Source organism: Pinus tabuliformis, chromosome J (genome assembly GCF_031772625.1).
Source record: "Pinus tabuliformis cultivar Carrire ecotype Pingquan chromosome J, CPIR1, whole genome shotgun sequence".
Classification (NCBI taxonomy): Eukaryota; Viridiplantae; Streptophyta; class Pinopsida; order Pinales; family Pinaceae; genus Pinus; species Pinus tabuliformis.
The window spans coordinates 515,943,203-516,015,291 of NC_142295.1; the positions used below are offsets into that span (position 1 = coordinate 515,943,203).

The following is a 72,089-nucleotide window of genomic DNA, read 5'->3' on the forward strand; positions in this document are numbered from 1 at the left end:
AAACCTGGTGTGCAAGCTGAACTGATTGCCTTGCAATCCCAAATACCCATCCATACGCTTATGCCATGCGCCAGATGCTGTATCCTCTTTACATTCCTTGTACTGGTCAGGCAAGTGATGTTCTGCCTTGCCCAGCCCCTCTCCCGTCAGTTTAATTCTCACCACAGGCACCCACATCCGGGGTTTCTCTAAATACATTTAACTTTTAATATTTTAATAATTAAAATTTATAATTGCAATTTTTTAATTAAATTAAATTTTATTTTTTTATTAAAAGTAACCCCTAAGTGCTTACTTATCCCTAAGGTTAGAGATTTAAACCTAAAATCTTTTAATCATAACATTTCATTTTCATAAAAGTTATTCTTAAAAATTTGTTTTAAAATATTATAAAAAACTATTTATATTTTATATAATATTACTAAAAATAACTTCACATATAATTCAAGATCTGTATTTTTAAAAAATAATAATATTAAAATAATCTGTCTTAAAAATAATATTATTATTAAAATGTTGTTGGTTAATATATCATTGCTTCCCTTTTAATAGGTTGTGAAAAATGTTTTAAAAATTGCAGCATTTGAAAAAGTTCAACTTTGAAAACAAGTGGAGTTTAAAGGGATTTGAATTTCTTTATATTAATTATTATTTTTTCCCGGTTTATATTAATTATTATTTTTATATCAATAGACTTATTATTACTTCAGCTTTTTAGCTTGAAATGATAATACATATTGATAATTTATTATATATATATATATATTGGAAAGGATGATATATATTTATATTTTTAATATATTATTTATCTATTATTAGTATAACAATGAATTATTACTTTAAAAACCTTTAGTTTTTTAATGGTGTGAAATGTATATTCCAGGTTTATCGTTGCTTAAAATTTTAAAGATTTGTTTTATATATAAATATAATATCATTTGCACATATCATGCATTTGGTAAAGCAATTAATAATATAATCGGTTTATTATATAAAATTAATTATTCTAAGTTTATGTAAGGTTTAAGATGAAAAGATGTTTAAAATGCCGAGAATAAGTTTAACAATTATTATTTTATAATTATGTTTCTTATGATGTCAGTGGTTACGTGTGTATATATAAAATAAAGATTTAACTATTTTGAAAAGGTTAAGATGATAATAATAAACACTTTCCTTTAATACTTTTGATTAAAAAAGTGTCTGAAGTGGGTGAAAGTATAATACTTTAAAAATTATATAAAAAATACTTTCTATTAAACTATGAAATGATTGTTATGTTTAAATATTTTTTAATCGGATTTTTAATGAAATTATAATATTTAATAATATCGGTATTATTATGTTTATATATTTTTTAATTATATATATATATATATAATAATATTAGTATTATTATATAATTTATAGATATAGTTTGTTAAAAAAAAATTGGTATTTTTTTGTTTTGCATTTAAAGTTAGTTGTTATAGCCTAGTCCAGTATGATAATTGAATTGAAATTTTTCTAATGTTCACGAAAATAAAAATTATGAAAAATCTAAAAACAAAAAAATTAAATAACTATGCAAAACATTTAAATAATATTAACTCATAAAAAAAATTACGTGTGAAGAAATTCGATCCCTCTCACCGCTCATAAAAAAATTTACATGTAGAAATTGGATCCCTCTCACCACTCATTAAAAAATTTACCCCTGAAGAAATTGGATCCCTCTCACAGTTCATAATAAAATATTTACACGTGAAGAAATTGAATCCCTTTCACTTATCATAATAAAATATTTACATGTGAAGAAATTGGATCCCTCTCAGTTCATGTTAGATCAGTATTTAAGATGATAACTATGATAAAATTTTATGGAATGCAATAATATCTGAATACAGATATTTAAAATAAATAAATTTTCCATTTAAATTTATAAATATATCAAATTATATATACATATATTTTACATATTTTAAATTTTATTTCAAATAAATTATAAGTTATTTCAATGCAAATTATACTAGAATTGCTATATAACATGTATATTATAATATATTCAATACAAAGTATACTAGAATTGCTATATAACATATATATTATAATATATTAGATTTACTATATTAATATGTTAAGTTTGATCTTTATTATTATTAATTGTATTAAAATTTCGAATATTAAAAAATTATATTTTTTCAAATAACTATAATATTAAATTTATTAATTTAATTCATTTTAATAATTATATTTGGTCTTAGTGGACGTTAACCACCACCATCATCATCATCATATATATGATGATGATTAACATATATTTAGTTTTTATTTCTCCATTTCCATATATAAACTTCAAATAGTTTTATAAATTTAAATTATTATTTTCGTTTTAATTGGAAAAATGTAAAAAATACTATTTTTTAATATTTATTAATACTGGAAATACAATTTTAATTTAAAATTGTCAAATCAGAGAGATAACATTGAATCACATGTTTTGCATAGCACAACCATTGAATTGAGCTTCCCTTGGAACCATTAACTATTAATATTTATTAATACCAGAAATAAATTTTTAATTTAAAATTGTCAAATCAGAGAGATAACATTGGATCACATACTTTGCATAACATGACCATGGCTCACAAGTCAAATTAGAGAGATTTGAACATTGGATCACATACTTTGCATAACACAACCATTGAATTGAGCTTCCCTTGGAACCATTAACTATTAATATTTATTAATACCAAAAATAAATTTAAAATTTAAAATTTTCTATATCGTAACCCTCTCTATATTGAAAACTCAATGGCAAGATCCCAAAGAGTTTTGAGGATGTGGGGAGCCGTTCCATGGACTTATGGTTCCTCATATTGTTTTTTCAACAACCAATTTTGTCTTAACTTTCACTCAAGTTTTTTTTGGAAATATTGCTTCTCAAAGAAGGAATGGGTGTGAAATGTTGGAGTTCGAGTAGAAGCTCCACTCATCATCAAGGACAAATAAAGCTTTTAATGACGATCCACTTGAAATATGGAATGTTTTACATTCATTTCATAGTTCTTCCATAAGCAACAACATTCATATGAATTCAAAGTGTGAAAGCCTACACTCACAATATTCATTAGGATCTTTGATATATATATTTAACTTCTCGTTGATTTCCAAATATATTAAGTGTGAAAGCCTACAATCACAATACCAATCTTTGATATGTAAATTTGACCTCTCCTTTATTTCCAATATGTAATAGTATAAGGAAATGGAAGGCTTAGTTTTTACTTCTCCATTTCCATCTACTCTGCATAGTCTTTCCTCTAATAATATGTGTTATCCCCCTTTTCATGTTTTATATCTTAACTTGTGTGAATTGGTTCTAAGTTGTGATATTAAGATGTTAATTTTTAAATAGTTTTGCACCTTAATTTCTTTATATTTGTTGAATTTGTATATATAATGTTGTTTTTTAAAGTATATTTTTGTTTTTTTTTAAACATTATTCGTATCAAATTTTTCATGTTTTTATTTTCCTTTTTAACTTGTTTATGTTATTAAATATAATTCATGTCAATTTAAAATATTTATAAAAATAGTTATTAATTTTTATACTTCAAGAATTTGTTTTCAAATATTTTTGTACTCATTAAATTCATTTTTTTTGAGTATATTTATCTTACATTGACTTAGATAAAAAACATTCATAGTAGGTTTTCTATTTGGTAAAACTCACTCATAAATATGATAGGAACTATATTGAAAGTTAAAATTCCACTTTCACAATAAAAACAAATTGTTCATAAAACTTTGTTTTTAAGAATTTTGACCAATTGTAAAATACCTAAATCCTTAAATTTTAATTAAAAAAAACAAAATTTTACCTATAAAAAATACCTTTTATTAAATAATTTTCAATAAACAAATAAAAAACTAAAACTTTATTATTGCGTTTTATATTTGGTAAAAATTACTCATAAATCTAATAAGAACAATAATAAAAGTTAATTTTTTTTTTTTCTAAGTAAATGCTACTTCTATATTAAAAGAGAAAAATATGTACAGAGCTATAGATTTTACAAGGAGGCCGAGGCCAGTCCTCGAACTGAGAAGGCTTGACTATTCTGTCTATCCGCTTTTGCTGGGTACCAAAACTCCATTCTTCCACATGATTTCTTGATATCATAGAACCTAGACTCCTACTGACATAGATACCGTGGCGACTAACAGGATAGTGCCATGTTACATTATGAAGAGTAGCGCAAAAAAAGCTGGCTGTTGTGGCTTGAAGCCAGCAGCAGTAACTGTAGAGAGCCTGAAAATTGAGAATACCAGAGAGAGACACTAGATACGAAAACATTAAGACAAAAAGACAGAAGATCTCACACCGAAGTGAACTAAGTATGCTGGCTAGTCGATTCCGTCTGAACGCTGTCACCTTGGCCGGGAGAATCTATCCAGATGACCATCCCGTCTTCAGGATCCGGGGGAGCTTGGGTTCCTGAGACTTCTGCAACAGCATTCAGATTAGGTAATTGCATGATTTCCTGGATGGAAAGATCGTTGCCCGAATCCTCCCGAGGTTCTGCCGGCTGGGCTAGTACGCTCGGAGCAAGCATCTCAGAATCGCGGCGCGTTCTGTAGACCATACCCTCCATATCCCCAACGAAAACATCACTGTCATGAGCTCTGGAAGGGGAGCCCGAATTGATGCAGCTAGGGTCCTCCTCCGTTATGAAAACAGAGAAATTCACCACTACCTCTGGACGAACCAGGCGACTTGGGAATCGAAAACGGAAGGACTGATAAGTTCCCTGAGGGAGCAGACATTCCTGCTCAGAATTGTCTGAATCTGAAGAAGGGGGCGCTTCATTTATAGGTGAAATGGGCTGCACACTGCCCCTTTCCGAGCTGACTCTTACGCCGGATCTTCCCCCTCTTCTGGGGATGCCTCTATCCCGCGGCATTTTGCCAAAAACTCGAGAGCCGACTCCACTGTAATACCCACGGTGAGTATGTACAAGGAAGCCAGTTTCGCTAATACCCTGGTCATGAATTTGCCATCGATGAGCCAGAGAGTGGTTACTGGTCTCAATAAATAGGAGAATTATCATAATTGCTGCGTGTGAGAGGCTTTTGGCGCCTCCCCTGCTTTCCTTAGAACTCTGCGCCAACATACCAGGCATAAATGCCTCACCACGCCGCTTCTGCATCCGTCTGAAGGCAGCGTCCCGTCGGCTCTGCTTCATACTTAATGCTGCCGTCCTGCGCCTTAAAACCTTAATGTTACCACCGCCTTCCACGCGCGGGGGCTGGCATCCCGTTCTGCCTCCATGTGGCTGTACCATCGAGCACTTAATTACAGGTGTGGACACCCGCATCCGGGTATAATAAAAGTTAAAATTACTCATAAATCTAATAAAATTAAAATTCCACTTTTACGATAAACATCTTTATTCATAAAACTCTGTTTTTAAAATTTTTGACTAATTATAAAATACTTAAATAATTAAATTTTTAAATAATAAATATAAAAGATAAAATTAAATGATTTGAAAAAATAATAATTAAAAAACCCTTACCTTCATTAAATGATTTAAAAAAATAAAAAACTAAAACTTTGACTCATTAAAAAAAAACTTACCTTCATTAAATGATTTTCAGAAAGCAAATAAAAGGATAAAACTTTGACTATATTTAAAAAAACCTACCTTCAATATAATGATTCAAATACTCCAAATACAACGCCTTCTTCACTTATTTTACAACAAAGGAAAAATACTTTATACTTTGTCTTATTTTTATCCCTTTTTCAGTACCATGTTAACATCTCATTGAAATCAAGTCATAATGTTAGTGGTTAAGTAAGTTGGATGGATATTTATTTATTAGTTATTTATTATTTATTAGATAGTTCGGAAATGTCTACACAATAATAATGAACATCCCGTGACAATTGTTTTAATTAAGAAAGTGCTCGAAGTTGGTGAAAGTATAATACCCTTAGCACTCTTAAATTATTTCTTAAGAGTCTCAATATTTTTGTTATTTTATATTTTTAAATAATATTAGTATTTTTTTGCCATGTCTCCATGTATTATTTATTAGTATTATTATTTTATATTCTTCAAAGAATAAGTGTAAGAGGGAGATTTGAAATTTATTTAAATAATAAGCATGGAATAAAAAATGAGAGTTTGTTTCTCTTTAGACTTTAGCAGATAGGAAAATGACTTTTGTAAGGATAAGGGAGGTTATATATAAATTATAGAATTATAACTATCTACATTATCTATAGTTGCATCCCATTGAATAAATTGAAGTGAGGAGACATAAAATATTCTAGTGAATGAGAAAGGGCTAGGGTCCTGTTTTGGGCTTTGACTTGTACCCTTTTGCATGCTTTATGTGAGACACACTACTACTGCAACCACCATTCTTTGCTTTTGCAAATGTGGGTCCCATCACACTTCAACAAAATGTGGGTCCCATCACACTTAAACTTAGGGTTTGGTGGTGTTTATTATCAATCAAGTCAAAAGAACACTTTACTTTACCTAGATTTATCTATCTAGCTTTACAAAGAATAATGTAATGTTGTGATATATTAAAAAAAAGGACACTAAATTATTTAAATAATGGAATATAATAATAAAAGATGATAAATTATTTGAATAATGTAATATTATATAATCAAAGGTGATAAAATATTTAAATAAAACCAAGGCTGGTCCATCGAGAGATATGTACGGCCGAGATGCCATACATCAGGATTGATGTGGCCCACGACAGCCGTTCGATGGCCACGTTGGTCTACCGAAAAGCCACCTGCTTTAATTAAAATATCCACCCGCGCGCTGGACACTGTTTCATCCATCCACAGTGGACGCGGTGAAAAACATTAACTTTACTTTTACCTGCGGCCGATTTACTGGTTTTTCGTACCTTACGCAGCTAACGACCAAATCTAGAAGGCCATCTCCACCCCTGGCCGGAAAATGGACGGCGCGGGGCCCACTAAAACCTCCAGCTGGACTCAAAGATAAGCCAACCAACGCGGAGATAAATAAATAAATAAACAAAAATATATGGAGTTTTACTTTGACGCGTGTGGCCATGTTGCCGTATGAATAGCGCATAATTGGCCTGATCGGGCGGCCTACAACGAAGGGCGGATCTTCGGCGACATACTGGCCGTGGGATTTAAATCGGGATGACGTGGGCAGGTAGAGGCTTAGTTTATTTGTTGGTCAATATTAATTAATTAGCAGGAATTTTCGCGGAGCAATATTTTATTTATTATTTATTATTTTTTGTTCGACAGTGGAGTGGCGAGTTTTCTTTGTGTTGAGGGGATTGAAGAATGAAAAGGAAAGGAAGAATGGTGAATGCAGAACGATTTGCAGAAGCTTAGCCGGCGGTCATACGGTCTGAAACCCGGATAAGGTGTCTGTGTGAAGAAGAAATTCATGGAGAGAAATCGTGAAGGAAGGCGAGGAGGAGGAGGAGGAGGGTCTATGAATGGACATAACCATAAGCGGAGGAGGCTAGAGCCACAGCATAATCATCACTATTCATATGAGCAGGAAGGAACCAGCAATGAAGAAGAGGAGGAAGAAGAAGAAGTAGACACAGCGATGGCAGCCATTAAAGGTGCAGAGGCTGGTGGTTCTTCTTCTGAAGAAGACGATGACGATGATCTACCACCGCCGGTGGTAGTTCATCATCATCGGCACAGCTCCGGGAAATTGAAGAAACACCCAAATCATGTAAAGGTGATGAATTGATAAACACCCACATCCAAATGAATCTTCATTTAAATACCCAATATGGATAAATCTCAATGAAAGCCTTTAGCCTTATGCTTTTTTATTCTTTGGTTCAGGGATAAGTTCAATCCTTTTTGTCTAAAATGGGGAGGGGTAGAAATTACTGTGTTATGGTGGTGACGTACAGATATGGTGATATTTATGTGGTTACAGGAAGAAGAGGAGGAGGAGGAAGCAGCGGCAATAGCAGCAGCAGTAGCTCCCGTGGACCTTGCAGTCTCTGTCCCTCGCAAGCTTCGCACAGGTCTGCGCCTAATGTTCACATGATGTTTAGAGATGTAAGCATATTTAATGCGTAAATAAACAAGTTTTTGCCATTTTTTACGAATTTGGTTTGAGCCTGGGGAACCTGCTGTTACTTTGGTTTGGTATTTGGATTGGAATAGCGATGAAGAAGCGGTACCAGGAGAGTCCTCCTCGGCATCACGCGAATGAGAGTGATGGCGGTTCCAACTCCAAGAAGAGGCAGAAGCAGCAGCAGCAGCCCTCCAATGGAAGAATTAGGCTCCCACCAACCAATTCAAAGCAGGCATCTTTTGAAGATTCATCTCTCAAATCAGCAACCCCAAGGGCGGTTAGTAGATTCAACTGCTCTCGTATTGTGTTTTTTTGGTCTCTCAGCTTTGTTATTCATTGAATACAGCATTAAACCGTTTTCTTGTATTTTGCAGAAGTCCAGCAATCACAGTAAGCACAGGGCTGCCAAAATAGCCAAGGTGTGCTTTGCCTTACTTTAACTACATTTGATTTTTGATTGTTCTTATCAAACATTTGCTTACTGTATTGGGGCATTCGTGGATGATAGGGGAAAGGATTGAAATTTTAACTTTCATCCATTTACACAATAAAAATCATGTATTTGCATTGAAAGTGACTGCTAATGAACTTGATTGGAAAGGACTAAAACTGGATGTCGGGGTGTAGACAACCAATCTACATTTTGTGCACAAAGATAATTTAATTTTTCTTCCTTCTTGACAAAGAAACCCAGCAAATAGGCTTGTGCAGTGAACTGTTATAATCCCACCCAACGGTTCATACTGGTCAAGGGAATCAAGTCTAGCAAATGATAAGTCCTAATGAGGTAATCAATGTTTTGGATTAATACTCCTTTAGCAACATAAAAAATTCCAGATTTTGAAGACTGATCAGTTACCAAAATTAGAGGAGATGCCCAAAATATTTCCTTATTTAATTATGAGCTGTTAAACTCATAGAAGCATAACAGTTGAGACAAAAGCAACACAGGATTAAGTTGAATATTGGTGGGACTGGAGGTTACACACGTGATACTCTGCGTAACACATAGAACTTGCTTTTGTTTGTACAAATGTTGACAATTTTATGGATCCTCCAGTAGAGAGGCATGAGTGATGTCGATATTCCTTTGCATCATAGGTGGACACTGGATACTCAACAACTGGGAACCTGCCTTTTTACCTGCTTGGGGGATCTCAAGCTTACCATGATTTCTTCTACTACTAAAAGATGGTATGCCTGTCGCTCATGATCATGCTTGTATGCTAAGGTTTGATTAATGCATGCAGATATCCCCATCAAAGCAGGAAGTGGAAGTTGCAGAAACTTTATATGATCTTGCAAGGATGTTTGTAAATCAAGCAAGACCTAATGAGCCAATTCGTGAAGTTAAGGTGGATCCAAAGCTAGAGTGGAAGCCTGAGGTGAAACCTGAACCAGCAAGTGCTACTTCATTATTTCCTGCATCTGATGCAACATCAGCTCAATCTATACAGCACGCTCCATCATCTGGTCTTGGACCATCTGTTGCTGCTGCCAGCTCCCCATCATCAACTCAGACTCCTGTTCACTCAGGAGGTATGATTTTGATGCTTATTCCTGTAGATACTGAATCCACATTGTGAAGACAATTCTTTCTTAATCTACAATTAATTGAATTAGGTTATAATGCCAGCTTAATTCCCATGCTCTGTGGTCCCAACACTGCAAGTGCGGACTTGATACATTCAAAGCTATGTTTTAGCTGTGTTATTTTACTTCCAAAATCTTCTTTCATTTCACTTAACTACTTTCATTTCACTTAACTATATTGGCAGCACCCAAAAAGAAACGGCCACATGGCTCAAAGGTGAAGGTTGGGGGAAAACCAGTGGCATCAACTGCTACTAGCCCATGCATATCGGCCACTTCATTGGGAGTTGCTACAGAGTTTGTTGATGCCAAACAAGTTCAGCAACAGACACAGTCTACCAGAATACCTTCGGCAGGATCAATAGTAGTCCCAGAGGTATCATTGGCAACTGGCTCCTCTAGCTCAACTGCTGTGCCAGTATCATCTTTGCCAACTAAACAATTGCAAACGGTGGACAATAACTCTGCAACGAGTGATAAAAAATCATATAGAATTGAAGTCAGTGGCCATGCACTGGTGGACAACACAAGTACCAAAGAATCTGTAGCTGTTGCTGACAAGAGCGAGGATGTTGTTGGGAGCTCTGTTGCCAGAGAAGACATGACTAAAGTTGAAAATGAGGAAAGGTAAGTTTAATTTCTGGCCTTTGTAATTCTGAATATGTTGGTCTAGCATAAATGCCACTGATGTGCTATTCTAACAATGTTATCCATGTTGCTCACAGATCAAAGCCATCACCCCCAGTTGAAGTTGCTTGTACTACAAAAGTTGAAATTGATTTGATGGTAAGCTTTAGGGTAGTCGCTTTTGCAACTTACGGATATATTCATGTGTGTTGGAAGTTAAATGGGCAGTCCTAAATGGGTTGCTTGTGTTTAATTTAAGAAAGGCCGGGAACAATCTTGTAGCTTCTGATCATGTATTATCTATTTTGAATTTTTTTTTGGAAATATTGTACACATAATTGTGTCCAACCTGGATATTGAATTGTATTTATGTGACGATGGCTGTCTTTGGCTTCTTTGCTATTAAAAATAGCTGTTTTGCTCACTTTTTTCCTGAGAGTTAAAAGTTGTATGGTTTATTGGTTATTTTTCAGGTCCTTGCAATTTTCTTTTACAGTTCCCTGCATGCATCTGCCCTTTTTTCTTAAAAGAATGTTCAAAATTTCTCTAGAGTCCAAAGGCTAACTGCTCTGTGGTTTATATTTTGTCATATTTGGCATGAATTTATTTGCCTTTTTTTTAACAGGCCCCTCCTAAAAGCAGCGAAAAGACTGAGGAAAACATAAATCTTAGTATGGAAGATGCAAAGGAGAAAGAGGAGGTTTGTTTTGTAGTTTTGATAGTTATCAAGAAATCAACAATACAAGTGATATATATTGTTGTAAGAGATTACATCTTATTACCATGCTACAGTTAGAGGATATGTTTGGTTCTACCATGGTTCATTTGCAGCTGTGGTTTCATTAAGAATAAATTTGGAGAAGATCTGTGTTACTTTCATGCTACGGTGTATATAGCTCTTTACCTGATCTATTCATTGGCAGGTGGGCTCAATAACTGTTCCAGAAGTTATTGAAAATGCATCGTCAAACCAAGATAATGATAATCATGAACCAGAACCCAAAGCTAAGAATACCGAAATTTGCGATGAAACTAAGGAATCTATTGTAGAGACAGGGCATGAGCAATGCAAAGATTGGTATACTCAAAATAACAATGAGAAAGTTGGGGAGACGGGAGAACCAACAGATTATTTGAGCAAGAGGGAAAAGGAGGATGTGGATAAACAAATGCTGGAGGGAGCTGCCAAAAAAGCTGTGGAAGATTTAGTGGATCAGACTGTAGATGGATCTGGTAGGCGGAATGCATTTCAATAAAATTGAAATGGATTCTGTAACTTAATATATCTGCTCTTTTTAAGTTGCTAGCGGGGATTCACTTATTTTCCTTAATTGCTTTTGTTTCAATGCATATTTATTGTTTCTGTCATTTCTTGTGCTTTATAAACAGATTTAGCTTTATTGCCTTCCATGACAACCAGAACAGAAAGTAGCACTACAAGTCTACCACTATCCGTTTCTTTGGGTGTCACTGGCTGGCCTGGCGGGGTTCCTTCATTAGGGTATTTGCACAAAACTTTGGTTGCCTCTTTAGTGTCTAGAGAAATTTTGATATGGTGCATCAAAGCAGGGTATATTCACATTTTATTTGAAATCTTTGACAGGTATCACTCACTTGCCACAGAGGCTAGTGTAGGTGCTTCCTATGTATCTCCAGTTTCTGTAATGGCAACAAGCACAGTTGGAGAAAAGAGTACATTAACACCTGCGGTAACACCATTTATATATGCTCTATGCTTTTAGACTTATTCTATTTCAAAGATATTCTTTATTGCAAAATATGATTTCATTAACAGCAAACTACGACTATATTCAGGGTCATTTTTCTCCAACCACGTGAAGTGCATGTTCTTTTGTTGCTAAGACACTTGATTTCATATTTTCTTTTTCTTGGGAAAAAAATATGTCAAGCTTTAAAAGGGTATCTATTACTACCTCGTTACAGCTCAAAAGGCCAATAAAGTAATTGTGTTTAGAACTGTATTTATTCCATGAAGATCATTCACGACATGTTCTTGGCATCAACCATATGTCAGCCAAAGGGATTTGCCCAGACTTGTGCCCATTATTGTAGGATAATGGGCAATCCTTGTTAATAATTTAACTATTTCCGTCGGTATGTCTCCTATGTAGGATGGCTTAGACATTGTTGCAAGGCATGATCACTAATGATTTCAAACCATAAACATGACATACATTACAACTTGGCTATCAACAACCAGGATCATGGCCTTAAAAGGATAAAAGCATATGGATCTGCCCACCTTTTCATGTCAAGAATATCATTCCTCTTGAAGCCTCCTTGTTCAGGTATATGCTCATAGGCTTCACTTGAATTTTTGAATGAAATCTTTCCTTTTATATTTGTTGGTTCATTGTATTGTATAAGTTCTCTTGAATATCTAGAGGATTCTATTGTACATGGAACTTTACCTACATGACCTCCTTTTTGAGAACTTAGCACACAAATCATCTCTACTCTTATGGTTTCACAACTCGTTGTAATATAATTTGAGCAACTGTGATATTTTGTAGGTTCTTTTGTTTGTGTTATGCTGTATTCTGTGTTGTTGTTATAATAGATTGAAACCATAGTGCATAATGCCATAGCACCTAGCTGGAGTAGTTGAATATATAGTTGCCCATAACTTAGTCAATTCTTTAGAAGTGCTTGGTTCCTTGAGGCAACCCTGAGTGTTCAAGTTAGTTTGGTGGTATTAGAGTAGGGAAGATCCTAATTTTAGTCGGTTTAGCATTTTATTCTGATTTGATGAGGTCTTCTTACTATTGTAGGTGTCAAGGCTTGTATTTTACGTGGTTTGAGAGATCGTGATACACACACTTGTAATACTTTGAAGGAGTGTTTCGCCTGGAACTATAGTTTGATAATTTCAATGGAGCATGGGGAGTCATCACAACCATTGGAGGAATGACTGAAGCAAACTAGTTGGGTTGCTACCCAGCAGTTTTTGAATGAATTTTAACCAAAATGAAATTGTTTTTAACTCTAGCGAAGATCTTGATCCACATCTTGGAAAGATTGATGTGGATGGTGATTCAAAGGGCTATGCATTTAGTCTATGATCCCTAAAGGCAAGAATGGTGTAGGAGTGTTAGGGAACATACATGCTTCTCCAACGTGGGTGGTAATTCAAAGGGCTATGCATTTAGCCTATGATCCGTAAAGACAACAAAGGTGTAGGAGAGTTGGGGAACAAATATGCTTCTCCAAGTCAGTCAAGAGAAGACTTTAAACTGCATTGTATGATTAGAAAATTAAAGGCTTTGTCATTCAGCATCACTTATTTAAGACAACTACATAATAGTCTTCGATGGCTATTGCAACTGAATATATGTGTCTTAACTTTTGGATTTGACAATAAATACCTATGAATCTGCACTACTCATATTGACCCTGTAGTTTGGTTCCTTGAATTGATGTTGCTAATTTTTAACTTGAGGATGTGTTTACCCAATTTGGTTGTCCATTGTAGATTATTTTGTGTAGGGGGGTACATTTCACAGCACGGTTGATTACAAAATTGATGAATGCTTGTAAGCAAGAGGGGAAGTATTAAAAATAAAGTCTAGTACCCAAATTGCTAAGTTTTAGCTTGAGGATGTGTTTACTAGATTCGGTTGCCCAGTGTAGATTACCTTGGGTACACATATACATTTACATGTTTGGGTTGTTTACAAGCTTGTTGAATGCTTTTAATGTTTATCATTGGAAAAGTACACTATATTATATTTGTGTGAATTGACATACCAAAAGCACAAATACAAAATTGGTTCAAATTTTGATGCCAGTGCATGGCCTTGATTAGAGAGAATTGGTCATATTGACTCCTAACTGTACTATTCGCATGCAAAATGAAAGCTACACTTATGTGTTTAACAAAGTTCACATCTTTCAATTTGGTATTTGTAGTTGAAATTGCCATGCCGAATGGAGTTTTGGGTCCCTACTTTGCAGACTGTGGTTCAAGAACATTGGTGCATTGGAGAACTGCTCAAGCAGAGATTGGAGCAACTAGAATGATTGTTAGAAGATTGATGGTTGGCCAGATATCATCAACGGGTAGTGGAGCAAATAGTGAAAGGCTATCATTATTGAGAGGTCTGACCTTGTCCATTTTTAAAACAAGGAATGAACGTACTCTTGTTTGACAAGAAAAGGAAGGAAAATTCTGAGAAGCTAATGTTCCAATGTAATGGACCATTCATTCTGAAACAAGCTTTTGGCAAATGGAGGTTATGGTGACATTGATGAATGGAACCTTATGGCAATACTTGGCAATCTCAAGGTTATTATCGCTCCTTGTACTATAATGTATATATTAGTAGCAAATTAGCAAAGTGTAGTGGTCTAATGGTCCTAGGTCATTCTACACAATTTTTGTTGTTTATAATATCCGAATAGGGATTGAGATGGACCCAAGCCATTTGGAACTTTGAAATTAATACTTATCTAATCAAAGTGCGGGAGGAAAGATTTGAACAGGAATGCTTGGTGGGGATTTGCAGCAGGGGTTCCACTTACAAGACTTGAATTAGATTTTTTGTAATCAAGACTCCCAATTGTGAACAAGGGGGTTTGGACCAGAGAAAAAGAAAAAATGACAAAATGTAAAAAGAAATGATAGTAGTTCAAATAAAAAAAGCATATCCAAAACAACCTAACAAATTTATATAAGATACGATGGCTAGGGATTGGGTGTCACTACTAATGGTGGTTGAGAGTTGAACCAAGTATTATATAAATTAGTGGTGTGAGGATGATCTTAATTTACCAAGTAATCACTGATTTAATGTGGAAATAAATTTTAGACCATAGCGTTAATCATACGATACTTGGAAATTAAATAGCAGAAGCATAAAATCAATTTCACACATACACAGTTAATTGCTCCTTCAAAATCAGCTTTTCATTCCTTCGAAAAACTTACAAGGAAACGTCCACAAACTGCCCACTAAGAAGCAATATTTCATGGTTACCAAAAATCACCCTAATTTGAGTAGAACAACCTGTTGTAAGGCCTGTATGGATGTCTATACAGTTTGTCCGTATGACTGTATAGATCTATATGGTTATGTCCATACAACTCTATGGGCTTTCATGCAGCTGTACATATTTCTTTCATATGCTGTACTAAGCTGTATGGATACCTGTATAGGACTGTTTGTTGCTTGGAAATGTCTCTTTCTTGGTTTCTTGCCCTCTCTCTCTTTGTCGTTCAACATGCTCAACTGTTTGAGTGTGTGTGAAAACCTCTACCTTAACCTGTTTTTAACTTTTTATACTTTTGGCTGAGACCAAAACCCTAATCTATATTTGAGTTTACTCCTAGTCTAAGTCATGCATGCATGAGATACATTTTTTTAGAATTAACAACGAAATATAAGACTTTCACCTTTTTACTAAAGTGAATTACAAAATAGAATTACTTTCTGAAAACATATCGAACTCACTTTCACATTAAACCTATGTGGAAGTTTTTGTCCAAACCATAATTTTCAAGCTTCCCTCCTAGTGAGGAAGGAATTTTCCACCAATCCAAGTTTGTCTCTGAATGCCTCAAACTTCCCTTTTGCCAAGGGCTTGGTCATAATATCAGCTACCTAATGATCAGTGTGAATTTACTGAAGCTTCATTGCTCCCATCTGAATCTTGTCTTGTATAAAGTGATTTTTGTTCTCTTTTGAGCCAAGTGCCATGGAACTTTGCTTCCTATTGAACCAAGATACTAGTGCTGATCCCAAGCTCAAGCAACACCCTGAGATGCCTTAGTATCTGCTGCATTGCTTGCCCAATTTGAGTTTGAATAACTCTGCAATGTTACTTCACCATCTCGGAGATATCTCAAACCATAATTCACTGCCCTTCAAATACCTGAGTACATGTTTTGCTGCTACCCAATGCTCTTGCCTTGGCTCTACCATGAATTGTCTCAAGGTGTTCATTGCAAAACAAACATGGGATTCCTTCCCACTTACTTAAAGCTCTGAGGCTTCTCTGTGTACACTTCTTTAATGATCCTAGGAAAGTTATCTTCACAGCTATTTGATGTATCTTGCATTCCATAAATGAAACTACAGACATAATTGCTCTAATGGAAGTGTACTTGGCGGCTAGAGAAAATGTCTCCTTGTAATGCACTCCCTCTCTAGAAAAACCCTCTTGCTACAAACCTCGCTTTGAACTTCTCAATGTTACTATTTGAATTTTGTAGCATGCTTGATCTTGTAGAGCCACATGGAACTCACAATTGACTTCCGCTCTGGTCCTAGGCCTATGTCCCACACATCATTCTTCATGATGGTGTACTCCACCCTGGCATCTTGCCATACTTGTTGGTTTGCTGCCTCTTGGAATATGGGATGCTTGGAACCTAGAATGTTGTTCATTAGTGCCATATATAGCTTAGAAACTTCTTTGGAGGTTTGTTCTCTTTGAATGTGCTCCTAGGAGTATCAACATGCTCATAAGCATCCCTCAATGTTTGAGTGAACCATCGAGGTCTTAGACAGAGGTGCAAGGGGTTACTTTCTCCCCTTCTTCACCTGAAGGCTACTGTACTACTTTGGCAAACATTGGTGATCCAGGCTCAATATTTGGAGCTTTTTGCTCCCCATCCTCCATCACTGGGTCTAGAATCTCCTATGCTTGTTGATTGGGAAAGAAACCTTGGAATTTTTGCCAAGTGTGCACCTTTGCATACACTACATTGCTCAATAATGAACACTAGAAGATCTTTGACTATCTCCCGTAGAATAGGCAATGCCATATGATGCAAGTGCCCCATCCTTTTGTGCCACAACTCACACAAACTGTCACTTTTATGTATTGAGAATCAAATAGGTTCGCTTTGCAACCCCTACAAATTACCTTCTCTAGCCTCTATTATTTGAGTTGTATTTGGGCTTGATTCATTCAACTTGTTGAGGACTCACAGTTTTTTGAACTCCATTGCAAAGCCCATATCTTCCATAATCGAAATTGAAAGCAAATACTTCTTGAGACCTAGTACAAACAAGACATCACCGAAATATAAAGAATTACTTGTCTCAAGTTGGAAGGGAATAGTACCAAGTCCTGCTACTAGGTACCTGGCATCAACAAGATCAACTTCAGATTAGAAAACAGTTGTTGGGATGATGTCATATGTCACATGTGGAGTCCTGCTTCTTCAGACTAGAAAACAATTGCTGGGATGATGTCATATGTTGAGATCCCCCCAATCCATTATTCCTTGGAATTATGCTAGTAGAAAGGCAAGATACCAACACAAAATCTTTCTCGAACTTGGCAGCAAACGCATTCATCTGAGGTTTTGCAGAGGCTACTACTTGCTGCTGCTCCCCTTTACCCTTCTTCTTTTGTGGAAATTGTGATGCATAATGACCGTGCTTATGACAAACAAAGCGCTTGATTTTACTCAAGTCCTCCTTTCTTGGCTATGAGTTTGACTCCTCACTCTTTCACTCACCCTTGTTGGTTCCTTTACCTCTACCTTTGTTTGACTAACCAAATAGAGCTATGTTCTCTTGAGTCTCTACAATCCTTCTTACTGGCCTCTCAAAGTTAGGAAGGTTCTCTCAATCGCAATTTTTTTTGACAAAATGTTCCAGCTGAAGCCGGGAATCCATTCAATGCCATGTTCACTAGCTTAGCATTTTCGACCTTTTCCCCGACTGTTGCAAGTTCATCACGAATCTGTGTGACCTTCATAAGGTAATTGGTGATTGTGTTTGATCTGGTTGTCACAATGGATTTGAGTTTGTTTCGCAATATCATCTTCCTGGTTATGTTTTGGTTCTAGTAGAGACTAACCAGGGCATTCAACACCTCCTTCACTCTATCTTTCTTGGATACACGAAGGATTAGATGATCCTCTATGACATCTAAGATCATCCACTTGACCTTCACTTCCCTCTTGTTGTTCTCTACCAACTGCTATGGATTTGTAGGTGGAATCACAACATCCTTGATGATATCCTAGAGATCATTCTCTTATAGTAAAAGTGTAACTCTCACTTTACATGATATGAAAATCTAGGCACCATCCAATCCGTCCTCAAACCTGAGGCACATTGTTGCCATCTCTGAGATCTACTGCACAAACTCCTAAATCTGAAAATAAAACTTTGAAACATGCTAATTGCTGTTCCTTTTTGGCAGTTGTTTTATTGCTGTAAGTCCTTGAGAATCTCAATCCGAGAAAATTACCAAGTCTAGATGACTAACATCCTTATGATCTCAATGAATCAAGTAATCACTGAATTTAATTAGTGCAGAAATATATTTCAGACCATAGCATCAGCTATACAATAGCTGGAAATTAAATAGTGGAAGCACAAAATCAAATTCACAAATACATAAGTAATTACTCGTTCAAAATCAACTGTTCTTTCCTTTGAAAAACTTACAAGGAAATCTCTGCATGCTCACTAAAAGAGCAGCTCTACAGGGTTGCAGAAAATCACCTTGAATTGAGTGGAATAGGCTACTGAGAAATCACAGCTTGCTGTACAGCTATACATTCTGTATGGCTAAATTGTACGGACGGTATGGCTGCCTGTATGTTCAGTCTATACCATTGCATAGATCTGTATGGTTATGTCTGTACAATTGTATGGATTTCTATATGACTATACATAAATATTTTGTATGCTGTACGGAACTGTATGGATCCTTGTATGGGATTGTGTGTTGCCTAGAAACTTCTCTTTCCTTGTTGCTTGCCCTCTCTCTCTCTCTCTTTATCTCTCAACTTGCTCAACTGCACAAGTCTCTGAAAATCTCTATCTTGACCCATCTTGATACTTTTGGGCGAGACCAAAACCCTAATCTATTGTTGTGTTTACTCTTAGTCTAAGTCATGCATGCATAAGATATGCTATTTTAGATTTAATACCTAAATGTAAGACACTCACTTTTTTAACTAAAGCAAACTATAAAATAAAATTACTTTTGAAAATATCGCAAACTACTTCTCACACGTTAACACTGAACCTGTGCAGAGGTTCCTACTTCTCACACGTTAACACTGAACCTGTGCAGAGGTTCCTGTTCGAGCTATAATTCTCAACAGTTTGGAGTTAATGATAAAAACAAATAGACCTTTGCAATCCATTGGAGTGTGAAGTGAGTTTAATGTTGGAGTTTATTAAAGTTCACAATGGTCTGTAATTTTTGTGAGGAGTTGAGTTGTCTATTTGATGATTTGAATTGCCCATGGCTCCAAGGAATCAAGGTGAGAGGATCGTTAATGGCACCTAAGTTTCCTTTCACCTAGAGTCTTTATACATGAAGTAGCCCAGTGTCTCTATACAATAGGTACTGGCTCAACAGGGAAACACTTGAAGAGGTCCCTGAGCACAAGACCGACCTATTCTCGGCTGTAATCTTTCCTAGTGTCTTAATGATTTGAGATGGCAGTGGATTATGAAAAACGATTTTGAAAGGAGCTAGAAAGGAAAGGCAGAAGATATGTTGGCGTGGCAACTCGCTAGCAAGAAGAAACACTCTAAAAGGAGGTCGAATTTGAAGAGCTTTAAAAGAAACTCGATGAACAATCACTCCAATGACATCAAAGGCGTGAGACAAAAGAATCCCAACAAAAAGAAAGACAAAATGTAACTTCTAGAGCAACCCGAGTGTTGCAAGAAGCTTGTGTAGGAAAATAGGATACAAATGTGTAGAGTGAAAATATGAGATATTTCATTATGATAGTGTGCAATTTTACAGCTTTAACGCATGCATATTTCATCATACATTATAGCACACCCCCAAGCAGTTTAACTACCTAAACATTAACATCAATATTCGATATCACATCTGTTACATAAGAACAGATAAAATGAAGTACTTACTAATGACTCCTTGTAACACTTTATTTATTGTTACACAACCCCCAAAACGAATTCAAACAATTATCTTTACCCTACCTTAATATACGAAAATGCAAAAATTTATATGAATATCAATGTTTTAAAGCTTGGACTTGGGCTCAGACTTGTCTATGAAAAGCTTGGACTTGGGCTCAGAGTTGTCTATGACTCGGACCAATCTGATTTTAATGACTCAGTTTACTAAAACATACATAAATTATTCAAATATTACTGAAAATATATTTTAAAGATTCCAATCCATTATTCCAAACCATTAGAGATAAAACATGCAAAGTTTCCTAGAGTATATATTATATAACATGTAAGGGTGAATATATCAAAATGGCAATGAGGGCAATACATATCAACAGCAAAATACATAATCAATGAGGCTTTAAATGGTCTCTAGAGAGCAAAAAACATGTAACAAGCTACTAAGCTATTACATATTGCATTATATAAATCACTGATAAACATGATTATTCATCAAAGTCATCACCATTACTAGAAATGGGATCCTTGCATGAGCCACAAAATCATCCTCTAGCTTAGAGTCTTTGGACTTCTCAAGCTCCTTAGGGGCACATGATCATTCATCAAAGTTATCACCATTACTAGAAATGGGATCCTCGCATGAGCCACAAAATCATCTTCTAGCTTAGAGTCTTTGGGCAGGGCAACTGCAATAGTACTAGCAGAAGCACGAGTTGCACTGTTTTTTTAATACCACGTGGTGAATTGGTAACTGCCAGACCTAATATAAGGGAGACCCATGATCAATCCTCGTAGCTGCCACTATAACACCAAGAGTACATCCAACAACCCGCAAGCCGGATATACTAATTTCTTATGATTTTGGCAAGAGCCTAGACTCAGCTAGGGGGAGTCTACTCCTTGAGCCCCACACCATAGCTGAATACTATACTCTGTGTGATTTGAACACTGGTCTCGCGGGTTTCACCCTAAAGACCTGACCGCCAAGCCACACGTTACTGTATAGTGCTTACATGTGCTATGCATAGTAGGGTTTAGGTTGCTAGGAATCAGGTTTTAGGTTTTTTTGGGTTATAATTAAATTGATTTTTCCATAGACACTGTGCTGTAGTGGGCCCCTAACCAAGCTTAAGTACATACTTACCCAAGTTGGACCGGTTTGTACCAAACCAGTCAAGTCATGCCCGGATTTGATCCGTTTCTTTCCAAACTGGTCCCTGGACCAAGCAAAAGGCCAAGTTGACTCGGTAGGGGTTAATTCGGCCAAGTCCAAGTTCCTGCCGACTGAATTTTAAAACTATGGTGAAGACAGCATATGGTTTAGCTCTCACCCACGTGGTCATTTCAGTAATCGGCTGCGGTCAAGGTGATTCTGTAGAAGAGTTACTTGGGTACGTGATGTATCTACAATTCCATAACCACTGCATCTCCTCAACAACTCCCCCAGAACGCATTGGTGGTGCTCCATCATGCTGTCTTCGTCCTCATTTTGTCTCGAAGGTAGAAGTTACCTGGAAAACTTATATATATATATATATATATGTATATATATATATATACACTTTTCCTTGTTTGTTTGTTTGTTTGTTTTTTTTTTTTAATATTTTTTGTTGTTTTTTTTTTTCAAATATTTTTTAGTCCAATGCTGGAAATGTCTTTAACAAGCTTCCAGAATAAATCTGAACTATTCTGAACAATTATTGTGGGGCAAAGTCAGGAATCTTGGTTATTTACGTCTCTTATGCAATTGGTAGACTTACTGGTGGGCGCCTCCAGCTTGTTACAGGATGTCATTGACAAACATTTATTCGATTATGTAAACGGGCATCATCTCCTCCATGCTCTAGCTGGAAGCATACGCTGACGTCTGAGACTAAAATTTTTCATTATCAAGCTGGCCATTGTTACTGTCATGGGTTTCTCTTGCTGTCATAATGCTCGTTTGACATTTTCAGGCAGGGTTATTCGAGGTAGCCTGTTTGGTTGTGGGCTTTCCTTCTTGAGGCGTCACTTATATGCGTTTGAGTTGCTTTCGAGGGTTTTCTTGGGCTGTGTGTTCTCACCTGTATCTTGTGGCTGCTGAATATCGGGCTACCCTTCTGTCATCTCTGGATTTTTTCTTTTTAGCAGCCAATTGAAGCTAACCATCAACCAATATTCTGGCTTTTGCAGACAGAAAAATTTCCTCATAGCAACTATGTGTTTACCAAAAGTCATGGGGCCTCCCTGAGGGCCTCACATTATAAAAAAAACACAGAAAAGGTTGCCTTCTCTTCATCGTCTTGGAGAGTCTAGGGAGTGGAGGGAGTGCCCCTGAAGCAGAAGGTTCTGATGTCTCTGGTGTTTACCATAAAGTGTATACAAACTCGAAGACTTACCTGTGAAATGATGCTCTGATACCTCTTTGATCCAAACTTTGCACCAGTGGGACTAACACAATCACAAGAATAATTTCGAGGAGTTCAACTTATTTACACAGTAATTAATCTGTGGAATGACAATTATAAGCAAATTGGACAGGAACACAAATGAATTCACTACTTCAATCAACACATCAATTGGCACGATAAATTGGGCAGCAACTCAACTCTGAATTTTCATTAATGAAGTAAATTTGTACATCAAGGTATGAACAACATGAAGCTTAAAAGAACTCTATACGCCACTAATCATCCATAAAACAACCACTAACCAGCAATCTGTTTACAATCTTAACGTGATGCATAATTAATCTATCAAGGAAAGATGAAAAGATCCATTTCCCATTTAGCCATATCTTAAATTACATGTGTACAAATTTGTGGAGATGAAGAGACAGAAAAGAAGATGACACATCATGATTATTGTGATTTTGCGTGAATGCTTGCTGAGCTGTCCATCCATGCCAGCATGCCTACATTGTGTTGGTATTGTAAATCTACAATGAAAGTTCACCAAGATAATGTAATGATGTGTAAGTGTGGATGAACTTTAGAACTGGGTAGTAGTGCTAAAACTTCACAGCTGAATACAAGGGCATTTATTACAGTGCTAAATAGTGGCTCTGAAGTTGAACACTGCAATGTGCATGTTGCACCAATGATTCTGTGCAACTCTGCACCTCTAATGTGACCAAAACTTTTAACTGTGTAACCATACCTAGATAACATTTTTAGGGTGAACTCATTAGCAACTGCACTAATTGTGGATTTGGTCAATCTTTGACTCATTAAGGGATCAACAGGGTTGATATGATTGTATTTTGGATAGAGGAACTGGCCTGATGGCAGAAAGTTAATTCAACGTGTCGGGGCTGGTTTGATAAACTTAAGCAGACACACCTGTAGTCGATATCTAAAGAGAGAAAGCAGAGTTACTGTTGAAGAAACAGAGTAAAGAACAGAAGTTAGTGAGGTCCAAGCTAAGTTGAAAAGGCTTCATTATGAGGCCTGGCAGCACCAGATAATATCTGAGATTCTGCTGGGACAAACAGGAATATTTAAAGCACAGAATGTGGAGCTGTAAGCACAATATATTAGTCTGCAGAACTTTGAAGTATCAGGGCAACATATGGGTGCATATCCAGTGGCTCATTCAACTGTTTGATGAAGCAGCACCTTCACCAAAACTGGAAGCTACTGGGGTTTGGATTCACCGATCGCACCAACCAAAGAAATTATATCTAGTTTTTTGTAGCTGAAAATTTTTGTGGGATTTTTTGTGTTAGGGACTTGTGGTTGTGAAAATTGTTTCCCTACCATGAAATAGAAAACATACACAATATATGTGATGATATGCTTTTAGTATGTAACCTGAAACACTTCAGTGCCCATGAAACCACTGGGTTTTTCAATTTTGAGGTTGATTAATGTTGATCATAAAATAAGCCTTGAATCAGGCATCAGAAATGTTTAGCTTTTTGACCCAGTCCGGCGGACTTGGTCCTCAAGTTATCGGATTTGATGCTATTAAAAGGTGGCATACTTCTTTGTATCGAATCAGAGAGCAAAATGAAAATATCTTTTGATTGGGGTTATTACTACTCTTGTTTATTTGTGCAATCGCGAATGTTCTTTTCTGATTAATCATTGATCTGGTTTAATGGTTAATTCTATATAATTTCTGATTCTGTTTAAGGCTAAGTATTTGCAATTTATGCTGGTATTTCTGATTTTTCCTTTCAGTCTCTGATTAGTCTCCTGAAACCCAACACTTCATCACTACTTCCATTCTTACATGCATGTCAAGGATGGCCTTATCTGTTCTTCAGGAAATGTTAGATGCAGTTACCTTCTTGTTAGTTTGAGAGTCCCACAACATCAGTCAGGAAGAGCAAGCTTCAGAACACCCAACCAGTGGTTGAGAGGAATCTTACCAGCATCTCTGTAAGAGTTTTCAAGTTTTGTCCTTGTAAGTGCAGGTCAAATTTAAGTTGAAATTGACACGTTTGATATGCAAGGTTCCATTCAAAGGATTTCTTGTGTCCCATAAGACGACTTTAAAAGTGATTGCCAAGTTTAGTTCTTGAGAGCTGCAATCTAGTAGATGGTAATGTTTTAATGCATAGCGCAAAGTCACTCTTAGAAGGACTTAGTCTGTAGGCCATAATGAGTGTGTCTTTGTGTGCAACATGTATATGTATGCTTGTATATATAATATATTGGTAAATTTCATATTTGTGTTGGAAATATATCCTGATTCCTCAGAAACGTAGTCTTAGTGATTTTTTTTAAAGGTAATAAGTTAAAATATTGTTTAATCAGCTTCTTTTCTCAGAGAGTACATGTCCAGCTAGAAAGATCAGTTGTCTTACATTCTGTCATTGCTTTGTATAGTTGCCACCATTGCCTGGAAAGATGCGATTATCTTGGAAACGCTGTGCAACTCATGCATATATAAGTCGCTTTATTAGTCTTCAGGAACAGGCAAAACGCAACCTCCGGTGGCCTGCAGTCGATGGAAACTCTACACACTTATACGGAACAAAGGCTTATAATTCAAATGCCCCTTTAGCTCATGGAGATGCAAAGTTTGGAAATAATTCAGGAATAGAATTGACAGGATCATCTGTAAGTAATACTCATGGGCTGAGCACTGGAGTTAATAGATTAACTGTTGATTCTATAAAAGAAACGGGAGTTTCTTCAGCAGCAATGGTTACTGCAGATGTACAGGGTACAGTGGGTATTTCATCTAGTCCATACATAGATGCACATGGGAAAAATTCATCTTCACAACGGCAAATTCCAACAGTGCACGAGCAAACTGCATCATCTTTGCAGGTAATTTGTATGTTCATTTCCTGTCAATGCTTAGTGTACGATGACTCATATTGAAGTGTTGAATTCTCAGTGAAGCAGTGTTGGCACCTTTTAATATTGGAACTGCAGTGAATCTACATATTAAGGGTATCTAAGCTTTTGAGATTGTTCATCTACAATCTTAACTTTTAGCTCATTGATTTATAATACTATCTAAAATATTTTTTAAAAGTAGTTCCAATAAAATTATATTCAAAGAACCCAGATTGAATTCCCAATCTAATCTACCAAGAATATATTTGAAAAAAAACATTGCCATTGGAAAAAAAACTAAGCAGAACCCAGGTTGAATTGTTAATCTAATTCCATTATATATATTTAAAGAAAACAGTGATAATAAATAAACTTACACAAATTATCATTGTAAAATAAATTGTTTGCTTTGTGCAGATTGGATCAACTCTGGGGCTTGCAATTTCCCAGTCAGCTGCAGTTTCTGCCATCACAGTTGCCACAACAGGAGATAATATACGTATGTCATCTGCTATGGCTTTTGGTGGCAGCTCTGTGCCAAACAATAGTTTGCCAATTTGCACAGGGAGTGCCTCAACAACTGGAAGTCTTCAACCCCAGTTCCTGCATTCCGTCATCCAGCACTCTAGCTTTCCTATATCTTTTTCACCAGGACAAGCTGCACCAAGTACTGGTGGGCATGTACCAACACAACAGGTATGTAAACAACTGGCTGTTCAGATGGTTTGAACTATATGCCGAATTGTAGAGAGAACGATGAATAGGCTTATGGAGCTGGAAAATATACATAGAATAACCGTACTTTTTATTCTTATTATAAAATATTTGTTGTGTCTGGCAGGCAGCACAATATTTCAACCACCCTTTCTATAACACTCAGTTGATGCAGCAACAGTCCAATGCACAGCAACCTCAACAGGCATCTAGTTTGACTTCTGGGACAAGTGATACTCAAAAGCAACAATATCAACGTTTTCCAAGTGTTTGCAGTTTTGGTCCTTTAGGATCACCTCAGCAGATCTCATGGCCACCATATTATAGCACTCAAACCCTTCTTGCACCACAACAACAACAGCAGTTGACTGGAAAGGAAAATACAACAGCAGAAGCTGTTTCAGCAAATGAAATGAAGCTATCAACAGCTCAGAGAAACATCTACAGCAAAAATGTTTCTTCTGTGCAGGTTCCAACTGTAAATTCGTCTCCTTCTGTACTTGCCACTGGCATGCCTACATTGTCCATTCGTCCTCAAGATCTTAACCTAATGGCAGCCTTTGGGGGAAAACAAGATGGGACTCTACAACAAAAAACAGAAATGCATGTACAATCTCATCATCACTCAATGTCACAATTACAGCAGCAGCAACAGCAACAGCAAAACCACATTGTGATTCCTTCTTTGCAAATGAGCTTGAAGGATGTTGACTCTCACATGTCCCCATCATCATCTGCTAATAGAGGGCTGACTAGTGCCAGTGTTCTGGGATTACCTGCTGGGGCATCAGTCATACCTCCCCAAGGGCACACATCTTTCCATGGTATAGGCAGCCAACATCAGTTATCGTTTCATGATCAATCAACTTCTGGGCAGTCTCATCAACTATTCATGGCTGCTAGTCAGCAGCAACCACAGCATCCTGCGCAAGTGCAGAGATTAGTTTCAAGAGGCCTTGAAGATGGCAGGACAAACAACAGTGAAGGAAGTTGCAGTAAAGGTGGACGCCTAGATGACATGAAAGTACCAGCTAAACATCAAGTCTACCAACCATACAGGGAAGCACCGACGTTCATTCAAGGCTCTCCAACAAACGGCACTTTTAGCTTAACACGCAGTTGTGGTTCACCTCGAAATCTAATGGTCCCAAGTACTGATGACGGAAGTTCCATTGCTTATGCTAGTATATCCATCCCCACCCAACAGCCTAGCCAGAGCTCCAAGAAGATGGCTCGATCTAAGGCTACTTCAAGCCCTGTTGTATCTTCAGCCCAAGCAGAATCATCTGTGATCACCTATGTAGATAAATCACCTCTTAATCCAGCCAACTTTGCTAATGTACCCCCTGTGCAGGGTGTGCCTTTCCCAGGACAAATTTTAGATTCTTCTAATCAGGGTAGAAGGCAGGGGCATTCTCAGCAGTCTGCTCAAACGAAAGGTGCAGCACCACTATTATCTACATCAGGAACTCCAACTATGCTAGCAGCCATGGCAAGAAATCAGGGACAATTGTCAAAGAGTGAACAGTCTGCATTGGATACAGTTTCAACCTCTTCAAGGGCCTCTCCAGCTCCATCTGTCTCTACTTTTTCTAGTAGCATTCTATCTCCTTCACCAGCTTCCAAATCGGGGGGTGCTACTTTGTCCAAAATTTCCTCTGCAAAAGATTCTTACTCTCACCAACAAAAGGCTTCATCAGTACCAGCCCAAGAAAAAAAAACTTTACCTGCAATTGTACCAAATATGTCATCAATTTTGGGCCCCAGTCCTTTGTCTCAAAACCTGTCATCGATGTCTATCCCTGTACAAATGATTCAAAATCAGATACAAGGGCAGAAGAAGCCGCATCATAAGCAACAGCGAAAACAGCAGCAAATGTTGCAGCCCTTACCCCAGCAGTCTGCCCAGTCTATGGGGTCTACACAACAGCGACAGCAACAGCAACAGTCTGCTGTAACTCAGCATTACAATATTCAGCAGTTTCCTAACCAAAAACAAGCACAGCAATTAGAAAGACACCCATCAGCACAAACAACACCTCAAAATCAACAGTTTGGGGATATGCAACAGCAACAGATCAAGCAACTTCAGGATCATGAATTCCAGATTCACCAGTCATATCTTAGACAGCAAAGTCCACAAGCTGGACAGGCATCATCTCAAAATCAGCAGTTTGAGAATATGCAACAGATGAACGTCACACATCTCCAGCAGCATCAACAAGCATTTTCAACACCTTTTGGCATTGTAATGAATGGGGGTATACCTTCAACTTTAACCTTAGGTACCAATGCAGGAAGTTCTCCTCGAAGTATAGTTTCTGATGGAACTGTGATATCTCAGGGCAGCATTTTAAGGCCTTCCACACCTGCTAATTTTACATCAACCACTAGTGTTCCATCCAGTGCTTCTCAAGGGATTGGTGCTTCTGGGTCTGTTCAAAATAGTGAGTATGGGTCAAGTAGGAACAGCCCTTTAAATCGACAGTAGGTCCATCCTTTTTAAACACAGGTTCACAATCATTTTCAAAATCTGCCATACATTTGAAAACTTTAATGATGAGAAGTGAATTACTAGTAACTGGGGTATTGGTTATGTGGTAGCTGTTTAACTACAATGCTAATGTCGAAGGACAGATGCAGTTTTGAATTGAGGGCATTCTCTCTTGCAAGTTGCAACAGATGCCTCTGGCCAGGCGATTACTAGTATTTATTTCTGCCTGAAAATGTCTTGTAAGAGTCCTCAGGATGCTGTTACATCCTTATAGTAATGTTCTTCCAGCGTTCCTCCATTTGATTGCAAAAGGAGGGTGATGTGTTAAGAGACAGAATGTTATTGTGGGGGGAAACTATAGAAGGTCTTATTCTCTAATTGATACTAATGTGCCTATTTAAGCTTACAGCTTGGTAAGCTGCTTGCTTGTACTGTTCCATGAATTTTTTTAACAAATTCTGCAAATGAATGCAACAATGGAGCTGATGCCCAGTTTGTTTAAGGATCTGTGGTGATGGTATATTTAAGCTATGCCTTTGTCTAGTGGCTTTCTAATCTTTTGCGGAACAGTCGGTCTGACTTGTCCAGCCTATGACCTTGAAAAATGAGCACATTCGTCGCACACGCTCTGTTTGGGGCATTCTGCCAGTTATAAACGACGTGTTTTGCATTCATGGTAAAATGATCTAAACTTGACAACTAAACAGAATGATCATGAGATATTTTCTCTGCCGTTTCAGCGAGTAGTATTCAAAGATCACACTATTCTGAGTGGCTGCAGTGTTTTCCATCCAACTAGGAAAGCAAACAGCGGTTGGATTACAATACATGAAAAATGTGGAAAGCAGGCTCATCTGAGGCTTCAGGTTCGACTGTATTGAAGATTATTTTCTGCTAGTGACATCTTCTGGTTTCCACGATATATATATGTTATCTTGTAAGTTCTTTCTGCGGATGGAATTGTTGTTTTGTGATCCGTTATACCTGGCATGCCATTGGATTTGTTCCATTTCAAGAACCAGATTTTGTTCAGCTGTATGTTTCACTGCAAAAGGATTCTATGCTAACAATATCATGTTTGTACAACAAAATCCATGTGCAAAACTTGCACCAATATGGGTATTTTCCAATGGCATTTTCCTTTTCATTATGATTAATAGTGGAGATTATAGCTTTACAATTGGGCTTGGATAATGTGCAGGGTATTGCAAAACATCTCTGGTCAATTTTCTCGAGGTTAAAGGAGTGTTATGTGATATTCCTTGGTGTAATTTAACATTTTGACATCTATATATGGACCTGTAGACAAGACACCTTCAGAATATAACTACTAACAAGCTTATTTTCCACCCATCTTTCATCCTTTGTTTTCCTGTGCGTATTTTATTCTCTGTGTTGTGAAATTTCTTTCGATTTCCAGCAGTCAAAACTTGAAAATACTCTCAATCTTCTGTAGAACGATTGACTATATGTTTCTGATTATGTGCTTTATTTTCCTTGCATTCAATCAGGGCACGATCCTCTTAATTAAAATGTAAATCTGTTGCCCATTTTGTACATATTATAACATTCATAAACGATATCATTAGGTTGAAGAACACTAAGGCTAGTTCATTTTGTCAGTCGTCTATTGCATAGTCCTCATGTTCTGCTTCATTCTCCTAGGCTTTTGGCATATCCCTGATAATCAGTGGGATCCAATTTATAGTTCAGAAAGTCGCTGAAATAAACTGAATCTGGATATTTTTTCTTCATGTAGGCTTGCTTAAAGATGAAGCATATGAATCTACCATTGGCTTTTTTTATTTAACAGGGATTAATTGAGAAACCTCTACTTGCTGAAACACTCTCATACATGGCCACTTCTTCCCTGGACGCAAGGAATTGTTTTGATGCCTAACAACTCTAAAAGAAAACTTGATGCTTCTGTTTTGGTGCATATCTGCAAGGCTGGCAATCACTTGTAGGTACTTTTTGGATAATGCCTGATTTTCACTTCAGGACATTTCTAACCATCTGGCAGACTTCTCTGATAGTTGACAGCTACAATGGCTTTTTGGAGTAACTCTGCAACCATAGATGAGATGTGTTTGGAAGGTGGAGTGGAATCAGGAGTGTCTATTGTTTGCACTTATGTTTCTAATAATGCTTTTAATCGATCTCATTTCTCTAATAAGGGCTCCAGTTTGCGGGGTGTCTAACATCCAGGCCTCTTGATCCATCCAAATCCATATGAGAGATTTGGCATATACCTGACAGTCTGCACATTTTTTACAAGTAAATGAGATCTAATTTATAGTTTTGAAAGTCACTGAAATAAATTGTATCTGGATAATATCTTAAAAGGCTTGCATAAAGATGAAAGGAGATGAATCTGCCACCAGTTTCTTGTATTTAACAGGGATTAATTGAGAAACCTCTGCTGGATGAAACACTCATACTTGCCCACCTTCCTTCCAGGATGCAATGAGGAATTGTTTAGAGTCTAATTACTATTAAAGAAAACTTGATGCTTCTTTTTCGGTGCATGCTTGCAAGTCTGGCATTGACTTGTAATTTTGTAAGTACTTTTTGGATGGTGCCTGAACATAACTTGAGGACATTCCGAACCGGCTGGCAGGCTTCCTCAGAAAGTTGAAAGCTACTATGGCCTTTTGGACTAGCTCTGCAACTGTAGAGCAGATATGTTTGGAAGGCGGATAGGAATCGGAAATATATTTTTTGCAGCTATATTTCTAATAATGTTTTTAAACGATCTCATTTCTGTCATAAGGGCTCTAGTTTGTGTTGTCTCTTTTCTTTTGCCCCCAAGTTTACATCTTCCAGTCATCTTATGGGTTGCAACCCTCCAGGCTCTTTCATCCATCCAAATCCATTTTTGTTACAGATTCGGTCTTGGTCTGGCTGGGATCTGTATCTGTACAACATTCATATGGGATGCATTCCAGATGTGTCCTGTACAGTAACCACACTGTACTCCAATAGAAAAAAGCTGAAAGAATAGGGGGAAAAGGTGATAAAAAGAAACTGAAGTTTAAACTTTTCTTTTTTGGTGCAAAAGGTGGATGGTTTTTTTCACATCTCTGGTCCCCTTTTTAAATTCTCAGCTGGTAAAAGTAGCTCTGATTTTCTTGCCCACTGCAAAAATGGGTTGTTTATCTCATGATATTGGATCTCTCTTTTCGTTATGGTATTTGTTTTGTATATATATTTGGACAGTTTTTGTCATGATGGTATTCGTTGTACATATGTATTTTTTAGATTTTTTAACATACTATATTTAGGCATATCATATCCAAAATTTATAAAGATCTGACGTATCATATCAACATCAATATCCTGGCAACTCAGGCTTCTGAACATTGGGGCCGAAGGTCCTTTTAAAGCCTCAGGATGCTCTGATGATTTGTTGGGCACTATTCATTTTGGATTTTTGCATACACGCCATCTCCTTCATTTGCCAACAAAAGTACACAGGGATACATGAGGGAGCAGGTTCGGCAGAATGTTTTATAGTTTTCAGCTAATTCCACAAAATTTATAGCAACCTATTGAATAGCTATGAAAGTGCCACCTATCCTGCGGAGAAATCTACCTCGAGGCACTTTAAGACCACTAAAATGTACAAAATTAGTCTAGCTTAGGCCAACTTTAACTTAGCATAGACTATCACTAATGCAGTAAAAATGGGCAAAATCTGTGAAGGAACCGACCTTTACTTAAGAGAGGAGGGTTACGCAGCCCTATTTAATCTTTATTAATCATTATTTCTTGAAATTAGATTTATGTTCATCTAAAAATGCATCAGAAATTGCACATTAGCAACAGCAGAATTTGATTTCTTTTCTTTAAAAGGCCAGAGATTGTGTTATTTTCGACTTTCTCTGATACTTCAAAGGATGAGTGAGCCAAAATTTGTATACCTAGTGTTTGTTATTGTGTCTTGTTCTCACAAAATCTAGCACCTTAGTGCAAAACCTTTCACAAGGTGTTTAAAACTTGTGTAACATAAGTGTTACCACTGTGACCTAGGCAACAACTCTTGTCTCTTTTATGAAGGATAGATCTTACACAATAGAGGCTTACCTACTAGTCTCCAGGGTTTACAAGGCAAGAGTAAGATAGAGTCTAAGGACACCTATCTAGCTACTCAAATTACCACCAATAAGGTGTGATATTCTAGGTAAGGAAAAGGTGGTTAATTGATGCAATTTCCAGATTTGAATGAATGAGGATTTAGGTCAGAAAGAAGGCTTAACAATTCAATTTTTCTCAAAGAAGGATTCCCAAACACTACAAAAAAGAAATGCTATTGGCTGTCATAGAATTTGCATAAAAGATGACATGTTACAGCAATAGAAGAAGTAATGACAGTAGCAATAAAAATCAAAGTTTAAACTCGTGATTAACAAATGAAAGTATGGCTGACATAGTGAATTAAACTAGGGTTTAATTAACTAGCAAAATTTGAAAATTAAAATTCATATAATTGCCCTAGGAAACAAGATGTCCAGCCCTAAAAAGACTAAAATAAATCAACAATGTAAAATATGATGATAAAACCACTTTTACGCTGATTGCATGCACAATTACCCTAGACATCTAGCCGAACTATGGCTGAAAGCATATGTGTAGCTGTTACAAACCTAATTTAATTCAAACAGTACAATTAAAAATTAAATTTTTGATTTGTTGATCGATTATTGAGTGAAGATTAGTGCCTACTTTTTTCAGGGGGTATACGGGGTCAACTAAGGATTCCCTTTGGACAAAATAAGAGGATTTAGGGTTTTCCATTACTAACTCTAAAAGATATACATAGTATCCAACAAAATCTAAGAAATTCAAGGGAAGACTCCACTAAAAATCTTTTTAGGGCTTTTAGAAAGGGATTTATCCAAAGAAGAAACCAAGAGAATGCACCCTATCCACTAGAAAAGTACAATTACACCTAATAATCATCCATAAACAAATCCAACAAAATTTAAAGAAGCAATGTACTCAAGAAATCACTTGCATCTATAAACTTTATCCATTAAAATCTAGTTGCAAGATCATTCGTAAAACTATCGCCACAAGAAGTTGCTCTAGTCTTCCTTCCATAGCTTGTTAGATAAAAGAGAAGAAAGGTAGACAAGTGGTGATACATCTCCACAAGTAGCAAGGTCTCCAAAAGTGAAATGTTGCTTCAAAGTTGCAATGTTCCATCATCAAAAAGTCATATCATCCCTCAAAGGTGTGACACCATCATTAATGGTGTCCAATCATCATGGAAAATGGTCATATCCATGATCAAAGTGCAATGTTCATCATCAAAAGGTGCAACATTTCATCACAAGGATGCCACATCACCTCCAATGTGGGCTAGGATGTCTCAACCAGGTGTCATGCAATCACCAAGTCCAGTGTCCTCAAATAGGTATGGAATGTCCTTAATCATGTGTGGAACAAGACATCATCAATGTCCTCCCAAGGATCACATCTACGCCCATTATGATTCCTTGCCCATCTGTTATGATTGTATGTTGGAAGACCCATTCATTATGATTTCTCGCCCATCAGTTATGATCGTATGCTTGAAAGTGGGCCTTTCAACCCTGAAGGTATGACTATCATTATGTAGTTGGGCTTTATTGTTTACTTATCATGGACATTTTTGGGCATGGAGTAGTGGGGGGATTCAGTGGAAAGAATGGTCTTGGTTTGTAGTCGTCTCTTTTGTCTAACTTGGCGGTTAATCTTGTATTCTAGTCTCATGGGATCTCCTTTATTGGTTACTAGCTTTAGGAGTGGCACTACACGGGAAATCTTTTTTTTCGTTGCGTGGTCCAACTCCTCGACACCGTACACATCACTTCCGTCTGCTCATTATAACCCCTTTCCACATATTTTCCATTCGGGTCCATATTTGTCCATTAGGTCCACAAGGAATTATCTTTCCCCTCCCCTTGTCCACACCCTGGGTCGGGCCTGGAATGATGCCCTCGAGGTTGATGCAGCTGAAAAGAAAGTTAAAAGCATAATTTAACCACTCTCAACAGGGAAAATATCATAAAATGCAAAAGATCGCTGGGACATACACATGTTGGAAATAACACTGAGAAGGGGGGTGAATCAGTGTTATCAGATCAATAATTTAATATGCTACTTCAACTTAGTGAACTAGCGTGTATACGCAACTGTACTTAATGCAATCAGTGTATATGCAGAGATCTTTTGATTTATCCAAATTATCATGCATTGAACTTTAACCAGTGTATCAAGAATTCATTATACAGTGCATTAAAAACAGAATAAAGCATCACACATAAGCAACACACATGAACACCAAGATATAAGGTGGAAACCCAATGTGAGTGAAAATCACTTGCTGCTGTCGTCTCTGTCTTCTTTTAATAATAAGAAAATTCTGTTTACAATTTTTGTATTGGTGTAGTGTTATACCAGTACGCAGGCTTCTACTTGTAGAAGGCTACAACCTTCTCTCGTTCTCCAGCGTCTACTGGAAGGGAGCTACAACCCCCTAGTTTTTGTACTCGCTAATATGTTTATTAGTACATAGGTGCTGGCTTACAGAAGGTTACAACCTTCTCTTTTCTTCTAGGGACCACGCTTCATAAATTTTCAGACTGAATCCATAAATAACATCATTCAATCATCAAATATATCTGCATCAACCAATCTCCTTTTGAACCAACCACAACCAAATCGATCAATCACTTTGACAACTCGTCAATTTGATCATTTAGAATGCTGTCACCAGAATACAATGATTAGAACCCAAGCCAAAACCCAAAAACATTGCAACAACAAACATAAGCAATTAAAATATATTTATAAGGTATACGCTATTTCCATGTGTCGAACCTGCGTGCATACGCGCTTTCCTCAAAGCGAACCTGCGTACAGATCTGTGAATGATGATTTAAACATTACAACTATTCCAAACTTAAGTCATACCCAGATCATCGGATTTACACTGTACAACATGCGCCAGTTATTCAGATGCATGATCAAACCACATAAAGATAATTCACTTCAAGCCTTAAGTTCCTGATACATCATTAGATCTTATCCTTCATCAAACGCTAAGGTTCATCTTTGATTCAGATCAAGCACAACATCATAAGCCAATAACTTGCATATTAGATTCTCACACTTCATCAAATATTCGATACTTGCACACATGGCCTAATGATCTTCTCCTTCTTTTATAGTTTTAGGCCTTTCTCAATACCATGGACCAAAACCACTTAGGACCAATACCTTGGACCAAATACTTAGGGTCAATACCTCGGACCAGATACCTTGGACCAATACCATGGATCAAAATGCCATGGATTAAATATTTTGGACCAAAAATTTATTTTTCCAAGTTATACGCACTTTTCCTTCTGTGAAAGTGCGTGTGTACATATACGCCGTTTGTATACAGTGAACCTGTATGTATACGCAATTTGGTCAATGGTGAACCTGCGTATACCTCTCTTTTTTCATTCTGTGAAGATTGTTCTGTAATTCTTTGCTATTTACCTGCTACACTGTGATCTTTCATCTGAGTGAGTTGTCTTTTGAACTGATTTCTTGAAGCTGCCCTGCATTTCATCACATTTGTAAACACTACTGTCATGCATTCTGTCACATCTGATATCTCTTCTGTAGATTCATCTAGTTACCATATACAAGTGAGTTGTTCCGCTACTAGTGGGTTGCCATCAAGTACAACACATATACACATATATTATAATGCCAACAATCTCACCCTTTGGACTTGATGGCAACAACTGCACCAAGTCACTCTCCCCCTTTGACATCAAGGGCAAAGAATCATGCTCCCCCTGAGTGCATGTTGAATTCTCTGATATGCTGACGTGTGCTAATTGAGTTCTCATGATAGAGTCCATGCTTCCCCTGAGCATAAGCAAAGTCTGCAAAAAGATGTTCTAAAAGAACATGACTCTATACATACATCACAAATGACCTTCCTATCACCAATGACTCATACATACATCCATCCACCCAACCAAATGGGGATATACCAAATTTGACTCATCCACCCAACCAAGTGGGGATATATCAATTGTTTATACATGTCAAAAACAACAAACATTACATCATCCATCCCATGCATAGTGGGATTACAAATTAGGTCTTTTCATGACCGTTACATTACAAGATATAAATGACATATATAACAGAGACCAAATATCTTAAACAAGACCATGATAGTCATCAGCAACTATCATATGATCTGCACCATCAACAACGTCTGTTAACAACAACCAGACCAGCGACTTGTATATGTCCATCATTAGTTCCCAAAATAGCATCAACCATGTTCTCCCCTTGAACCTGTTCCACTTGTTCACTATCAGATCTGATCATTGCATATGTCAGTGAGAGATATCAAAGCATCATCATCAATCAGATATACATCAAGTTATCAACAACTTTATGAGGACCAATATATTTCCACATGTTATTAGCAGATTGAAACCATCATCAAACGGAGCAGATAATTGACAGAACCATAGCAGACCCCTTTTTTTCTGGGTTTGGCCAACTGCTTTTCTTTAAACCAACATATACACCACTGTGCTCACAGAAACCCGCGTATGTACGCGACTATACTTTATGAAACTGGCGTATAACCACCTTTCTCTGAAGAAAATAGGTTTTAACAGCAGGATGATGCAGCAACTACTCCCAGATTTTCCCTGAGATATTCAAATGTCTATCTGGGCAATGGTTTAGTGAATATATCAGCAACTTGTTCTTTGGAGGGAACATACTCCAATTTGACCTTTTGTTCAAGCACTTGTTCATGTAGAAAATGATATTTGATGGGTATGTGCTTGGTCTTGGAGTGCATCACTGGATTCTTTGAAACACTGATGGCATAGAATGGAGATGGGTGGAGTAGATGTGATCTGAATGTCTTGCAAGGTTTGCATCATCCAAAGTAGTTGTGTGCAGCAAGATGCAACAGCCACATATTCTGCTTCAGCTGTAGATAATGCAATTGAACTTTGTTTCTTGTTGAACCAAGACACTAACCTGGAACCCATATAGAATGCAAAACCACTAGTGCTTTTTCTGTCATCAACACTTCTTTCCCAATCTGCATTTGTATATGCATGAAGTGTAAGATCTGTATCTCTAGGATACCATAAACCAAAGCTCTGTGTTCCTTGAAAATATTTGAAAATCCTTTTGACTCCCTGAAGGTGTGATTCCTTTGGATTTGCTTGGAATCTTCCAACTATTCCCACTGCATGCATGATGTCTGGTTGAGTACCTGTTAGATAAAACAGACTACCAATCATGGATCTATAAGTTGGTTGATGTACTGTTGCTGATTCATCATTTGAGTTAAGACTGCATCCTGTTACCATTGGGGTACATATTGGTTTAGAATATTTCATGCCGTACTTTTTTAGGATCTGTTTGAGATATTTGGTTTGTGAGAGAAAAATACCATCTTTATTTTGTTGAACTTGTAGACCAAGAAAATAGGTAAGCTCACCAAGCAAGGACATTTCAAATTCTTGCTGCATTACTGAAGCAAAATTCTGACTCATGGATTCTTCATTGCTACCAAAAATGATATCATCAACATACACAACAATTATTAGCAATTTATCAGTGCCCATCTTTGTATATAGATTGCTATCTGCTGGCCCCTTTGAAAAACCCTATTGGTGGAGATATTTGTCAAGACGGTAATACCATGCCCTTGGACCCTGTTTTAGACCATAGAGAGCTTTTATGAGTTCGCATACAAGTTTTGCATCATTTCCAAGAATGAATCCTTTTGGTTGTTCAATGTAGACTTCTTCTTCTAAGTCTCCATTAAGAAAGGCAGATTTTACACCCATTTGATATACTTTGAATTTCTGAAAACTAGAAAGAGCAAGAAACGTTCTTATGGCTTCAAAGTCTAGAAACAAGTGCAAAAGTTTCTTCAAAATCTATATTTTCTTGTTGAGCATATCCTTTACAAACAACTCTGGCCTTGTTTCTAATAACTTCTCCATTTTTGTTCAGCTTGTTTTTGAATATCCATTTAGTTCCTATGATATTCTTATTATGAGGTCTAGGAACTAATTCCCAAGTATTATTCTTTTCAATTTGCTCAAGTTCTTCATTCATGGCTTTGACCCAATATTCATCTCTGCAAGCTTCATTTACATTTTGAGGTTCAGTGGAAGATAGTAATGCTAGATAGCTTGAGGCTTCGGCAATGGTTCTTTTTGTCTGCACACCTGCCTTTTTTTCCCCCAAAATTTGAGTTTCTGGATGATTTTTCTGAACATACCTGGACAGAGTCTTTTTTTCTATCGTTATCTCTTCTTTTGGTGCTTCATTGGTTTCTTCTTCAGAATCAGCGTGATTTGATGTGAGAAAGTGATCCTCATATTCTTCATAATCTTCGGTTTTTATCTATTTTGGATTTTTGCATGCTTCATCAACCACAACATCAATACTTTCAATAATTTTTCCAAGTATTTTATTATAACATTTATATCCTTTACTTCGGGAAGAGTAGCCAAGAAGAATACCTTCATCTGCGCTGGGTTCAAACTTACCAGTTTTTTATCAGTCCTTTTGATGTAACATTTGCTTCCAAAAACTTTTAAGTATTTTACAGTAGGAGTCTTACCATACCAAAGTTCATGTGGAGTTTGAGCGCTGTTTACTCAAACATTTGCTTGGTTGAGAATAGTGACGGCGGTGAATGCAACTTTACCCCAGAAAGTTGTAGGTGTCGATTCATCTAGCATAGCACGAGCCATTTGTTGAACAATTCTGTTCATCCTTTCTACCACTCCATTTCGCTGAGGAGTCCTTGCGGTGGAGAACTGCCTTTTTATTCCATGTGGTTCACAAAAGTCAAAGAATTCACCCGAGGTAAATTCCCCTCCTCGATCAGATCTGAGGCATTTGATTTTGCGATCTGATTCATTTTCAACCAAAGCTTTGAACTTTTCAAATGCTTCATTTTTATGCTTTAGAAGACCTATTCAACACATTCTAGAAAAATCATCAATGAGCAATATAAAGTATTCTTTTCCACGAGGTGACTTTTCCCTTGATGGTCCACATAAATCAGTATGAACAAGTTCAAGAGGCTTACTAGCTAATCCTTATTTTTCGATGAAGTGAGATCCGGTTTGCTTACCGAATTGATATGATTTGCATATAGTATTTTCAGGAATGTTGATATCTGGAAGATCACGAACAGCCTAGAATCTGCATGCTTTTCTTATTTGAGAAAAGTTTATATGTCCAAATCCTCTGTGCCATAACTAGTTTTCATCATTTTTTCTTAGATAGCACTATTGTTGTCCTCCCTTGAGTATGTATAGGGTGTTTGGAGTTTTTGTACCTTTGATCACAATTTCTCCTGTATCAAGCTCACGAACAGCACATCCATTTGATCGAAACACTACTTTATTTCCTTGATCACACATTTGACTCACACTCATTAGGTTATGTTTTAAGCCATCAATATACATAACATTTCCAGCATTAACTTTTTCTTTTAAGAAAACAGAGCCTTTACTTTTTATGACAATAGGAGTGTCATTTCCAAATGAGACACTCTTTTCTTTTTCTAAGACATTATATGAGTGTAGTTTTTCTTTGTCATTTGTTATGTGTTTTGAGCATCCACTGTCGATGTACCACTGGTTTTCTTGTTCTTCTGCATACATGGCTATACCGCATCTTTCTGTTTGCGGTTCTTTCTTTATCCATATTTTGGGATTTAATGGAGTTTGCTCATTTTGAGATATTTATCAAAATTTACTCCTGCATTCAGATTCTTCATGGCCAAAGTTGTTACAGATTGAGCATTTTATTTCATTTTCAAGAAGATAAAAGTTATTATAAGTACTTTTCTTGATCCCTGTCACATTCCTTTGATTTCGTGCTTCTCTAGTCATGATGGTTTTGTAAGCAACACATTGAGCAACTTTGTGTCCAAAATTATGACATGAGAAACATTAACCATTAAAGAAGTTCCTGCGATTATCGAATCTACCAACCTGGGGATTGTAGTAACTTTTATTGATATTCATCTTTGAAGCAAATTGAGTACGATTTACCTGAGGTTGGTTGTGGTTTCTGTTAATCCTTGAAGTAAATTGAACCTGATTTACCTAGTGATTTGCTTTATGCCTTTGTTGACGATTGTCAAACTGTCCACTGTTCTTCGCTGCATCAAGATAACTTTTAGGGGAGGTTGACGGCTTCTGTGATTGAGATGCTTCTTTAGTATATTGAAATCCTGTATTTATTAGAGGAGAACGCTGCACTTTGATAATTTCATTTAAGGTTTCTGATCCTTTAGCAAATCTAAGATTGAGAGCTTTTGTTTTCTCAAGATCCTTTCTTAGACCCACAATTTCACATTCTAGTTTTTCATTGTATTTTTCTCTTTCAGTAAGTTGGTATGTCAAGGTATCTATAATAATATTCTTTTCTTGTAAACAGATTTTGAGTTTAGAGATTTCTTCATAAAGATTATCTTCATCTAAAGCATCCAAGAAATCATAATCTTCATAAGCAATCAGAAGTCTATAGTCATTAATATTTTCATCTTCATCACTATTTGATAAACCATTGCTATCTTCATGAGTATAGTAGCTCTTTTTACTTGCACTTTGTTTTCTATTCCATTTTGCAGATTCATTTCCTTTATCATTTTTATCTTTATAAGGACATTTGGCAGCATAATGACTGACTCTACCATAGGCAAAACATTTGAAAGGTAGTTTACCTGTGAATCTTCCGGAACTCCGTTGAAGCTTCTTGACAAAGTTTACTTCCTCTTCTTCTTTTGAAATATATCTTGATTCATTGAGTTTTTCTTTTCCTTTTGCTGAAGCTTTAAATTTGGCTTCTTTCATATCTGATGGACGTCCTTTTCTCAGCCCAAAGGAAGTTAAGATTCCGTGAAGCTGTGTCATAGTAATAGTCTGTAGATCCTACTTTTCTTCTATGGCAGATACTTTTGATTCAAATTTAGCAGACAAGGATTTTAAAACTTTTTCAACTAAGGTAACTTCCTTTATTTTTTCACCCACATTTTTCATGCAATTAACAACCTCATCTATATGTAAGAAGTAACTAGCTATACTTTCATCATTGTGTATCTTGAGAGTTTCATATTGAATTCTGAGAGTTTCCTTCGTAGCTTAGAGTGATTTTGTCCCATATTTATTTAGCTGATTTGAGCTGCATAACTTTGACAAACTTTGATTGTAACAGACTTCCCAATAATGTATTGACAACCTTGGCATTGGTTTCATATTGCTTTTTACCTGCCGTATCTGTAGGAATTGTTGATGGAAATGTATATCCTCCTTCCACGATTTCCCAGATATCTGTTCCAAAGATAGGCTATGGTTCTTACCTTCCAATAAATAAAGTTGCTCCCATCAAAGATTGGCGGTTTGATGGATCCCCTGCTTTCTTGATTACTTATGACGCTGGATCTTCCTTCAAGCGATCAAGCTTCTTCTAAAGGACCTGTTCTGATACCAATTGTTGGAAATAACACTGAGAGGGGGGGTGAATCAGTGTTATCATATCAATAATTTAATTTTCAAAACTGATTTGTATATGCTACTTCAGCTTAGTGAACTAACGTGTATACACAACTGTACTTAATGCAACTAGCGTATACGCAAAGATCTTTTGATTTATTCAAATTATCATGCATTGAACTTTAACCAGTATATCAGGCATTCATTATAAAAGTGCAGTGAAAACAGAATAAAGCATCACACATGAACACCAAGATATAAGGTGGAAACCCAATGTGGGTGAAAACCACCTGCTGCTGTCGTTTCTGTCTTCTTTTAATAATAAGAAAATTCTGTTTACAATTTTTGTACTGGTGCAGCCTTATACTAGTATGCAGGGTTCTACATGCAGAAGGATACAACCTTCTCTCGTTCTCCAGCTTACACTGGAAGGGAGCTACAACCCTCTAGCTCTTTTACTAGTTGATATGTTTACTAGTACATAGGTGTCGGCCTACAGAAGGCTACAACCTTCTCTTTTCTTCCAGGGACCACGTTTCATAAATTTTCAGACTGAATCTATAAACAACATCATTCAATCATCAAATATATCTACATCAACCAATCTCATTTTGAACCAACCACAACCAAATCGATCAATCACTTTGACAACCCATCAATGTGATCATTCATAATGCTGTCACCAGAATACAGTGACCAGAACCCAAAAACACTGCAACAACAAATAGAAGCAACTAAAATATATTTATAAGGTATACGCTACTTCCATGTGTTGAACCTGCGTGCATACGCGCTTTCCTCAAAGCGAACCCGCGTATAGATTTGCAAATCAAATTTATGATGTATACACTGCTTTGATATGCAGAACCAACGTATATACACTCCTTTTCTAAAGTGAGTATGCGTACAAATCTGTAAATGATGATTTAAACGTTACAACTATTCCAGACTTCAGTCATAACTAGAGCATCATATTTACAGTCTACAACATGCGCTAGTTATTCAGATGCATGATCAAACCACATAAAGATAATTAACTTCAAGCCTTAAGTTACTGATACATTATTAGATCTAATCCTTCATCAAACGCGAAGGTTCATCCTTGATTCAGATCAAGCACAACACCATAAGCCAATAAATTGCTTATTAGATCTCACACTTCATCAGAGATTCGATACTTGCACACCATGGCTTAATGATCTTCTCCTCCTTTTATAGTTTTAGGACTTTCTCAATACCATGGACCAAAACCACTTAGGACCAATACCTTGGACCAAATACCTAGGGTCAATACCTCGGACCAGATACCTTGGACCAATACCATGGATCAAAATACCATGGACCAAATACTTTGGACCAAAAATTTAACTTTCTGAGGTATACGTGCTTTTCCTTCTGTGAAAGTGCATGTATACGTATACGTGGTTTGTATACAGTGAACCTGCGTGTATACGCAGCTTGGTCAATGGTAGACCTGCGTATACCTCTCTGTCTTCATTTTGTGAAGACTGTTATGTAATTCTTTGTTGTTTACCTGCTATACTGTGATATTTCATCTGAGTGAGTTGTCTTCTAAACTGATTCCTTGAAGCTGCCTTGCATTTCATCACATCTATAAACACTACTGTCATGCACTCTGTCACATCTGATATCTCTTCTGTAGATTCATCTAGTTACCATATACAAGTGAGTTGTTTGGCTACAAGTGGGTTGCCATCAAGTACACAACACACATTATAATTCCAACAACACATTTAGCACGTGGGCAAAAACCATCATGAGCTCTACCCCTATAATCTTTGGCCATCACTCTGGTTCCTAGGACCCTTCATACTGCCCCCCTATGTCATTAAGGAACCCATGATTGTCCCAACCCTTGGTGGGCGATGAACTATCCAACCTTGAAGGGGTATTCACTGCTATGTCATTCACATCATTCTCTCATCCCTTGGAGCCCCGAGCAATTATAAAAGAAAAATCAATAAAAGACATATGAAGAAGGGTGGACAAACAAAGGCCGGGGTTACTCATGTACCATGATTTCTCCCTCCTACATCTATATACCCAAGTGTGGGTTTCCCTTATCATAACTGCCATTGTATTGTGGCATGTGGCTCCCATTCCATTCTATCATTATATCACATGACACCTACCACTTGAGAGTCAAAGCCTCCATTATACCCGGTCAATGATTTTTAGCTCAAAGTCTCCATTGTAGACTTCTAGTGTATATGGAAAGAGTCCTTGTCCTTGTCAATATGTAAAAAACCCTTCTTGGGCTTTATCTATCAAAGAAGAAATTTATTTTGATGTAAAATAGGTCATTTAGGGCTCCTCCACCAAGTCGGCGTCAACCTAATTAGAGAGGCAGAAACCACTATAAAAGGGGAACAATTCAACCTCATTTGGAGCATCAACTCAAAAAGTTCGATCTGTAGTTGTTGGAAACAGAAAAAAGGTGCAAAGTTCAAGGAAGAGAAAGAAAACCCTAGCGAAGAAGAAGGAAGGCTTTGTAAAGCAAAATGAAGTTGAATTTTCTCTCTCCTTGTCTCACATGTGCGAAGTTGTTGGATTGTTACTGGGCCCAAATTCTGGAGTAGCTGGGGGTCAAAATTCTGGGTTGTTGGGCTGTAGCTGATGGACAAGAAGATACCATTGAAGTTTGCTAAATCATATTGGAAGGCTGACTTGGTGGAGGAGGAAGGTCTTTTGGTCAGGTCTAAAGTCTTGGTCTATCTCAATTTGATTAGTGGAAGAGTTTGATTGAGTTTTTCTCTAGAGAGGGGTTTTACCCTGGTTGAGTGCCTACATCTGGTGTCGTTGATCTTCATGTTTTGATTTGATGATTGCTTGATGAAAAGAAGATAAAAGAAGAACATAAAGAAGATAATAAGAATATAAGAATAACACAAATAATTATCAACATCAGAAAATCTTTTTGCCTTTCTGATTTTTTAACATGGTATCAGAGCTAAGGTGAAGAAGGAAGGAAAAAGGCAGCTTGAAAGTCAATTGAGAGAAAAGTTAAGGAAGAAGGAACAAGACAAGATCATTAAGGAAATGATCATATAAAGAGAAGCCTACTATCTATAGAGACTATGTCAACCACAATGAAGACAAAAAACAAGCTAGAAGGAGCCTCCAACTATAGGGCATGGAAGAAGATGATAGGTCTTATTCTTGCTAAGCATAAAATTTTGGATCGTGCTAAAGGGAAAGTTAAGAAACCTACAAATGATGCAGAAAATAAGAAATTCAGGGAAACCGATATCTTCGCTGTGAATATGATAGTCGATGGAATAAAGAACAATCTAATCCCATACATATCCAATATAGATTGCTCAAGAATTGTATGAAGTCATCTCCAAATTGTTCACCATCAAGAATATTGGTCAGATAACTAGTCTCAAGAATGAACTAAGAACAATTAAGATGACAAAATAATAAATATGATACTATTTCATCATATTTTGTAAGGATATATAGGATAAGAGATGAACTTCAAGCTATAGATGAATTTGTACCAGAAAAGGAACCCATGATTGCTTCTCTACTAGGTCTACCAAAATCTTGGAGTGCTTTTGCTTCATGAATTAGCAATTGGAAACACACCTACCTTTGAACAAATGTGGAATGCATGCAGTGAAGAAAAAACCCACATCTCATTAGTAAGTAACAAGGAGGATGAACAAGACAACAATTCAAATACACTTCAAATGCCTACTCTGCTCATCACAAGAAGGAAGCATACAAGAAGTTCAAAGGTCCAAAGAAGAAAGTTGATTTATCAAAAATTGAATGCTACAACTTTCATAAAATGGGACACTACAAAAGTCAATGTTTTGAGAATCCAAGGAATAAGAAGAGAGAAAGGGAACATGCAACTGTTGCAAAAGAAGCTCCACTTGAGAAGAATAAGATTGAAGAATTTGAAGTCAAAGACTTATATTATTAAGTCTTCTCTCTCATATCCTTCTAAGTCTACTATTTTTAAGCTTTGTGATATGTTTCGATTTCTGGAGTTTGTAGGCCTAATGTATCTGGTTAAAACTTTTGGATTGTTTAAAGTGTAGGTATCTTTCAAAGGACTGGATTAAGAGGGATCCTTCACCATTTTACCAAAAGATAAGTATATTATTCTTTGTTTAGTTTCTTCCTCAAATCAAGATTTGTTTGTATTGTATATTAATAACTTTTTCCTTATGATTTTCAGTGATAGGAAAGATTGCAAAATACATAAAGGTTATGGATGAGACTTCAAAGGAAAGACTTGAATCATGAAAGGAGTTCTGTTGCAAAGAAACCCCTCAATAATTGATGTCCTACAAGGTTTGTTAAAATAACAACTCAAGGTATGTTTGGTTTGATTTAACTTGTTGTAGAAAAAATGTAAGATCATTCTCTTTTGAAATTTTCTTCACTGACATCGTTATGTCTAGGATTTTGAATCATAAAAATTCTTGTTAGGGTGATTAATCATTAGATTGAATCTACCCTTGTTATACTATCTCTTGTCATTGAATTATTCTTGTGAAACCTTAACTTTTAGGGTTCATTGTAAAACCCTGGCCTCTTGATGCTAAGGGTATGTCAATGTTAATAATGAAACCCTAATCTACTTGGGGATTGTTGATGCAGTCTAGAAATCCTATTCTTTTGAGTTTAGGGTTTTGATAATGTTATGATTAAATCCCTAGTCCTTTAGGGTTCGCTATTAATGTCTAAATGAAAACCTAGATCATTATAGTTTGGTAAATTAGGGTTTATAAGAAAAACCCTTGTAATAGTTATAGTAAGATCCTAGGAATGAAACCCTAAGTATATACTCGTTTGTTTGATCGAAACCCTAGCCCGAATTATTTGATGTATTGATCTTGGGTTTACCTAGTAAATATTGCTGTGAAATGCAAATGCATCCTATATATGTATATGCGAGTATGCTAACTTAGTTGTTGATACTCATGTTTCAGTTTGTGAAATATAGGGTTTGTAACAAAACCCTTGTCGAGATCGATATTCTAGGACATCATGATATTGTTTTCGATTATTGATATGATTTAGCTTTGATGATAAAATATAGAGTTTGCAACAAACCTTAGTAGAGTTTGAAATGTAATTATAAAAAGCCTATTGTTGAAACCTTAGATGTATAGTACTATGATTGAATTGTTATTTGATTGAATCTAGGGCTTTGTGTCTCAAAGACAGAGTCTAGGGTTTATGACAAAACCCTGGCAAGTTGTTAAAGTCTAGTATATAAAAAATGCAACCCTTGCTGATTACGAACCTAAATAAGTTTAGGTATTTGATGTCTAAAGTTTAAATGCTTTGATTATATGATTTTGATATAGTTGGCTTCATGCTTCTATATATTTGTATTTGGTTGTACTTGCCATTGGAGTTTTTCAGGTACATAATCTTCAAAATGTTGAAGATGTTCATAATTGGAGATGATAATAATGATGAGCATGACAAAGGAAACTAGAACAATGATGATGATCAAAGACCTTGATGACATGAGAAATAATCAAGTATATCCGATGCTGTTGTTCTCACTAAGTTGAGAGGGAGCTTGGATAGAAGGAAAGGCACATCTTCCTAGTTGAGAGGGAGCTTGGATAGAAGAAAATGTACATCTCCCCAGTTGAGAGGGAGGGCATATTATGACAGTGATAATGAGTACTTTGAAGAAAGAATGAAATAAGAGAATGAATAAAAGTAATACAACTAGATTTGCAAACAAAAAACTTGAATAGTACTGAGGGTGTATTTGGTGCTATTGAAGAAATGAAAGAAGAAGAAAGCTTCTGACAAAATTGTATTTGGATAACTTGATGATGATATACATAAAATCAGAATGGTTGAGAACCCCAAAGGTTTATGTTTATTTGTATATATACTTGAAATTTTATTACTGATTGGGGTTGTGATTGTGCAAGATCTCTCTATAAAAGGATTGAACGTTTGAAGCATGCTTGAGTGGTGTATATATATCTGATTTAATTGATAAGGAGAGATGAAGCATCTTGTGGCAACAAGATGCTTGGGAGGACATTTGGCCAACCTATGTGTTGATGTCTAGATCCCAAAGTAGGGAGGGTGGAGTTGGTCATGGAGCTCCGACCTTGGATACACACCTAGATCCCTGGGTTGGTGTTAGAGTGGAAGCCTGATGGTATCTATAGATGTTGAAGCTTGTAACACACCTTAATCCCACCCGATTAGAGTACCCTGGTTAGGTATCTAATATGTAGCACTGCATGTGCTATAACTCTTCATAGAGTATGTCACTTTGAGATCTTCCATGTACCTCTGTATATGTAATTATGAATACCTCCCTAGCTAAAAGTGGGTGTTGAAAAATGTAACTAGTGTCGGTCTTCATAATTGTATTGGAGTCATATGTAATGTACTTGTAAAAGAAAGAAAAATAATTTGACTTATTAAAGCATAAATTTCAGGCTTGGGTTAATTATTTTTAGGTCAAAGCATCCATTTTAGGTTTCTAGGGTTTATGTCAAGAGTCCTTATCCTTGTCAATATGTAAAAGACTCTTCTTGGGATTTATATATCAAAGAAGAAATTTATTTTGATGTAAAATAGGTCATTTAGGGCTCCTCCACCAAGTTGGACTCAACCTAGAAAAGGTAGCCTAATTAGAGAGGCAAAAACCACTATAAAAGCGCAACAATTCGACCTCATTTGGAGCATCAACTCAAGAAGTTTGATCTGTCATTGCTAGAAGTAGAAAAAAGGTGCAAAGTTCAAGGAAGAGGAAGAAAACCCTAATGAAGAAGAAGGAACACTTTGTCAAGCAAAAGGAAGTTGAATTTTCTCTCTCCTTGTCTCACATGTGCGAAGTTGTTGGGACAAAATTCTGGAGTCGCTGGGGGTTAAAATTTTGGATTGTCGCTGGGCCAAAATTTTGGATTGTTGCTAGGCCAAAATTCTGGGTTGTTGCTGGGTTGAAATTCTGGAGTAGTTGGGGTCGAAATTTTGGGTTGTCGCTGGGCTATAGCTGTTGGATAAGAAGAGACCACTGAAGTTTGCTGAATCATATTAGAAGGTTGACTTGGTGGAGGAGGAAGGTCTTTTGGTTAGGTATAAGGTCTTGGTCTATCTCAATTTGATTAGTGGAAGAGTTTGACTGAGTTTTCCATAGAGAGGGGTTTTAGCCTTGACTGAGTACCTACATCTGGGGTTGTTGATCTTCGTGTTATGATTGGATGATTTCTCGATGACAATAGGATAAAAGAAGAACATAAATAATATAATAAGTATATAAAAATAAGACAGGTAATTATCAACATAACAAATATTTCTGCGTTTCTGATTTTCTAATAGAGGGATGTATCATGGACCTGTCACTCCCTTAGAGGTTAAAACCACCTAATAGGGTCTTTGGTTAACCTCCTTGAACTTGGAGAAACCTCTACACTCTAAAGCCCATTATGGAAGGGCATACCAATATGAAGTGTCCACTTGGTTCCATGTTTTGTAAGCCCATTTACTCAATTACACTGATCATTTGTCACACTGGAAGGTGAGGAGACACATTGGATCTTATGCATGATTGTAGGTGGGTCTTCATCTTGAGATTTGGTCTCTCTATACGAGGTCCAAGCCCTCCAGAGGGTCATATTAGCATTTGTAGGGTGTGCGTTGAAAGCCATGGGCCTCCACTATAGCAAAGAGAAGATAGCCATGCCATGTGATCCTTCAGTACTATCCATCACTTGCTCGTTTTCCACTTATTTGATGATGATGATGCACCTGGATCACTTTTCTAAGCCGACTACACACTTGCACCACAAACTTGGCAGTTGATCCAGAGCCCAGATGAGGTTGTGTCTCACCATGGGAGACAAATGGAGGGCTTACATTGTTGTTCTGACCCTTACAGATGGGATACAAGATTGTTCGATACACTTGGAGACCCATGAGGATGTTTTTGTGCCCCCACAACCACTTGGGAGCACCACAAGTTATTTTCTTCAAGATTTAGGGGCCACCCCCTTTATCACTATAGTTGGAGTCCTTCCACTCATTTTGGCACATGTTGGGCTCCATTTTGCCTTCAATTTATTGTATCTATCATTTTGGCCCTATTTAGAGGCTTACTTCCATGTTATGGAGCTATCTTGGTGGGATTGTCACCAAGTAATGTTATTTTGTACATTCTTTTATTAGTTGGGGAATCATTAGGCCTAATTAGGCAAATCGAACCCTTAGAGGATGATATACATTAATTATAGGATCATTTGATTCTCATCATCACTTGGATTTGGATTTTATCTCTTCTTGAGAAATTCACTATAAATATTGGAGGACGAATTGGATGAACATTGATGCATTTTGACATTTGGAAATTTTTTCTTGGTCTTGGAGCTTCGATTTTTGTCTCTCTTTAATGATTGGATATGTTCACTATACTTGTAAGTGTATTTTCATGGTATATTTCTCTATTTTATGATACATGTATACTGTATGGAATTTTCACTCATTGAATCTAAGTTTTTGCCCTAATTGAAATGTGAATTAGTTGAATCTTGATTTTGTGAGGGTATTGCATATGTTATATGATTGGGTATAGTGAATGAACGTTCTTAGAGGAACATTTTTTTCATATCTGCCTTGATAAGTCATCAAATTGTAGCAACAAGAAGTATGAATTTATTTGGTAACCTAGTTGCTGCGCTTAGGGTTATGCAAAGTTGTTGGGGAACTCCTTGATTGGGTAAAAAGAACTTCAAAATTTGAAATATCATTGAATCCATTCTCCCAATAGGATAGGTATTGGTTCTATCCTTGGTGATCACCTAAACGAATATATTTTCATCTCTCTCTCTCTCTTTTTTTATGCCCTAACCTTAGTGTATCCTAGGGAATAACACAAAATCCTTTGCATCCATCCATTTGGTGAGCGAGTTGGAGCAAAACTGCGCTGGGGTGTCCTATAGGCCCTCTTAAATTTTGAGAGAATTCTCATGGCTAGATTTGGAATTATCCCAAGCCCTATCTTAAATTCTGTCTTTGGTCCTAGGTTTCATAGGTTAGCAGCTTCACCAAGGATCATCGCATTGAAAATTCAAGTCAAATATAATCTATTTGATCCTTTTCTCCTCCCTTACTTGGTCAAGACCTTTTTTTTTGAAGTTTCACCCAAAACCCTTGATCTTGTTTGGGTCCACTTGGGTTTCTCTGTGGTCCAACACCCTTTATCAATCTAATTTCACAAGGATAATCTTAGGAGCCATTTATTATAGGAAATTTTTAGTTTGGGGCATCCCTTTATCAAGGAGTACTCCTTAACCCTAGGTATAGCTTTTACTTTAGCCCTTCTTGGAGAGCTATAGATCTTGCTTTCAAAGAAATCAACCCCTATTATCCGAGTCTCTCTTTTGAATAGGATTTTGAGATCACTATCTATAGATAATTGATATACTATTCATAGCGATTTCTTTGATATCGAGACTCCTCCCATTGGTGAAATTCCATAAAGAGTAGGGGACATTGACTGAGGTGACAATGGGTTTTTGTCCCATTGTTGCCACTTGGTCTAGTAGTTTTTGGTAAGCCTTGGTATTGCACCAAGAATATTGCAACTCCCAAGGGCTCCTCAACTTAAATTATCAACCCGGGATTTGTACAAACTTTGAGGTGATAGTGCTATACACACAACAGATAGGATTCCACTCATGCCACCCTCAGTTATGACATTAGATAAAAAAAAGTTTTCAAAGACCCACCCTTATATTGAATTAGAATGAAAGCTTGATAAAAGGACAAATTGGAAATTGCTTCTAAGTATGAAAATAGAAATGCCATTGACTCAACTTATAAAACCATAACTACTCAATTCATAAAAAGATAAAGGATAACCTACGTATAGAAATGAAGCTATGTTATCTTGTAGAATTCATCAAATTACCTCATCTACTTGCAGAAAAGAAACTAATCTATCTTGCATAATTCATCAAAATACCAATGATCAGAATCACAGGTACCATCTACGTAGTTCATACTTGCTCATAAATCAATAGCCTACTTATATGATAAAGAAACTAACTCTACTTTGTTTTTGCAGTGAAGACAAGGAAGGTTTGGAGTGGAATTGGATCTTTTCCTGATCATATTATCACAACTGAAGGTAATTATGCATATATGCTAAGTCAAAGTTGTAGTGTGGGTCGAAACTGATGAAGAAAGAGGTTGCTACGTGTTTTCTACAAGCGATTGCTATAGGAGGCCTGTAATGCTACAAGAGGGAATCCAAGTGGTTTTTGAAGGTGAAAAAGTTGGATTGAGGGTATAGATAGGGTGATAGTAGTTGAAGAAAATTAAAGGAGGTTGGTTTGAGCCCCTAGCCAAGCCCAAGACCTCTCGGAGGCATGTCTTGCACTAGGATGGGTGCTTTCGGTGACCTAGACAAAATAGCTTATAAAACTAGGTTTTTCTTGGGACAGAGCTTGGAGGTGGAAGGAGAAGGTGAAAGAGCTCAGGATGGAAGTGATGAAGGTGCCCTTTCCTGCAGTTCAACCTTGCAATCAATCACATTCATGCATCCATTTATCATTTACAAAATGAAATAACTTATGATGGAAAAGATGAGTTGAATTTAAATGACATCTAATTCATGCAAACCATTGATCTAATCACTGAACTAACTTCTAAACTATATAAATAAATTGTAAAATAGGACAACCAACACTAATACATTTCCAAGGAATCATAAACACAATCTTTTTAGGCTATGGTTGTGAGACCTTCCACTCATTCTCCCACAAGAGAGGTGATATAGAGGCTGCAACCACATGATTTTAGAGGTTAACTTCTACTAAAATTCAAGAAACTATGAACTTCTTGGAATCAAGAAGAAACATAAGTACAATAAGAGGGACCAAAGCCTTTGGGTTGGGTCCAAACCCAATGGTCTCAGCCCTCTGAAACTAACACAGATGCAACTTAAAATCCAACTTCTCATTATCAACAAGTGCAGGTCTAATACATCACATAAAAGTTGAAAATAACAATGTCAATGCTTGGAGCTCAATATCTACACCTAGCTGAAAAATAACTTCGAAACCTAATGAACTCTTCCTCTAGTTTATTTATACAAAAGGGAAGCTGAAGCAACCCCCTTGAAAATAGGAATGGTTCCATCGATCTTGAAAATGGTGGATCTTGTCTTTGTTGTCTTCACTTGGACTAGGAGTCACTCAGATGCTAATGAAATCGAACTAGTGAGAGAGGATATGGTGATCCCAGGTCGAGTTTAGCGAGTTAAGGAGGTGAACAAACCCTCTAGATTCTCTCTTGGTTGTCTCCATTAAGCCCCTGCATAGTAATAGCCTAAAAAATGCTTCATTTTCGTGCAATTAAACTACATCAGGCCACATACTATGAAAAACACCTTTTACTCCTCTTACTAAGCATATTATAATGAAAAATGTGAATTAATGCAAGAGAATGATAGTTTTAAGGCTGGAGGATGGAAAATTAATCTTCAAAATGTACCTATTGATGAGACTCATCATCACCCCCATGCTGAAAGTGTTGCTCATCCTCTGAGAAACTCAATAATCCATGTGCAATTCATGGCCCTAGTGGTCTCCTTGACATCCCAAGGCTCCTCAGATGGTTTGCCCTCTTGGGGATAAAAACTTGCATTCTTCTCTATTTCTATCCATTCCTTCTACTATCATGATTCCTCTCTTCCCTCTTGTAAGCCTAGCAGCAAGGGTGCACTAAGCTTGAGTTCTATCCACCTGACTTTCATCCCCTGCATGATCTCTTGTATAATGGTGTTCTCTCCAAGGAATTCCTTAGCCTTTCAGGAGAGTGATATTCTCTGATATGTAGACTGTGGGGTAAGGCATGCCATCTCCTCTGGCAAGCTTGCAGACTTTCTATTCCCAACAACCTAAATGTGTCTTCAAAGTGTAGAATGACTTTCTCTTGGGTAGAAAGGTATTTAGGTGTTAAAGCAACATCATTGGAGATGAGACCATGATTTCTAATGACAACCCTTGGGCTCACTAGCTCTGCCCTGATATACAATGGTTCCTTTTCTTCCTTTGTCATTACCCTTTTCACTTCCTCAACTCTTGTCTCCTCATGAGTCATCCAAGATGCTAAGGCCATCAACTACATATCTCCCAATCTTGCATTGGGATCCCAAAAATTCATATTTGTCAGAGTGAGGTTGTGCATGTAAAATTCAGCCAATCTTGCTTTGTTTTCCATGTTGGCTACAAAATTCAATGAACTGTTTGTAATCCTGAAAGGGCATAGATCCATGTTGTGCCAAGGTTTTGATTTGGAATTGAAGTCACTATTCTTTGAGAAAGAGGGTATAAGACTTTGATGGCTGCCTACATTTCAATTCTTCCATGGAGAGACTTGCCATGGTGGAAAGTTGTGTTTCTTTCTCCTACAACCTCTCTCTCAACCTCATATTTTCTGCCTGTAGTTGCTCCTTCATTATAAACTCCCTCATTCTCAGCTCACTTAATTCTTTGCTCATTTCAATGAAATTTTCTTCCATGAAGCCTACATCCTCTACTTTCTTAGATTTAACAATTTGCGTCCACCCGTGGGTTCTTCCTCGTTCTATCTCTAGCTTTTAAAGGAGTGAGATTGCAAAATTTTCAGGGATAATCCTCCCTCCTTCAACGAATTTGTAGTAGGAGCTCGATCTAGGTTGTTGGCTAGGTTCTTGGAGCTCTTTTAGATCTTTTCCAACATATTTTGAGGTGGTGGCTACCTCTTGTGAATCTTTCTTGGGATCCTATAGCTTCCCCTGTTTTTCCTGTAGCAAATTATGCCCCTTTTGCAGCAAACCTTGTTTCTCCTGTAGTTTCTCTTGTTCCTCTTCCTCGAATGCAGATTGTGCCCTTGGCTTCTTGAAGGTGATAGACCTAGTGGTAAGTCTACTCATAGGTGCTATGGGTGACTTGTTTTTGGTTCTAGGAGGAGTGACCTCCTCAAATTTTCCCTCATTGCGTCCTATTTCTTCCTATTTTCTTGGTGATTCATCAATAATTATAGGAACCCTTGTAGGATTTTGTGGTTTTCTTTGTTTAATTCTAGTGCTCTCTCTAGTTTTGAAATACATTTGACTTGGTCTTGATTGCTTCCTTTTGGGCTTGATAGGAGTTCCCAGTGTAGCTAAGGTTGCATCCACTTCCTGTTCAGTGTCTTCTGTTCCTTGGGGTGGAGAAGTCTTCTCAGGGCTTATTCTTTATTCTCATTTCTTCTCCTCCTCTTATCCTTTCATATTTGCTTCTCCTTCCTCTATCTCTGTGGCCTCTTTCTCTTCTACCTTTATTTCTTCTTCTTCTGTTCTTGCTGCCTTTTCCTATTCTATTGTTCTTTCTTCTTCTTTTGACCTTGCTGCCTCTCCCTCTTTTGTCTTTTCCCCTTCTTCTTCCTCTATTTTTCACTCTTTTCCTCCAACATTAGAGGCTGGGGTTTCTCCATTTCTACAAATTTGTTCCATAGGACATGGATTCTCAAATGGTTCAAAGCATCTACCACTATCAATTTGATGAGGCCATGGTGAGCTAAATGCTGATGTTTTCCTTCCCTTACCTTCTGACTCATCTCCATGATTCACTGTAGAAGAAAATGAGGGACACTAAGTCTTTGAGAAAGGAGTAAGTCTGCCTTGAATCTCAGCTCTTGGAGCAACCTGAATTGGTAGACATAAACTACACTTAATCCCCGTTCACAACATATATATTTAAGGATATGGTAGGCTACCACATCCCAAGGGTAAGGCAAAGTTTCTCTCCTCACTCCATTTTTGTCTTCTACATTCTTCTCTTTTGAAAGGAAGAAGTTTTTCCTAGCTGTGACACCTACTTGCTTGTCTTATTTTCTCCATCTCATTCTTAGAGGCAAGGTGGTTACTCTGCTGATAGTTTCTATACTGAGAGAAATGGCCAACTCTCTAACAACTTTTGTGGTGTAGGAATTTACAGGGTAAGTTCCTCAGATAGAACACCAAATGACACCGCTCACAAACAAATCACAGATCAATACACAAGTATTCTTGACATGGTTAAAACCCTCAAAGAGGGAAATAGTCCATGGCTTGAGCCAACGTGGCCACTTCAGGCAATTTATTAATGTAAAAGAAAGAAAATTTACATAGTCTTCTCTCATGAATGGTGACTTTACAAATGACCCTCCATGCTCTTTAAATAAAGATCATAAACCAATCGGGTGTTAAGCCATGGATCAAGTGTCAGTAATATTGAGGAGAGAATGAACCGTCAGATCACTTCATGTCTAGAACATATCATGACTGTCGGATTGTAAGTTACAAAAGTACATAGTAAAGAAAAACACTTTACCTAACTCTACACTAGACCAAGTTATACTTAACTATTTCCTACTTGTCGAAATATCCTAACATCCCCCCTTAAAAGCAACTTGGGATAGGATTGAAGGATGTACAAATATGACACAATAGGAGAAGGAAGGAGGCATTAGAGCCTATCCCCCCCTTAGTGACAACTTCCTGAACTACAACCATAAATCGAAGTTTAGTAAACTTCACCTCTGTGAGAGCCTTTGTAAAGATGTCTGCAACTTGATCATCGATTGAGAAATATTGCACTTCAAGAACATGCTCATGAATGAGCTTTCTGATGAAGTGCATGTGTAGTTCAATGTGTTTTCTGCGTTGATGTTGGACTGGATCTTTGCATAGTTGAATGGCACTTTGATTATCACACCAAAGTGTAGTCGGATGCTGCTGCTGAAAGCCAAACTCTGGCAGGATCTGATGAAGCCACATGTCTTCCTTATTAGCTTTTATGGCACCACGATACTCTGCTTCTACTGAAGAAAGAGAAATGGCACTTTTTTTCTTGCAAGCCCATGTAATAGGTCCAGAACCAAGAGTGAAGACATAAGCTGCAGTAGACTTTTGATCATTAAGGTCACCATCCTAATCGGAATCAGTGAAACCAACCAATAGAGGGGATGCTTCTGCACTGTAATGAATCCAAAACTGAACTGCACCTCGAATATAATGAAGTATTCTTTTAGCTGCTTTCCAATGACTTTCATGTGTGTTTTACATAAACCGAGCAATAAGGCCAACAACAAAAGAAAGGCCAAGACGGGTATGGGTCAGATACAAAAGTTTTCCTACAAGCTTATGGTATAAGGTAGCATCAACTTCAGGGGAAGTACAAGTGATTGAAAGTTTAGATCCAGATTGAAAGGGAGAAGGGGTTGGATTACAGTCTTCCATGTGAAAGTGACATAGAAGATCACATGCATACTTGGACTGGGAAAGGGAAATACCTTCCATGATTTGGAAGACTTGAAGACTAAGAAAATAATGCAAGTGTCCTAAGTCTGTCATTTCAAACTGCTTTTTAAGGTTGGAATTCACATGGTTTATAAGGTTGTGATCACTACCAGTAAGGATAAGATCATCAACATAAAGAACAAGAATGATAAGAGACTTACCCACTTTCTTGGTGTAGACAGTATTGTCAGAATGACACCTAGAAAAGCCAGTATCTAAAAGAAAGCTATCCATTTTGGCATACCAAGCTCGAGGGGCTTGCTTATATAAGGTAACATCAACTTCAGGGGAAGTACAAGTGATTGAAAGTTTGGATCCAAGTTGAAAGGGAGAAGGGGTTGGATTACAGTCTTCCATGTGAAAGTGACATAGAAGATCACATGCATACTTGGACTGGGAAAGGGAAATACCTTCCATGGTTTGGAAGACTTGAAGACTAAGAAAATAATGCAAGTGTCCTAAGTCTGTCATTTCAAACTACTTTTTAAGGTTGGACTTCACATGGTTTATAAGGTTGTGATCACTACCAGTAAGGATAAGATCATCAACATAAAGAACAAGAATGATAAGAGACTTACCCACTTTCTTGGTGTAGACAGTATTGTCAGAATGACACCTAGAAAAGCCAGTATCTAAAAGAAAGCTATCGATTTTGGCATACCAAGCTCGAGGGGCTTGCTTAAGACCATAAAGGGATTTCTTAAGCCAACATACAAGGTTGGAGTCTATTTGTATAAAGCTAGGAGGTTGTTCCATATATATTTCTTCTTGCAAGTCCCCATGCAAGAAGTAAGATTTAACATCCATCTGATGGACTTCCCATTTGAAAGAGGCAGCAAGGGAAAGAACAAGTCAGATAGAGTTCATTGTTGCAATAGGGGAGAAGGTTTCAATATAGTCAATGCCTTCAACTTGTGAAAAACCCTAAGCAACAAGATGAGCTTTATGTTTATCAACTTTTCCATCTGGTCCAAACTTGGTTCTATAAAGACATTTGCATCTAACAAGTTTTTGTCCCTTTGGAAGAGGAACAAGATCCCATGTATCATTTGCCAATAATGAACGCTATTCTTCATTCATAGTTGTGTCCCAATCTGGATGGCATGAAGCTTCTGCAAAGGTGCCAGGATCATAATTCACTGAAGCTTGAGCTAGTAAAGAAGAGGCTCTATCAAACTGAGAACGTGTGCGATGCTGATCTGTAGGATCACCTACAAGAGCACTTGTTTCATCCCGAGTAGTGCAGACCCATTTTGGAAGCTGAGGAGCTGAAGGAGGATCTCGAGAAGGTGGGGGAGGATTTTCATCCTCGCTGTCATCATCTGAAGAAGAAATATTTTTAGAAGTAGAAGGGATAGAGAGAGGTGGCACATCCGCCGAACTAGGCTCGTAGGTCGATATATTTTTAGCAAACTTTACATCTCTTCTAATGATAACACTTTTGGATTTAGGTGGAAGAAGTCTATATCCTTTGACATCTTCAGAATATCCAACAAAAATACATTTTTCACTCTTAGGTTCTAAGGCTTTATGTTTCTCATATGGAATATGGGCCCATGCTTCACTTCCAAAAACACGAAAGTGACTTACATCTGGTTTAATTGAGTCCATGCTTCTTCTGGAGTGATATTTTTTAAAACCTTAGTAGGAGTGCGATTTACTATGTACTTTGCACAGTTAATCGCTTCTGCCCAAAAATTAAGACTAAGTCCTTTAAATTGAAGCATACAATTAGCCATTTCCTTTAAAGTGCGATTCTTCCTTTCAGCTACACCATTTTTTTGTTGAGTATATGGAACAATATGTTGCATTTGAATTCCATTCTCAGTGCAAAAGTTGATGAATTTGTTGACATATTTTCCGCCATTATCAAATCTTAGCTTAAGAATTTGATGTCTAGATTGTTTCTCAACAAAGGCCTTAAAGGCCAAGAACATGTTAAATACTTCACTCTTGAGTTTTAAGAAGTATACCCAAGTGCGTATGGAGAAATCATCAGTGAAAGTTAAGAAATACTTGTAGCCAGAGAATGAAACAACTGGAAGTGGACCACATAAATCACTATGCACAAGCTATAAAGGGGCTGAGGCATGCCAAGATGCACGTTTTTCAAAACTATCCCGATGATGTTTTCCAAGTACACATCCGGAACAAACACCATCTCTGCAAGATACCATAGGAAGACCTGTCACCATATTTTATTTACATAGATTTTGAAGGGAGTGATAGTTTAAGTGACCAAATTGCTCATACCAAAGTTTTCTCACTTCATCATTATGAGCAACAAATACCGAGGGAAGAGTTGATGACCCAAAGTTGTTAAAATTATACAACCTTGTAGAATCATTAGCAATTCCAGTAGCTAAAATCTGTCTAGGATCTCTTAGGTCCTTAATTACAACATCGTGAGGTGAAAACTCAACGGTTTTACCTTCACCTGAATGAGTTATCTGATATATAGATAGAAGGTTGTAGGATAAGGTTGGAACACATAATAAATCATTAAATTGACCATTGTCTAGATGAATAGTTCCAGTCCCTACAACACTAAGAGATCTATCATCACCAACATATATATTTTTGGTGTTACAATCATTTAAAGAAAAAAAAAACGGCTTTGTTTTTGGCCATGTGATAAGAAGTTCCAGAATCAATGAGCCACTCATGAGAATGAGAAGAAGAAGATACATTTAGTGCATAACCAGACTGAGATGCTTGACAACCACATGCAGAAAGTTCTATTCCTGAAGATGAAGTTAAAGTTGAAGAGTGCTCAAAATGGATGTTATGATTCTCCATTGTTGCTTCCAAGACTTTCATCTTCTTAAAGCATTTGAATTCTAAGTGGCCATCTCGATTACAAAAGTTGCAATGTCTATCAGTCTTCTTCCCTTTGTTTTTATTTTCCTTATCATTTTGTTGAATTGGTTTTTCATTTTGAGATTGAAAGTGCTTAGGACCCTTGGTTGGTTTAGGACCATTCTTTTTAGGATGCTGCTTCTTAGGATTCTTTGAACTTGGTTGCTGCTGAGCGGCTAAGGCTTTCTTAGAAGAGTTTCCAAGATTAAGAAGACTAATATGTAAGAGTTTTTCTTGTTCTCTTATTAAAGAATCACAAAATGCATCAAAAGAGGCGTACTTGTAGTCTCTTCCTTGAAAAATAAAGGCTTCTCTAGTAGAATGGAAGGTGGAAACAAACACAGAGTACGTTGGTCCCAACTTAGTAAGAATGGAATAGATAAGGATATCATCTTCTTTCTTAATCTTAACATCTTCCAAGAGAAGTCTAAGGGTCTTAAACTTGGACGAAAAATCTTCAATGGAAGAAAAATTATTGGGGTCCAACGTAAGCAACTCATTTTCGAGTTGATGGGCTCTAATTTCATTTTTTATTCCAAAAACTTTATTGAGCCATTTCATTGCTTCATTAGGGGTATCAAGTTCTGTGATATGGAATCTAAGGTCTGGAGAAATAGACATCCCTATCAACCCATGTTCTTGATCTTTCCCATTTCCCCATTTGGCTTGCTTATATTCATATTTAGGTTTAGACTCTTGGCCTAAGGGTATTCTATAAATACCTTTACTTCTAAGTAAATCCTACATGTATGACACCAATTGGAAGTAGTTGGTGTTGTCAAGAATAACTTGGCATGGAATTTCCATTTTAACAAAAACTGAAGCAGTGGAAGCTGAAACTAAGTGTTCCAATGGAAAGATCTAAAAAAATTAGGTCGATTAACAGCTCCAAAAACGGCTTCCGGATGAAGAAGTTATGAATTTTTGAATAAAAGTTGTTGAAGATGCTGACGAAGTACATGAATGTGCAAAAGTGAATGATAATGTTATATTTAAAAAAAAATCCCCCCTCTTTCCAAAATTGATCTAATTAGCTCACTTAAAAAAAAAATTATGTGACCCACTTTTATAAATAAGTGAAAGTCACTTTTACAATGGTACTTTATGAGCTACCCACTAAATTGTAACTTAAATAAAAGATAAAGAGACCTTAGAATTATAAGTGACTCACTTTTTATAATGAGTGAGAACACTTTTACATAAAGTAACTTTAAAACATAAGTTACATGTGCTTTTTGAAAAAGTAACTCAACAAAAATAAAGACTTGAACCCAAGACCTCTATTCTCATAAAGTAACATTGGACCAAGTGAGCTAGTTTAAAATGTTAATAATTTTTGGAAAAGTGAAAGGGATTTTTTTTTTTTTGAAATCTCTGAAGCTTTGGAGTGTGTGTTTACTTGAGAAAACCCTTTTTTCCTATAAAACAAAAAACCACACAACCCAAAACGAACATGCAAAAAAACAAAACCTTACGACTTGAAGTTCTATTTCGTCGGAAACTAAATATTTTCCTCAATGTTTCTGATTTTTCGAGATCACACTAAGGCGCGGCGGAAAAGAACATATGCATGAGAAAAGTCCTTGCTTTCTGTTTTTGATTTGCCCAGGTTGCACAGAGTCGCAGGGCAAAGAGAATACATAGAAATGAAATGTATGGATCCGGCAATAAAAAGCAGAGAGATAAATAAACCAAAATAAACTGAGAGATAAATAACTAAGACTGCAAATAAAGACTGTATACCTCAAGATATTAAAAATGATGTAGCTAGGGCTACCAGAAATCTTTTCACGTGAACCGAAAGGGGTTCCTCATTGGAACAGATGCTTCTAACACAATAGAGCAGTCCTCTCGGCCTGAAAGCGGTTAGAAACAATAGATTTAGGAAACGACAGTCAGATGCAGTTGTACCGACTTCAGATTTGGATCACCAACAGATGTGGCCCTCAAATAGCTTTGATACCATGTAAGAATTTACATGGTAACTTCCTCAAATAGAACACCAAAGGACACCGCTCACAAACAAATCACATATCAATACACCAGTATTATTGACATGGTTAAAACCCTCAAAGAGGGAAACAATCCACGGCTTGAGCCAACGCGACCACTTCAGGCAATTTATTAATGTAAAAGAAAGAAAATTTACATAAGCTTCTCTCATGAACGGTCACCTTACAAATGACCCTCCATGCTCTTTAAATAAAGATCATGGATCAATCGGGTGCTAAGCCACAGATCAAGTGTCAGTAATACCAAGGAAAGAATGAATTGTCGGATCACTTCATGTCTAGAACATATTGTGATCGTCGGATTGTAAGTTACAAAAGTACATAGTAAAGAAACACACTTTACCTAAATCTACACTAGAGCAAGTTATACTTAACTATTTCCTATGTGTCGAAATATCCTAACATGTGGCACTGTCTTCCCCTTGAGAGTGTAATGCTGTGGAAAATTCATGGGAAATGTCATCATCACATCCCTTTAGTAGCTCAAAGAAGCCCAACCACTGGTGGTTTCTGAATATGTCAATTACAAGAGGGTGTTGGTGAATTCTCCTAGTGTCTAAGGGTTCCCTTATGTTAAATCCTCCCCCCATTGATTCTCTATTACTCGATGCTATGTAGGTGTGTAATTTAAAAAATTCAAGCAGTCTCAGTGGTGAAACAATGACATAAACAATGGTGAAATAGTGGCACAGTTCTTGGTGATAGTGAGGAAGAAGGGTACTCTAAGTTATATTCACCAAGCTTTTTGTTGGCTGCCAGGGCTTCTTCCTACTACTATGACCCAATACACTTCAGATCCACTTCTATCCTCTAACCATGCCTTCACCTCTATCTATTACTACTTCCTCCAAAACCTATCTTTACATTTAGAGCCTCGCTCTGTTTATACAATCCCATGGTCTGCGGACCATGGGTAGGCCGACACAACCTTACATTATTTTACAATTCTTAGGGCGGACAACCCTATGACTCCTCCTAGACTTTTGCGCTCCGCGCCCATACTTCGCGGAGTCTTTACATTACATTGACCAAAACTCGGGCTTTAAGCCACAAAAACATGCTGTGGGGGGGGGGGGGAGATCCGCTGCCCAACAGGCCCTCAACACAATCATCGTGACTCATCCAGAGTCATTGTGTGGCGATCTTGGCACAGAGCCCTTCTAACTGTGCCTGAGCTGTGCGAAGGTCCGCAACGCATTGTTTTGCCGTCTACTGGATCTGCTCGACTCTTTCGGCTAAATGCTGACTATAAGGGGAAAATCCTTGTCTTAAAGAATACATTACTTTCATCTGTTTGAGTTTTCCTTCGATGTGGGCAGTGATGAGGAAGGCCTCATCAATCCAGGGCTAGACGTGTGCTTTAAGTACTGCCTCTTTTTGGCGCGCGACATCCACTTGTCCCTTCAATGCCTTCGCCTGATGTAGCTTTGTGAGCCACTGGGTCAGGACCACTGTCTGCGCCGTCTCGTGCATACTATCATATTGCATTTGAAGCTCCCACACTTTTGTTTCCAAGCGCTGTATGGTGGGGTCCTCTTGTAAGGAAGTGAGGACCGTGAAGGATTCTTCCAACATAGTTGTACAGGTCTACACTACCTGTCCTATTTCTTCCAACCCTTTTTGGATAGCGCTAGCGCGCTGTTCCCGAACTTCTGAGGCGTGGATGAATACGCCTTTAATCACAGTTCAGCAATCTAAAGGTTGAGGTCCAGCTGGATCCTCGTTGCTTCCTCCTTTGCCTTGCGGAATCCACTGGCCAATTTGTGAATCCGCACTCCTATTGGTAGGTCTGTTGCAATTTCTAGCTCTGAGGTGTGGCGACATGCTTCCTCTACTATCTGCTCCAGCTGCTGATTATGCACCAATGCTTCATCACGTTGTAGGCTAAGCTACTCGATGTTGATTCGTTGTTCACTGAGCATTTTCACTGCGCGTCCTTCCCTAGCATGGAGTTTTGTTGTCGCTCCGTCCTGCAGCTGGTATAATATATCCTGCGGAAGGGCAGCCAAGTTTAGGCCAAGTCCCTTGATCCAGCCCACCACGGCTCTATCCTCCATGCTGTCTGCTGTTAGTGCTCCTTCCGGCAGCATGACAGTGTTAGCCATTTTGGCCCGCAACAACTGCTCTGTTGCCGATGTACCCACGGCACCGTAGGCAGCTACCGTTCCTTCTTGTGGGGGCCGCACCTGAAGTTCCTGCAGTTGCGCCCTGAGGGCCCCCAACACATTCTGCTACTCCGTCATTGCTTCCTGGAGCGCTTCCCTGGTGACCTCGCGAATTATGTCGCCGATGTCATATAGGTAACTCTCTGTTAGTGTAATAGGTTCACCATCCAGTTTGGAAGCCTTGGTCTTCTTCCGTGGCCCTGTTCATTCCGTACCGTGCGATCGTTTCAGTGGTGTAGATGTCGTGCTTGGGTCCGTGCCTTCTGCTGTGTTGTTTGTCCCCTGTCCTGTGGTAAGGTCTGAGCCTCTTTCCTCCTGCGTCGTGGTGGCCGCAGTTTCCAGTGCTGTTGTTACTTTTTTGGCAGCCTTGGTCTGCTTTGCGGCGGCCTTTGCTACCTTGCGGGAATCCCTTAACTCCTCGGCAAATTGCTCGTTGCGCTTCTGCTGTGCCAGTAGCTTGGTGGCCTCCTTCTGTTTTTGTATTGCTGTCTCGTCGCACGCCGCTAGATCCAGGGTGCGCCGCTCGGGTGTCCATGAGTCGAGCACAGCGAAAACAATGTTATCGGGAAATCTAGTGTCTATGCAGAGCTGCCAGTCCCACTAAGGCTAGTAGCTACCTTAGAAACAAACAAACTAAAACTACTTTCGTTTTCCTTTATGAGAAATAGATAAGAGGGGAATAAAGGAGACCAACCTCTGTCTTGCGCTTGGTTCCTTGCTTGATTCCTCTCCCTTCTGATAGATCTTTGCCACTCGCTTCCTCATCTACCCAGCTTCAAAGAGCACCTGTAGAATCAAAGCAGCATAACACTATCCAAGAACATAGATCTATTATCATAAACAATATAGGACCAGATATATATTGACCACACAAATGCATATATCATCAATCATACAAGAATGTGGAGGAAAACTTGAATAGCTTTATTAATAATCAAGAATAGCAAAGAGGATTACAACCAATTGTTCTGACCCAACATCATCCTCTCAGCAAGAAAGCCCTTCTTCACCTCATGAAAAGCTTAGATCACCCAACACTATGATGTTGCACCAAGAAACCAACAACACTTCCTTACAAGATACAAAATTCCAGCCTCTGGATCTCTGGGATGAGGGATCCATATATAGATGTTTGCAAGGGGGGTGAGTCAGCTTTTGAGATTTGATTAGTGTCCTCTCTCTGATAGTTCTTGATTCCACTTGGAGATTGATGATATCTTACTCATCCCTGGGCGAATGCAGAGAGGCAAGTGTCACAGGAGAAGTTTCTGGAAGATTCCATGATCCTCCACCTTGCAGATTGACCCTGCCATTTGTCCACTCTCGCCCATCATACCCCATAGAAGGGCTTTTCAGTATGCATCGCACCTCCCGTGTGTATTTAGGTGGGATGCATCGCACTTTGACCATGGAGCAGGTGAGATGGTCCAGTTTTGACCAGTTTTGAGTAGTTTTTCATGGAGAACTTCTGGGAGAAGATGCAATCAGTTGACCTTGTTCGTTTAGAGGTTGGAACAACAATTTTAGGGACTTAAGAGCCCTTGGTTTATGGACATTTATGATTGGGGTTTCAGTGCCCAAAAATGTATATAATAGTTGCCCCCTAAAGCATGAGGTCGTTAATCTGTTGATGTCGGGTGAAATGCTTTATCATGAGGATCTGAAGTTTTTTCAAGCTGGAAGGCGACCTGCAATAAGATACAATACAATACATTATCTTCATAATATTTTCATGATCTAGCTGAGGCGGGCATTCCCATGCTCAGCTTTATAAATTCATTTTCATGTACATAAGACAGACAATCGTCTGAGTGTAGACTGATGATCCTGGTAGAGCCATCATCCCTTGGATTGGATGATTATCTATGCAGTAATGATGTACATTTGATGTCTTTATTTTCCTGAATATATATCGCAGCCCGGATGGATGAAACTAGATCCGGGGTCTTCAATCTCGTTTGATCTTCAATCAAAGTACAAGTCGATCCATGTGAGAGATGTTCTGGAGTCGAACATGGAAAGACATCGCCTGATTACCAACCGATGATGTAAGCTGTTAACAGGCGCGAGAGGAATCACCGATAATGATGATGACCCTCAAGGTACTACAGTACAATTCACGTGGTGTGAATAAGGGACTTGGCGTCGAACACCACGCAAAGTCTTTCGGTCGAAGGCCATTGATGTAAACCTGTCGCCGGAAGTGAGAAACTTGCCATTGAGGCATGCAAGTTTCAAAGTACTGAAAGGGTTGTTCCTAAATCGACTTCTTGGATAATGAGATGATGTCGACAAGAAGCGATCCATCATAGGAGGGCCTTAGTGAATCCCACATCAATGACACGGAATAGAGCAAATGATTTTAATGGAGGTGAAAACGATCGGGTGATATAAGGTTCAGGGTGGCGGTCATGAAAGAATGGAGTGTAAATGTATTGCAGTGGATGAGACACAGGTGAATTCTCTGAGCGACTTCTCTTGAACATATCGGCGACACTGACATGATGGATTGGTAGCGTTAACCCCAAATATGGATGGTGTGATGGACCCATGGTGATATGACCAGTGAACGGAACAACCCAACCCGACTTGGATGCAGAGTGAAAGTGTCATGTTCAAGAGCGACTTGCTACCAATAAAGTTTCTTCAAGTTTTCTTCCCAATTTTCCCCAGTCATTGCTGACCAGTACCTCTTTATTTTTGTCAAGCTTGAGGAGGATAACATATGCTTGTTCTATAATTTTCCCTTCGGGCAAACCCATCTCTATGTTTTAACGAGCCTAGCGATAGTGAAACTCGTTCTTGTCTGTATGGACAAGTTTGTCGCTATTCGGTTTTAACGAGTTTAACGACAAGGATAACTCGATCCTTTTCAATATTAGAGAGTCTGAAAAAGGGACGTAAACAAAACTCCAATAATCCTTTTTCGTCATATAATCCCTTGAGTCTGAAAAAGTATAAAACAATACAAAAGGGATGAATTTTCGGTACTTTTAACGAGCCGAAGAAAACAAGCGCTCGATATTTTTGTGTAATGATCCCTCAAGTCCAAAAAGATTAAAATCTAAAGGAGGGATAGCACTTCCGGTCCCTTTAACGAGCTGGAGAGGCCAATTGCTCGGAAATATTTTCATATTTTATGAGTTAGTTGAAAAGAGCTTAAAGGAGACTCGTTTTTTGAGGAACGAGTGATAAATTCGGGTAGCAGTTGATTCCAGGTAAGGTTTGGAATTTTCCAATCATGGCAGTGTTACAAGGATGGCTAACGGGATCACTCTTCGCAGCTGTTCCTCAAAAGGGTAAACAATCAAATGGAGGTGAATGATCGGCCAATACAGAGTGGAGGTGATGATGAGAACACGACCAAGGCTTCAAAGGCTGATGATAATACATTCACGAAGGTTATTTACCGGAAAATGGTTCATTTTTTTTTTTTTAAATGAGCTTAAACTCTGGGGGAACATTTGCTCATTGCTTATGTTTATTTTTTAACGAGCTTGAATTCCGCGTTAAAACTGCTCGATCCAGTCGTATAATAAGGATGTCTCATTTAAAAAAGGCATTTTTTCAAAGCTTTTCCCCACATCCTATCTTTATGCAAGTTAGGAAACGACCAATCCTACGAGTTTAAAGGGTTAGAGGACCTACAAATTTAAAAAATAAATGGTCGCTCTTCGCTTGCATGCCAAAAGGTTTGCATGCCCCCAGGTATAGTGAAGTAGAGTTTCCAGGTTACCCCTCAATTTGCAGACAAAACATTTGTTTTATTGGGAAAGGCCTACTTTTAACAGAGGTATCTTATTCCGGTCTAACCCCATTTTCCTAAACGGACGTGTGTGTCAACCAGTCATATATCCTTTGCGGAAACCTACCCTATACCCAAGGTTTTCCTGTCGAAACAGGCCAGGGTGCATGCCCCCTGGGTTTCAGTCATATCCTCCGAATCACTCGCGCTCATCACGAGGACGGACTGGGGATTGATGAGACATTCCTTGCGTGAAAAGACCATTCAGGGATGGTATATGACTATTTTCTATGTGTGAATCGGGGAATGAAAGCTGGTCTATGAGCTTGACCACTCTTCCTTCATGCGGAAAACACATTACTCTAAAGAGTGAGGAGACAATGGCTCCCATGCAATAAATATAGTCGCGTCCAAGGAGTAGATTATAATCCAGGGGTCCTTGGACTACCATTACGTTCATGTGAACGATTTTCCTTCTCAATGTTGTCAGCACATTGGGAAGGATCCCTATTGGTCGAATGGTTCCTTTGTCAAAGCCTGTTAGATTTCTCATTTCAGGCAAAAACGATGGTGAACCAAGCGCTTTCCAAGCAGTCGAGGAAAGGATACTCACAGAAGCCCCTTCATCTATGATGGTACCGGCCATGACCATTCTGTATATTTGAGCAATGATTCGAAATGGTACACTAGCCGGTAAGCGGGGTCTGCCTAGTAGATTCCAATCGAAGGAAACAACTAGGTTGCTTGGAGGTGGGACCGAATAGACGGTTGGATATGACTCTGACGAACTTCCTTCCTGCGGTAAAGGAACGGGTAGACTGCCCCCATGTTCATCGGAGTCTGTGCTTACGAAGAGAATTTGGACAGTGTCATTTTTGTTCTCTCCGGTGACTGTATCATCTGAAGATGGATCCTCTGAAGGCAAGACCGGGTCAACTGCCGCCTTGACCTTTTGACTTTCGTCTGGTGTGGATTCAGATGGTTTATCTTCAATGATAGACGCTTCGGCCGACCATAATGGCGTGTCAGCCAGATTTTCAACTAGTGACGGACTCGGCAAGAGTTTCTTATATCTAGGAGGAAGTCGTAACGGTGAAACCGGACGGTCGTCCAAAACTCTTTTAGCCTCGTCTAAGAAGGGACAATGGTGGACGGCGTGATCGCCTTCACATAGTTTACAAGGAAATTTACATTTTCCTTTTTGTCCAGGGGCTTCACTTTCACTAGTTGACGGTGTATTTTCAACATGATCATCAGAGGTTGATGACACCGGATTGTGCAAACGAGGAGACCAGTCCCTTAAGATCCGAGGGATGCAAGGAAAGTCTCGATGATAGTGGTCTCCTTTGCAAATGACACATGGCGATTTAGGCCTGGACGGTGCAGTGTGTGAATTTTCGCTAGATGATGCTTGGTTGCCCCTTTTTGCCTTTGGCTCCTTCTTCTTCTTCTCCTTCTTCTTCTCGGTTACTTGATTTTTGGCTTTACCAGCTTCATCAAGCGAAGAGGAAGGAGGAGAGGAAGAAATGGACGAAGTAGAAGGTTGCGGGGTAACTCTGGTATCGTTTAGTTGCTGACTTGATTGTTCCGGAATCATGGTGTTCTGAATGACAGAGGTTGAGAAGAGCCATACGGGCAAGCCGATTGTCAATCCTGGAAGCGACAATGTGGCCATATGGGGCGCACCAACATCTCCCCAAGAGGAGAAAGGACTAGGATTTCCCCCAAGGGGAACTCCTTGATTGGTGGACTCCATTTTTCTCAACCTAAGACCAACGTAGGAAAGGTGATATTTATTCCGATTAAAATAAATTTTAGACGCTTTGACACAACTTGTTTTTTCAATTTTTAAGAGTCGAGAAAAAACAAAAAATGACTCTAGTCGCGTTCGATTTTTAATGAGCTTGAAGTGACAAGTGCTCAGATGGACCTTTTCCTTTAAGGAGTCTGAAAAGGAACGAAAGAGACTTCTCTGGAAATCTAGATAGAGGGATTACCAAACCAATCGCAAAACTGCAGAATACTTTTTACGGTACGGCAGTCAATCTTCCCGAATGCTATGTTCAGTGCATTGCGATCGATAGGGCGGCAGACACGAATTCCTATGGATAAAGGATAAAGCCTATTGTGGTCTCCCAATATATACTCGACGGTACGTGGGAGCACAAGTCCGTACTGGCACTTATCGTCTCAAAGTGGAGGAATCATCCAACCATCAATGAAAACAACAGTTACCAGGCTTTACGACGCCGGAATACGTCTCTAGCCTAGACTTCTAAATGTTGTGCGTTAGGTTCCAAAGCGTTTTTAGATTCATTAAATTTATTTTACAGTTGATCTTGCTTAAGAAATTTTCCTTTCAGGTTCACCGCGTGATGTAGATGTACAATTCCTAAAATGTAATCTAAGATGATATACAATCTTTTAATCTTCTTTTTGCAATGAAAATCCTAGCTACTAAGGAAAGAGAGATGATATTCTTTCAACATAGAGCAAAGAGCACACACTATATACACTGTCCTAAATCAAACCAACAAATAGTCTAAATGCAAATGCACATGCATGTATTTGTTTTTAGCCTTCTTAATGTGTGAATGATAAAAATAAAGCTAAGTGCAAATCTGAATTATTTTTCAAAGCGACATTACTAACAAGTTTCTTTTCAAGACAAAATGAAGACAATGACGAAACTTTGTGATTTGGAATTGAAAACTTGCTTTCGACACTTGAAAAACTACTAATTCAAATCAAATACAAGAGTAACAATGTAATCGACTATCAAGAACAATCGGATTCTCTTCTATGACTGAAAATGACACTTGCGACACTTTCAAATCAAGAAACGACAGTTCAATTATGCTACTTCTTTGTAAAGAGAACTGAAAATGAATCACAATACATAAAAAAATTTACAGTTCATTGCACAATGGAGGAGGAATAATGGCAAGGAAGGGGGTTTCAACAGAGGTATACTGACTACAGATAACAAAACTCTTGAATAGAGCTGAAAAGAGTGAACACGGAAACCAAAATCTAAGGGCAGAAGAGGCCTTGTCTATTCAGCGCACCTGTAACACAGGGAAAAAGAGATGCAGCGCACCTACTACACTCGGGAAGTGCGATGCATCAAGAATTCAAATAAGAGACAGTGCGATGGTCCAGGGACGAGACTTCAACTGGGTTCCGGGTCACAGTTTGCAGCTCAGTTCAGGGATTTAGGCCGAGCAAGTGGTAATCAGTAAATGAATCACAAGGGTAGATCTAAGGAGGTTACTAGAGCCACCACAAGGGCAATTAGAGAGCTTGTAAATCGATTGTTCAGTTCATAAACAAAACCCGGAGATGGACTGAAGCAACATTGATCTACTTTGCAATTGCATAGAAAATGCAGTTCGAAGGCTAGCTAGCTTGACTTCAGGCTCCGTCTGTAAGTTTATAAAGTAAACAAATGTAGATAAACAAACAATCTATTCGTTCCCCAGCGGAGTCGCCATTTTTTTATCGGGAAATCTAGTGTCTATGCAGAGCTGCTAGTTCCACTCAGGCTGGTAGCTACCTTAGAAACAAACAAACTAAAACTACTTTCGTTTTCCTTTATGAGAAATAGATAAGAGGGGAATAAAGGAGACCAACCTCTGTCTTGTGCTTGGTTCCTTGCTTGATTCCTCTCCCTTCTGATAGATCTTTGCCACTCGCTTCCTCGTCTACCCAGCTTCAAAGAGCACCTGTAGAAT

General features: G+C 37.7%; 1 protein-coding gene across 2 annotated transcripts; it reads left to right on the plus strand.

The window, feature by feature from the left end:
* The first annotated feature begins 7,310 nt into the window (after window positions 1-7,310).
* Window positions 7,311-29,873, plus strand: LOC149228022 (uncharacterized). 2 transcript variants are annotated; one of them, XM_089378040.1, is made up of 14 exons: window positions 7,311-7,754; window positions 7,962-8,052; window positions 8,195-8,382; window positions 8,480-8,524; window positions 9,356-9,644; window positions 9,884-10,325; window positions 10,424-10,484; window positions 10,951-11,025; window positions 11,249-11,558; window positions 11,715-11,826; window positions 11,929-12,034; window positions 25,027-25,473; window positions 25,903-26,181; window positions 26,327-29,873. In XM_089378040.1, exons 1-14 carry the CDS (start codon window positions 7,449-7,451, stop codon window positions 28,688-28,690), a joined length of 5,115 nt encoding a protein of 1,704 aa, XP_089234166.1. In that variant the 5' UTR covers window positions 7,311-7,448; the 3' UTR covers window positions 28,691-29,873. The 2 variants fall into 2 exon arrangements, with proteins under 2 accessions (XP_089234166.1, XP_089234167.1); XM_089378041.1 differs by lacking the exon at window positions 7,311-7,754 and having other exon boundaries at window positions 7,962-8,086.
* Window positions 29,874-72,089: the final 42,216 nt, after the last annotated feature.

Excerpts from the sequence above, each read along its gene's own strand:
- LOC149228022 (XM_089378040.1), top strand. The coding sequence starts at position 7,449 with ATGGAGAGAAATCGTGAAGGAAGGCGAGGAGGAGGAGGAGGAGGGTCT. Across the intron at positions 8,053-8,194 it reads CCCTCGCAAGCTTCGCACAG|CGATGAAGAAGCGGTACCAG; the intron begins GTCTGCGCCTAA and ends GGATTGGAATAG. Across the intron at positions 10,326-10,423 it reads AAAGTTGAAAATGAGGAAAG|ATCAAAGCCATCACCCCCAG; the intron begins GTAAGTTTAATT and ends TGTTGCTCACAG.